The 71383-nt window shown below is 36.9% G+C and overlaps 7 protein-coding genes and 1 long non-coding RNA gene across 9 annotated transcripts in view; 4 read left to right on the top strand and 4 right to left on the bottom strand.

Annotated features, from left to right (window-relative positions):
- Positions 1-641, top strand: part of LOC103420277 (protein CANDIDATE G-PROTEIN COUPLED RECEPTOR 7-like) — a 1895-nt gene extending 1254 nt beyond the window's left edge. Inside the window, exon 1 of the mRNA XM_008358338.4 lies at positions 1-641. This exon is cut by the window's left edge and continues 1254 nt beyond it. Coding sequence (XP_008356560.3) covers positions 1-386 — 386 coding nt within the window. The 3' untranslated portion in view covers positions 387-641.
- A 4905-nt stretch (positions 642-5546) lies between these two features.
- On the top strand, positions 5547-7101 carry LOC103437469 (protein BRANCHLESS TRICHOME). The gene has a single exon (XM_008375936.4). The coding sequence runs from the start codon at positions 5738-5740 to the stop codon at positions 6806-6808; it is 1071 nt and encodes a 356-aa protein (XP_008374158.3). The 5' UTR covers positions 5547-5737; the 3' UTR covers positions 6809-7101.
- A 7174-nt stretch (positions 7102-14275) lies between these two features.
- Positions 14276-17128, top strand: LOC103420281 (growth-regulating factor 8-like). The gene is made up of 4 exons (XM_029103757.2): positions 14276-15046; positions 15186-15350; positions 15607-15940; positions 16426-17128. The coding sequence occupies exons 1-4, from the start codon at positions 14686-14688 to the stop codon at positions 17009-17011; spliced, it is 1446 nt and encodes a 481-aa protein (XP_028959590.2). The 5' UTR covers positions 14276-14685; the 3' UTR covers positions 17012-17128.
- A 1270-nt stretch (positions 17129-18398) lies between these two features.
- On the bottom strand, positions 18399-21244 carry LOC103437436 (protein IQ-DOMAIN 17-like). Its single transcript, XM_070823597.1, has 5 exons — positions 20685-21244; positions 20321-20587; positions 19779-20027; positions 19501-19620; positions 18399-19277 (listed from the first exon to the last, which is right to left on the bottom strand). Exons 1-5 carry the CDS (start codon positions 21024-21026, stop codon positions 18498-18500), a joined length of 1758 nt encoding a protein of 585 aa, XP_070679698.1. The 5' UTR covers positions 21027-21244; the 3' UTR covers positions 18399-18497.
- Positions 21245-33268: 12024 nt separating this feature from the next.
- LOC103409626 (uncharacterized protein At5g39865-like) lies at positions 33269-35105 on the bottom strand. The gene has a single exon (XM_008348433.4). It carries the CDS (start codon positions 34488-34490, stop codon positions 33504-33506), a length of 987 nt encoding a protein of 328 aa, XP_008346655.3. The 5' UTR covers positions 34491-35105; the 3' UTR covers positions 33269-33503.
- Positions 35106-37311: 2206 nt separating this feature from the next.
- Positions 37312-39851, bottom strand: LOC103409625 (uncharacterized). The gene is made up of 5 exons (XR_011582054.1): positions 39468-39851; positions 39336-39384; positions 38884-39214; positions 38485-38571; positions 37312-37586 (listed from the first exon to the last, which is right to left on the bottom strand). It is a non-coding gene; the product is annotated as an uncharacterized lncRNA (long non-coding RNA).
- Positions 39852-45391: 5540 nt separating this feature from the next.
- Positions 45392-46493, top strand: LOC139196893 (uncharacterized). Its single transcript, XM_070823246.1, has 2 exons — positions 45392-45558; positions 45671-46493. Exons 1-2 carry the CDS (start codon positions 45392-45394, stop codon positions 46491-46493), a joined length of 990 nt encoding a protein of 329 aa, XP_070679347.1.
- Positions 46494-52180: 5687 nt separating this feature from the next.
- On the bottom strand, positions 52181-55241 carry LOC103409624 (NAC domain-containing protein 43-like). 2 transcript variants are annotated; one of them, NM_001328763.1, is made up of 4 exons: positions 55214-55241; positions 53826-54038; positions 53441-53712; positions 52181-53134 (listed from the first exon to the last, which is right to left on the bottom strand). In NM_001328763.1, exons 2-4 carry the CDS (start codon positions 54010-54012, stop codon positions 52391-52393), a joined length of 1203 nt encoding a protein of 400 aa, NP_001315692.1. In that variant the 5' UTR covers positions 54013-54038; positions 55214-55241; the 3' UTR covers positions 52181-52390. The 2 variants fall into 2 exon arrangements, with proteins under 2 accessions (NP_001315692.1, XP_008346654.1); XM_008348432.4 differs by lacking the exon at positions 55214-55241 and having other exon boundaries at positions 53826-54147.
- Positions 55242-71383: the final 16142 nt, after the last annotated feature.

The following is a 71383-nucleotide window of genomic DNA, read 5'->3' on the forward strand; positions in this document are numbered from 1 at the left end:
AGGTTTTTCTGCTTGTTGATGTTATTTGCTGCTGTGCTGTGTTGTTCCCGATTGTGTGGTCTATTAAAAACTTGAGAGAGGCGGCCAGGACCGATGGGAAGGCTGCGGTGAATTTGATGAAGTTGACTCTGTTCAGGCAGTACTACATTGTGGTTATATGCTATATTTACTTCACAAGAGTTGTGGTTTACGCATTGGAGACCATCACGTCATACCGGTACCTTTGGACCAGTGTGGTTGCCGCAGAGTTGGCCGCGCTTGCTTTCTATGTGTTTACAGGGTACAAGTTCAAGCCGGAGGCCCACAATCCGTACTTTGTGATCGATGACGAGGAGGAAGAGGCTGCAGCTGAGCAGCTGAAGCTTGAGGATGAGTTCGAATTGTGATTTTATTGTAGAGAGGAATGAAGATGGTTCTCCGTGATCCAATTGGGAAGGCCGAGGTAGAATATCGTTCATTACAGTGGAATATAGTTTGTGTTTCATGTTGTTTACTGTCTGTTTTTCCTTACAATTGAAGTTAGTAGTTAGTAGGATAATGTCACACCCTCGTCATTTTTTCTGTGAATCGAAGAATATGTGTAACTACCAAAAGATAATGTCTGGCATGAATTTTTGCATAAAGGGTGCGTGATTCCATCATATTGTTTATCGAATTCTACTTTTAAGGTGCCCTTTGATTCTGCATAAATTTGGTTCGTGGTGGAGCTACTTCTGCAATGTGTCGTAGCTTTCTTGTGGTAGAGAAGGGATATAGAGAACAGAAGAAACATGATCAATCTAACTCTTAAGCTTAATGCAGGAGAGTAGAGATGGTAAACTGCAAGTAGCGAGATAGAAGTGGTGATTAATTCTAAACTGTGATTTCTTTAAGCGGATTAGAATTACGTAAAACAATCTCTAGCACGTCGCTAAACTTACACAAAGTGATCAAGATTATACATCCTCATCATTTGCAATTTGGGATTGTTGTGTGGGGTTGTTTGTGTTCGTATTCTTGTGTATCGACTGAAGGCATCCCCTTTCTGTCTTTATATAAAGAATGATGTGATTAGGTTATAGTTAGTGAATAACTTAGCTACGACGCTTAAATTTCTGTTTTTTAAGTTCATGTATGATATACAAATGTTCAGCTAGTGAACTGCAAAATTGATACAAGTTCGGGGATGAAAAACGTAATTTGCGTAACGTAAGTGGTACCGGTGAAAATATCGGTGTGCAATTTGCGGAAATATCGACGGATGTATTGAATATCGATATTGATATCGATTGCTTTCGGTGGAAATGATAGACATTTAAAATAGAACTTTACACTATGTTTGGATGAGGAAAAAAAACTTAGAATTTGGATAAAAGTCAGAATTTATAAATTTAAATGCATCAATTTCCTTATTTTGATTCATAAACATAGAGATTTAAAATTCCACGTGAAAAAAAAGAACTAGGAATTTAGGACCTCCAAGTTCCAAGTTTGAATTCCATGTAAAATAAGTGTCATTTTTCAATTTCTATGATTGAGAGTTTAAATATAACAAATTACATATTCAATTTCATTGTTATTTAAGATTAACCAAACAAGGAAATTCATAGATTCTAGAAAATAAAATTTTGTCATTTCAATTTCCGTCATTTCAAAATTCCTTAGTAATTTTAAATTTCTTTATCCAAACAAAGTGTTAGGGATTGTTAAACATTGGTTTGGACGAAATATAAGAGGTTCTTCGATATTTAATAGATGTATTAAAAATAGCAACGATATCTATCGATTTTAGCTTAAAATGAAGAGTTTGTCTAATATGAGGTTATGTTTAGACTTCACCTCCATTTCTATACCTTTTTCTGTTTCATATCGAAAAAAATTTAACCACTGGCTGTGTCTACACGCTACATTGCTAGAAGTGTGATTCTCTCCCTTTCCCAAAACCCCCAAAACCCTTTTTTGTTTCGCAGTAAGGTTGGGATGACATATTTGCATCAGTCTACTTAGAATTTGAGAAGTGATAACTTTCATAGAAACCTCTTCTTTTTTTTCCTTTTTTTATTGAACAAATAATATTATCTACACTAAGAGGAGAAAGTCGGGTTTAGTCTCACAATAGGTTAGCAATAATGTGGTTCAAATTCTCCTTGTGCGAGAATTGAACTTGAGACCTCTCACTTACAAGTGAAAAGAAATACTATTAGATCCTAGTACTAAATGGCTCTTAGAAACATGTTAGATGACATGTTTCATCTAATTTATTACAAAGCGATATTATTACTCTACGTTAGATCAGTTGAAGTCGTAAGGTTTAAACCCGAAACACACTAAGATTGAAGAGAAAAACTCTTATCTACCAAACAATCCGTCCTCGTGAAGGCGTTCATGTTTGCCCGTGGTGCCTAGTTTGACTTTTGGATTTATAAAATAATAATAATAATAATAATAATCAATTCGTAATTGCATTTCCGTGTTGTGCAGTCAAATCGGAGAAGTTGCCGCTTTGTATTATACGCAAAAGTAGACATGTCCAATGCACCGTAGCAGCACACTTATCTTGACCATTTCATAAAGTGCCAATTTAGTATTATCTTTTCGGAAATTCCAAGTATTTAGATGGAATTAAGAACAAGGACCAAATCAAACGAACAAGAAAGAATCTTGTTGGTTTGGTCATCAATTTTTGATAGATGCGTCGACCTGCTTAGCAATTAGCAAGTCAATTTTTATGAGTCGGTAGGTGATCGTCTTCGTATATAGTGGGTTCAGTCGCATCTAGTCATTGGGCCTCCAGCTCTGTAGGAATTAGTGTTCTCCTCAAGCGCAATAAGGGTTAACTACAAGCCCAATTTCCCCCACCCGATTGATTGGTTGTCCAAACATACGTCTTGTTTCGTTACGATGAAAGGGCACCACTTGGGCTAGCTAATCCCTCTGACTTCCCAAACGGAATACTTGCACAATTAGGGCTTCCATGTCTCAATATTTGCTCTTCAAAAACATCGTCGTCCACTCGTCCGCTATTGTTCTACGAATGAGAAATTAGAACAACAAAAGTGCATCATGACTATTTTGGACTTGGAGTAATAGCTCCTGCCAAACTTCGACTTATTTATAACTAGATTCGTATTAGGAGGTTTTTTTTTTCCCTTCCTAAAAAACAAGGAATGTTACCCAATATTTCTAGGATCCAATAAGTATGTGCACTAAAAGACCAAATTATTGAGTAATAATTTGAATTTAGGAACCACTTAGTACTACGGTCTAATGGTATTTCTCTTCACTTTTAAGTGAGAGATCTTAGGTTCGATTCTTACCAAAGGTGAATTTGAACCACATTATTAAATAGCTTATTGTGAGCTTAAGCCCACCACCTTCTCCTTAGTATAAATAATATCGTTTGTTAAAAAAAAAAATTAAATTTAAGAATATAAGGCATGTGAATGTGATAGTCCTAAAATAGAGCATGTGGGTTTCTCCTTAGATTTCATTGCTTTAAGGAAAACAAATAGAACATGGGTATTTTTCTAGGACTTGGATTGTCTGCCCTCCCATTTCGGTGCTCTCCCCGTGCCCTCCTGTTTTGTGTGGTCACGGTTAAACCACGTCAATATTTTATATTATTTTTTTATAAAAATAATAAAACAAAAAGAAATAGTAATATAAAATGTTGACGTGGCTTAACCGTGACCACAAAAACAGAAGGGCACGGGGAGGGCACCACAATTAGAGGGCAGACAATCCAAGTCCATTTTTCTAACCACCTATAAATAATTGAGAGATGGTTCTCTAAATCCTAACTTTTTTATAGTATATTTTCTAAGTGCATGTGCAAGCACATGTCTATTCATTGCCATTTCATGGTCATGATATTTAATGGAAGTCTTAGTATGCAAAGAAACACCTGAAAAATATGCTTTCAAAACTCCCTATTATCTTTTTGCAAATTTGGGTTAAGACGGAAAAACTTATATATCGCAATTCAATAATTTAGTTACATGAAGAGAGAGAGATGTCCAATTGTAGCATACAACAAATAAAACTTATGTTGGAGTTGATTGAAGAGCAAATCGAAAGAAGTCGTACCCAGTGCACAAGGCTCCCGCTTTACACAAGGTCTGGGAGAGGTGAATGTCGGCTAGCCTTACCCCCATTTATGGAGAGGCTGCTCCCAAGTCTCGAACCTGAGACCTTCCGCTCATGGGCGAAGGCACTTGTCATCGCACCAAGTGCGACCTCTGATTGTCTTAGTGTCCTCGTTAATATCTCTTGCATATGGGTAAAGTTGAAGTAGGTTCTAACAGAGAGACCGATATAACCAAGTTTCGAAGGTGCATTGTACAATTTTTTATGGGTGGTACTATCCACACACCTCATTTAATTGGTAAGTGTCAAATCGAATGAATTGAATATGATCAATTGACATAAATTAACAGAGAATGTGTGAAAGATAAAAAAGAGTGTTGCTAGCATCACTTTTTTTATGAGTAGTCTATCTTGTCATCTAAGTGTTACGTCGGGAGTAATCAAATAATTTAGTTAGTTTTTTATGAACCAAATGAGGGGGCCATGGATTGAGAAAACAAACAACACAAAGGGAGACCAACCATGTGGAGCTTGTAGAATGAATAGAGATGAGCTTTTCCATTAACTTTCTCTACTCTTCGAACATACAACTCTGTTTTTTTATTAGTTTTACTATTATTATGGGGAGGTAAGGGGGAGAGTTCGAAGGTATTATAATAATTTAGGAAATGAGAGAGTTTCGAATCCAAAATGTATGGGTAAAAACCCAAACACTCTATCTACTAAGATATTCGATCAAATACATGTCGAATATACAACTCGATTAAGAATTTAAGTGATGAGATGAGTGTTCGTTTCATGTCCATCGATTTGTCCTGTGGAATTCCCATCTAAGTAACTTTGTGTATGATTGAAACAGAGACTCGGTTAATTTGGTGATGCTAAATTGCTATGAGACTTCATTCAATTGTGTTGACCATTAGGACAGCCTATGGCTGGCATGTTGGTGGCCTCATTAATTACATTCCACCACTAATTTAAGTCCCTCCAAGTCCAAAAGAGAGGTGATCCATCAATAAGGAGAGAGAGGCCAATTCAAGGACAAGTTTCATCCGGTGCGGTTATGATATTATCACGTAATAACTATTTATGTCGTAATATACGAATCTGTTTACATTTTTTTGGATGAATCCAGGGTATCTCTGCACGTAGGTGAGGAGGACTAATCCTTCGAGCCGAGTTGGACCCCATTCGAAAGGCAAGCTCTCCCAATGATGGCTGCTCCATTCACAAGGCTTGAACTCAAGACCTTACTTAAGGAGAACAAGCTCCTTACCACTTGAACCACCAAGCATTGGTCGAATTTGTTTACTTTCATTACGTCATAAATTTATGAAATATCAATTGTATCATTTACTGTATTATTATATGTAAACTAGCAACACTATGTGGCAGTACGGACATGATAGTTTATTTTTTTATTTTTTTTTCCAATTTAAGGTCACCTAAAGCATGGTATTGATGAGTGGGAGGTGCATGTGATCTGGTATAATTTTTTTCTTTGACACAACACAATCCATCCACATCTCCAAAGATCAAATGGGCCTACCCCAATTGCTTTCCTGGTTGAGATAGTCCCCATTAGAAGAAAAATAAAGAGAAAGGTAAAAAGAAAGCAGCAGCAAAGAAAGGGATTTGAGAAGGAAAAAGACTACACACAAAAGAAGAAGATATGGAGAAGATGTTCATGATGATGAGCACCAATAGTACTCCTCCTCCTAGCCCAGGAAATACCAGAAATATTGAAATCACCACCTCCGCTTTCCCTACCTGGAAACTGTACGAAAACCCTTTTTATAATTCTCAAAAACCCCATCAAAATCCACCCCTACAACCACAAAACCAGCAGCAGCAATGCCAAAACTTTAGCAACAAGCAACCGCAACAAGAAGTTCACCATTGCCTGCACCTCCCCATCTCCGCCCGCAAGCTCGCCGCTTCCTTCTGGGATCTCACCTTCTTCAAGCCGGCAATGGAGTCCGAGATGGATTACACGCGAGCCCAGATCATCGAAATGAAAGCCGAGCTCGAGTACGAGCGGAAGGCGCGCAAGAAGTTGGAGAGTTCGAAGAAGAGGTTGGCCAACGAGTTGGGGGAGGAGAGGAGGGCAAGAGAAGCGATCGAGAGGGTTTGCGAGGAGCTTGCTAGAGAGATTTCTTTCGGGAAGTCGGAGATCACGAAGATGAGGAAAGAGATCGAGGAGGAGAGGAAAATGCTTCGAATGGCGGAGGTGCTGAGGGAGGAGAGAGTTCAGATGAAGCTCGCCGAGGCGAGACTTCTGTTCGAAGAGAAGGTGTTAGAGTTGGAGGGGTGTAAACAAATGCTGTGTGCCGCCGAGAACTCACATTTCAAGATCAAACATAAAAATGAGGTTGTTAACGTTGCTAGTTTGGATAGTTCCAGTGGAAAGTCTGGGGCTCTTTGTGGTGATCGGAACAATGATTCTGTTTCCAGTTTTTCTACTGCAACTTCAAGGGAAGTGCTTTTGGGTGAAAAAGCAGCTTTCAGTGAAAACAGCGGTGGATTTTCATCCATGGCGGTTCAGAAAAGAGCCTCACCAGAACCAGAAAATCCTCACATAAAGAGAGGGATCAAGGGGTTTGTTGAATTCCCAAGAGTTGTCAGAGCAATTGGATCAAAAAGTAGGCATTGGGGCACAAAGCTTGAGTGCCAAAAAGCTCAGCTCAGAATTCTGATGAAGCAAAAGAGCCCCATTAGATCCAATAGTTTCATTATTAGTTGAAAGATCGTAATGTGAATTGGAAAATCCGTCAAAATTATCATTTTTCAAATTTTAATTGTTTGAATGATCAATTTTTTGCTCTGTATGTCGTTGATCAATTCAGCAATTAAAATTTGACTTCTGATTATTTTACGCCATTTTTCCTGTTAGTTTATTTTTTTAATTATTATTTTTTCTTATGTGGATTGTCGAAAGAGTGGTATGATTTTTGTGCTTATTGCACATTTTTGTGTATGATGAAATTAATCAGAAAAAAGTCTTGCTTTGGATCTGATCAAGGCTTTAAATTAAAATTTTTGACTTTATTCTAAATCTGTGATGCTTTTGACTTGTAAGAACACATGCACTTGCTTCATTTTTTAGTTCACTCAAGTGAGTGTATTTTTGAGTTTTGAATACACTTACACATGCACTGGTACATGTACACGTTTCTTCTTTTTTTTTTTTTTTTTTTTTTTTTTCACTTGAGATTCTGGATTTTTAGTACATAAATAATTAGATGCTTTGTAAAGCAGATTATGTGGAAATGTTTTAGGTCTCTATTTGGAGGTGGATTTAGGAGATGATCAATTGGGGCTGGAAAATGCCTGAGGGTTGCATGAACAGTTGGTTTCCTTTCCCAAAAAGGACCACACATGGTATATGACATGCCCAAAATTTTCAGATCATATCTACTTGGTCCATAGTGAGGTTGGACCATGACACAGAAATGTCAACAACCCACAATTGCTATAAAAACCGACAATAGTCAGTAACATTAGTTGCATAAAATAAGGGTGTATAAAAGACCTAATAGTGATAATCAGGTGAGTAAAGACATATTAGTGGCTAATGAGATGGGTAAAAAAAATATCAATGATGAATGAGAGTATTCGACATGGCTGGGCCTTTTTATTTTCAAATAAAGAAAGATTAGGTGAGATTAACTTTTCGACAATGATCGCGTACGATGCGAGGCACCTACCCTCCTTTGAAGGGGTGAGCACCATTACACCCGAAAATCTGTCGCCCCTCCCTCCTCTACCTTGTATACAACTAATATTAGTGATTATTGTCAATTTTACATATAGAAGTGACAACGAGACATATTAATGTTCATGCCTATAATGTAGCACATGAGGGTTAATCTTTGTTAGATTATCATTTTGGGAAGGGAAGATTCTTTGATGTTTAGAGATGATTACCATCCAATTAAACAATTTTGTGGGAAGCAGAAAAGGCATAACATATATGATTTAAAACCGTTCACTTTGCCACTTGAGAAGAATGCAATCATTAACCGAATTTGTGATGGTATTACACCCTGGAAACTGTGCACAAAATTGTTTCTATTTAGAGGGTCCATAACTGTTAGGAAGACTACACCAGGTTAATACAAAAATAGAAAAATGTTAAGGAGACTCTTTTAAAGTGAGACTTTTTATAGATTTTCTGTCACCTTATTGTTTAACGTCAATTTCTATGTCAGCATTTAAAATTTTCATCCAGTACATGTATGATTAAGATGAACTGCTAAAGAATGCTACATACCTTTACCTTCTTTTTTTTTTTTCTTTTTTTATCAAACGATAACATTTGTTAGATTAGTTATTAGATTAGGGAGCCAACGGGGTTCGAACCCACGACGTGGTGTAAGAGCAATACTTCTCTCCACCACTGTAGTAAAGGACCACTTGTCGTTTTACCTTCTCATTTCTAATCTGCAAAGCTGTTCATTTTTTTTTTTTATTATCTTTAAAGGATCATTGCTATGTAATCAAAACACCAAGATCGTCTGTTTAATAGATAACAGGTAAAGGGATAAACAATTTTCTATCTGGTTTAAGTTTCACAAAGATGATTTTTTGAGTGTCTAAAAGATAAGACAATTTATATCAGTAAACCACGTTATATAGTGAGAACACCAAAAAGAAGATACAATAGAAGGTAACTATCATTCCTAAATTAGCAAACAATTTATAAAGTATTAAACAAATGAAAAGATTTTTAGTCTATTTGTAAGACCGGCGTAGGATATTATCAGTTCACACATATTAATTATTATTTTTATGTAAATTCATTATTAACATTATATCATAAATTCTTAAGATATAAACCATGCCGTTTGGCACGTGAATTAGTAATAATATCTAAACAAGATAGACGAGTATTTTTCGACCACATCGTACAACAAAGCAATTCACCGTCTAAAATCATGAGATTACAAATTTAGGATCTCTAGGTCTAAAAGCAAGAAATACAAGAACAAGTACTGGTTCTACATTGCATGAATCTTATCCTTTGAAATTATCAGAAATGGTACTGCGTAGTACTCCTTGTCCATATTACTCTCTTCTCATCTCTTCAGTCTTCAAGGTTGTACCGTGGACATGAAAATGTACTTTGAAATCAGCTTCAAGATTTTTACCCTACCATGATATTTGACAAGGCTGCCAAAGTAATTTTAATCTTTAATTAAGCTCTTCATGTTACACCAAAGTATCCTATATATGTACCCATATAGTATTTTTCTTCGCCACAATGTTTCTCTCTGATTCTCCCTTACTTGGCAACAAAAAAATTTATATATATTAGGAGAAATTCTTAGGTAGGGTCAACTGTGTCAAGTCACCTATCCGCTCAAGACACATAGACCTCGTTTGGCAAGCCGTATAAGGAATCAGATAAGATAAGTAATACAGACTCAAGTGTTTGGGGTAGTTTTGCACTAAATAGTACCCTAATTAAATAAACTGGGCCCGCATCCTTATACGGTATACAACTGCTAAATTATCCAAACCAAACCCTCTGTATTATTAGTCGGGTAGGAAACCACGTTGTGCTCTCCCACTCTCTCCCGTCGTGTCCCTCTCTCGCATCGTGCACAAGACTCATTCCTGTTGCAGTCGTTCAATCGTCGTCTCCGTCAAGATTTCTTCTTCTTTCTTTCTTTCTGTTTTGCTCTAAATTTTTGGTCAAGTTACAGTTCCTTTCAAAATTAAGGTTTTGAGCCCCAAAATTTCTATACAATTATGTGAAAATAATTAGGGTTGGCAGATGAAGCTTATTGGCTCAATTTCTGCGGTTGCAATGACCCACCACGATGTAAATCCAATTAATCGATTTCCTTGACAAGATCTGAAACCCAACGACATGCAAATCGTCATTCCGATTGAAATAGTCAGTACAGTCCGAGCTATCAAACGAGGCATGAGCTTGTGTAAGATATGATTCCTTCTTGTGTGTGTCTTTAGCGGATTGAGTGACGTAGCATGAATAGATGTATTCAAGAATCTCTCATAATTTTGGTCCTATTTGGTCGAACGACTTGGATAGCATTGGATTGTGATTTGATCATTCGATAAGACTAATTGGAATCTAACTAGACTTATCATGTGTCTTTGACACTCAAGTCTCAAGTTAGGAAACAAATCGGCCATTTTTTCGACATTAGTCCAATATACGAGTTATGTCCACAATCCTTGTGACACAAGTGGCCATACTCAAGAATCTCTTCTAAATTAGATCATAGTGGAGGTCCTTGGATAATAATGTATTGAGCTTTAAGTATTGCATACGATTAACTAAAATTTGACTACACTTATCATGTCACGTCAACACTCACTTCTTAAGTATGGACAATTGGACCTCATTTTTTCAAGGGAACTTTAACGAAAAGCATCCGGTACTGTTCACTTTAACGAAAAACCACATTTTTACACTAAAAAGTCAATCTTGGTACTATTCACTTTACCCTTTATTTTGCCCTTATCATTAAAACTCAAAGTTTACAAACCCATTTTCATTAGTTTTCCTTTTTTTCGAACCTTAATCCAAAATACAAGTCCAGTCCACAATCCTTACTAGTGCAACAAAACATCGACCATGACACTAGTAAACTCACTAATCACAAATCCGAGAGACAAAGACATGAATGTTTTGGGATCCACCCAGATATATAAACATATCAGACATAACCAAACTAACCAAAACTTATTAATTATTCACACCATCACATTAAACTTTTATGCATCATTTTTGGGTAGAGAGAACGAAAGGTTTCAAATCAATGTGTTGCATAAGTTATAAAACATTCCTTAAACCAATTTGCAAAATTAATGTCACAACATTTGTGGGGTCTAAATTAATAGGGTGAGTGAGATGGACAAACGTCAATTAACCATGGCGAAATTGGTTACTGCATCAACATCTCACCAGCCTTTTTCCTATCAAACTCTACAAGAATTATAAGGATGAGAGATTTTTCAATGTGTTCGGAATACAAAACGAAACACCACATACACGTGACGCGACGCTTCCCAATGCTTGAGAATTGTTAACGGCGTGATGTGATGCCGTCAAGCTTACGTCAGAGTCTCAACGTGTCAGTTGTACAAAATGACAGACAGCCAATGAGAGCCTTGTCTGCACTGAAAATATTTTGACTCCTTCTCTTGAAGTAGTCAATGCTTACTGACCGACCAATATGGGTCTGCTGTCGAACAAATTGAAATAAATAAAAAGAGAAATGCCATGAATACTTTCAATGAATTTTTTAAAGATGTGATATCCACACATTTCATTTTATTTTTTATATATCTTTTTAATTTTTAATCATCGGATCGGATGAATTGAAGAAGATCAACGAACAAAAATTATTAAGGGATGTGTGAGAAGTAAAATGAGATGTGTGGATAGCACACTTTATTTTTTTATCACCATATACTTTTATGTTAATTTATGTGTAAATATTATAAAATATTATGTAAAAAAAAATATATATATAATGGCAGAGACTCTATAAGGTGTCTTACTTTAAGAAAGTTAACATTTCTTAAATTAAAATTTTAAATCTAATTGAACGTTTTACGGAAAGGTAATGATAAGGAAACTAAATTGGTAAACAATATTTGTAAATTAAATGATGTGTAACTAATATGAATGAGATGTTTATCAACGTTTAAGTAATAATTTAATCATCAACTTTCATGTCATTTAATTTACAAAATTTTGTCTATAAATTTAGGGAATTGTTATTAGCACTCCAAAAATCTCATTTGGCACTTCAAACTTTCTATAATTAGAAAGAAAAATACACTTATGAAGAGTGTAAAATGAAATTTTTAGAATGCTAATAACAATTTCCTAAATGTACTCTTCCTAAAATTATCCTTTACGGAATGAAAATTGTCTTCCAATTTAGCTCTTTCAAAATATCAACATTCTATTGTAATTTCGTAAACTCTGAATTTTTCATATATTTTTTAACTAGAAAATTCCAATAATTTTTAGTGAAGTCGAACAATATCCAAGGAATTGTAGCTAAGGGTGGTATTGGTATGATTACCGTATCAAAACTTATGTACCAATTACCATACCAAATTTTTGGTATGATAAAATTTATTACCATTATTGTGCCAAACTTTCGGTATACCTAATTTTGGCATGCCAAATAGTTCGGTTGGCATGGTATGGTAATGGTAATTACCATTTTGTTTTAGCCCATTCTTTTGGGCCAAAATTTGATTTCTTTTTAACAACCTAATTCAAGGCCTAAACGTGTTTTGGCCACTCCCTTTGGGTATCTAGAACTTTTTTATTTAATTATGAGAATTTTATAGAGATTCATTAATAAACAAGAAGTAAATAAATGACAGAATTGTGAAAAAACCCAATATCCCTAAAAAAATAGTACAAAGATTCCTAAATTTCATCTCTACATTCTTTAAAATTGTACAAAATTAACTTGATAGACGAAGTCAGGGAGAAACATCCCAATTTGATGAAGGAGAAGATGAGATGGACTCCGAAGAGAGAGAGAGTCGCCGAAACTGGAGCAACAAAGATGAAGTCGGTGGTTAGATGAGTGAAAAGATGAAAAGTCGCAATGCAAGAAGGCTTAGGTTTTTTATTGGGAAAGTAGAGGTTAGAGGGTGAGATGATTGGATAAATGACTAGGAAAAAAATATAAAGTGCATATATAATGATAATAATACCTAATTATATATAAATGAATAAATAAATGATATAATATTAATAGTAGTGGTATGGTACGGTATACCATTGGTAATGGTTTTGAATACCATTAACGTACCAAAAATGTATGGTACGGTACAAATACCGTTCCATTACCAATGGTACAAATTTTTTGGCACAACTTTGGTATGATATGGTTGGTAATTCGTTTGGTATGGTAATTTAGCAAAAAATTCCACCCCTAATTGTAGCACCACAATTCTATCAGACGCTGTCATCATAAATAATTGGTGGAACAACATCAGAGGCAGATTCAGATTTACCGAATGTATGTAATCTTATCTTAATAGTTAGCCGCAATTTAAATTCGTGTGCATGTAGTCTAATAACTTGATGGACAAAATACTAAATTTCTACTTATGCGTTATGCATTCAAAATTCTCCACTCATCTAAATTAACGTAAAAATTTCGAGTCTTCTCTCGTTCTCTTAATAATAATAATAATTTTTCCATATATAATTTTTTTTTTTTAAACAAGCACCTATATTCTAAATTACAAGGAGAGGGATGTGAAACTTTCTTTTTAATATAAGAAGTCTATGACCACTCATTAATAACATATTAATGCTCCTCCTTCTGCAGCTTCAGTATCACATGAAGTAGTAACATACTTTTAATATTAAAGTAAAGTCGGCCCAAACCATTGTTCGCTTTTCACTAGACTATCCACTTGGAATTAAAAATATAATTATACTAAGAGTTAGGATGTAGGTTAAGCTACACAATGTGTCATTTATAATAAATTGATATCGAACTCGTCATCAATAATATTCAAATATAAAACCTCTTAAACTATCTCCAAAGGAGATTTCAAATTTTTAACATAAAATTTAAATTTTGACAGCTTATGTGGCACTTTGACACTTTTTAAAGTTTTGTTCTCCAACCGATATGTCAAATTAAATTATTATTTTATTATTTTATAAAATAAATTATTAAACTAATTAAAATTTAATAAAGAACATTTAAAGTTTAATCAGTAATCTGTTCACATTTTTTTATTGAAAAGAAGAAAAAGTAGAATAATTGCATGGTCAACTCAACATTAATTATAATAAATGATTAAGCTAATTAAAATTTAATAAAATACATTTAATAATTAATAAAAAAAACATTTGAAGTTGCTGCCAAATTTGACAGCAACCTCTTTTGCTGCCAATCCATGACATCGTCACATAGGATTTGGTACTTTGATTGAAGAATATTAATGTGATCTTTTTTTATTGTTATAATTGATGTGTACATTTTGATATTTTATTTGAAGATGTTCTTACTTGCATATAGTCTACAGACGAAGAAGAAACAAGTTCAACTAGTTAAAATAATGAATGTTGAGAGAACACACTATTGTGGCTAAATAATTTTTTTCAAGTAGTGTCCTCTATTTATGGCCAAATATTGGTACCTATAATCCCCTACTTTAAGAAACTTAACACTGTTAGATTAGACGTGAAGTAAACGTTATGTACCACAGTGTGAGAGAGGGAGAGAGAGAGAGAGAGAGAGAGAGAGAGAGATGTTATTCTGGGTTTGTTGCCAGCTGCTTGTACTAGTTTTGTCCTTATTCATAAGGGGAAGTAATGTTGGAAGCTTGGGAAGCAAAGCCCAACACATGGCTAAAAATGGCGGCACCGCCACACCCTAGCAAACCCCCCCACAACACCACCACACTCCCACCCACAGAAGAGAGAGAGAGGGAGGGAGAGAGAGAGAGAGAGGCAAAGCTAGCATGGGTTGTAATTAAGGCCATTTTCCTTTTCAGAGTTTTGTGGGGTTGAACATTGAAGGGGAAGGCAGTGAGAAAAACTCAGAAAAGGTGCCCTTTTTTATTTCAATTTTTTGAGTTTTTTAATACCAAATCATGGGAAAAAGAAATGGGTTTGCTGAGAAGGGAGCAGCAGCAGAAACAGAGTGGCTGGGTTTGATGATGCAAAACACTCAGCAGACCCAGCAATCATTTCCTCGGAAGAAGACGATGACGGTGATGCATCATCATCCTCATCATCATGATCCTCTGCTTGCCAGTGCAGGAAGAGAAGCTTGTGGGGTTTGGGATAACAGTCCTGGTGCTGGTGGTGGACCTATGTTTTGCAACACAAGCAATCCAGTCCCGACTTGTCCGACTGATTTATACAATCCTGTCGGTTCTGATTTTGTCCTCCCAAAGTCTCTGCAGCACCATCTGCCTTGCTCTGATCACACCTTGGCTTTCAGTTCCATAGGTAAAGTTCCCACCTTTATTTCTTAAAAAAAATAACAAAGATTCCATACTTGATGAACAGTTTAGTGATTTTCTGGTCCTTTTTCTGTTGGGTTTTTTTAATTTTTAATTTTTTATTTGAATTTTTTGAATTTGAATAGGTGGAATGGTGAATGCGAGACTCCCTTTTACAGCAGCTCAAAGGGAAGAGCTTGAGAGACAGACAATGATTTACAAGTACATGATGGACTCTTCCCCTGTCCCTCCCCAATTACTTTTACCAACTTCCAAGAACACATCAATTGTCCCTCGTTTGTTCCCAAACTGTAAATCTTTCTCCTTGTTTTTTTCATCTTTTGGAATTTTTCTACAATACACTGGAGTATTGCATATTTCGGCACTTAGAGCCATTACATTCAACCCGTAGATTGGATCCAACGGCTCTAAGTGCCCATGAACTCCGATGTAGTTGTAGGCAGACTCCATCGTTAGGTCTATTTTAACAACGTTTGTGTTCCTTTGTCTTTAAAAAACAAAAAAAGCATTCCTTTGTTTTACTTTGTTGTTGGGTTTTTTGTTTAGTGGTGAAGGGTTCACTGGAGTTGGGGATTTCTGGGAGCTCTGATCCGGAGCCATGGAGGTGCAAAAGAACAGATGGAAAAAAATGGAGGTGTTCCAGAGATGTAGCTCCGGATCTGAAGTACTGTGAGAGACATGCTCACAAGACCAGGAACCGTTCAAGAAAGCCTGTGGAATCCCAAACCCTAAACCCCAACTTCCTCACCAACAACAACAACATGAGAAGTCCTACGTCTAATTTTTTCAGACAAAGCAACATCACCAACCAGCAAAGTCCATATTCTAGCAACATGGTTCCTAGTGCTGCCGCTGCTGCTGGACCACATGTCCAACCCAGGTGGGTTTGGTTTTGGGTTGGGTTAGGTTAGGTTTGGATTCAATTTTGAATGCTCTGAAACTTAGGACCGAAACTCATTAATTCGGTTGTATTTTATTGCTTTGATCTCATCCGTTCCCTATTAATGTGCACGGGATGTCACTGTAGCATAGCAGTATTTCAAGCAATAAGTCACTACAATGTGTTTTAACATTTTCACTTGGAATTGCTTAATTGGCTTGTAATACCGTTATTGTACCATCCCGTGATAGAAAGTTGTTTCTAGAGAAACATACCTACAACAAGATGCCACTGCAACGGTATTTGAATTCAATCAATCACTGCGATGTGTTTTAACTTTTCTACTTGGCATCGCATGAATAAATTGTGATACTGCTACAGTGGCATCTCGTTGTAGAGAAGTTCTTCTAATGTGACGTGGTTCTTGCTTGGATGTTTCCATTGTTTTGTGTAATAAATGAGGTTTTTGTCCTTGACCATGGAAGGTCCTTGGCTTGGTTCATGAATGGGGAAGCCCCAGCTGTGGGTGGCTCAAACCAAGAGTGGGAGCAAATGATGCAATTCAAGCTGGGCCTAAAGAGCAGCAGTCACAACTACACAAAGCCTACTAACACAGATGTGGATGTTCCAAAGCAACAAACTGAAGGCTCACTGAATTTGCACACAGATTACAGCGGTGAAATCCAAGGCCTGCAAATTCAACAGACAAGGCATTTCATTGATGCATGGTCAACATCAACGTCAGCAGAGAGAGAAGAAGATAGAGTTTTTGTTTCTCCAAACCAGAAGCTGCCCTTTTCATCTCTCACTCTATCAATGTCTGGAGGGGAAGGAAGCAATGAAGAGAGGGAAAATACCCAAATGGGGCTTGGGGTTTTGGGGGAAGAGAGGGAAAGTGTTGGGGGTTTGAAGTCCCAGTGGATGAACCCTATGTCATGGATGATGGGGTCACCACCTGGTGGACCATTGGCTGAAGCTTTGTGCCTTGGCATTGCTGGTGGATCTAAAGGCTGCAACAGTGGCTCCACGAGCTGTAAGAGCTCTAGTGGACATGGTAGGCAAGAATTTTGATTTGAATCACTGAGGATGGCAGTGATGGTTTGTTTTCACCTAAATGTTTGAAGTTCTAACTTTTGTGTCTGTCTCTTGAGGTTGATCATGAATGGGAAAATAGTTACTGTTTTAGTTGATTTTGTTGCCTGCATACTATGCCATTATGTTCTAGATTTTAGAACATCCTAAAAATAAAATTTTGAACTCTTAAACTAAACTACTCGCAAGTGTACGACTCAATAACAGTAGAGAGATAAGAACGAGATCGTACCCACGAAGATTGAGTTTCACTCAACGTCGCGGCAATTTGTCCAACTTGCTTATCTCATACCTTGTTCAGATGTGAAAGAGATAATGGCAAGACTCATGATGCAGACTGCAGACGTTCGAAACCTCGTATTCTACCAAACTTATATTCAGCCTTGAGAAACATTTGGTGCTGAAGAATTTCTGAGGCTAAACAACCTAACTCAGAATCAGCATCGACAAATGATGACGATGATCCGCTAAAAATTACAACTATCTGCTTCTTCCTCACACTACTCTTCAACTGAACTCAACTTGCAAATTCTCAGAATCTACCAAAACTTGTGACACTTAAAAACTAGGAAGAAAAAGAGATGGATGAGAGGCTAGCCTCTCTGCCTACCTGCATCCGTATGATGTGTGGGGCTGGGCCAGCATCACAACATGACTGAATACTCCTTTCATAGCTCGAACATTATTTGAGTTGTAAATTCCAAATATATTTTATAATAGTCTACTTTAAAAAAAAGAAGATATAATAAACTACTTTAATTTACAAGGAGTATACGAGCTTGGATGCATGAACGGGCAAACTACCTTAACCAACCAGTCGAAACCAATTTTGCTTGTAATATTTCACTTTAGGCTTGTACCATGATGTATCATTTTGAGTTGTATATAACTTTCCCAACTTATTAACCTTATGGGACGTCTCAAAATCACCATTTTCATCCTTTTTAAAATCATTAAATTCCCTTGCAACCTCCTATTGTAATTAGCCCACAAAATGAATCAAAATTTCAGTTAGGATTTCAAATCTCCTACATTTTCTCCTTTTTGAACCCAAATTCCAAAATCCATTTGAGTATTCTTCACTTTGTTCATTAGTCTCTTTGGTAATCTTTGTTCCTTGGTTTCTATCCCATTGAAGAGTAAGGAATCGCATCCTACATCGATTGTCAAGGCAATGATACCGATGTGGGAATAAGGATATTTTCTATGGTGCTTCGAAGTACTCCATACTTGGGATTTTTCATGTTATAATTTTTGACAAATTCAGAAATCAAGATTTAATAGTTAAAAAATCTGAAATATCCTATGCTCCGAAGCATCATAACCTCTCATTGCTAGCACATTACAGAGCAGAGAAGAAAGCATCTCATCCAACCAAACCAATAATAAAATTTCCATTCCAGTTCCAAACCAGGCAACAAATTAAAAACTAGGTTCAATTTCATAATCACCTGCCTCACTTTAATCACCACAGATCAGTGGTTGAACATGGAGAAATCTCTCCCCCAAGGGTATCGGCGTACGACGACAAGTTCTCCCTCCCATCGTAGCCATTATTTTGTACACTCTTGAAGCTAGGACTTCTCGAGTTCTGGCTAAAGCTACTACAATCAATGCCAACACAATTATGATGTTGTGGCTCAGCCGAGACAGGGTACAAAAGGCGCTTCTTGGCTGAGCCGCTGCCTCTTTCTCTCTCGGGTGTAGAAGGCCTTGTTTTTGGTGTGCTAAGCGATCGAGCCTTGGCCTTTGCGGATTCAGTAGCAGCCATGTAATTTGGTGTTCCAGAACGGCACATTGCACCCCTGAAGCCCCAATAAGCATTGGTGCCTGATAAGCTTGGTGTGTGTGCAGCTGATGAACAATAGTATTTTTCCTCTTTCGGGCATCTTGGACTCGCCGTCCGCACTTTCAGAGCTTTTGGTTTTGAAGGAGAGGGTGTTGCAGGCGAGAGATGATTCATGTACTGTGATTTGTGCAGGGGTGAAGCTGAAGCAATGGCGTAGGAGGCTGGCTGCTTTTGATGTTGCGAATGTGACGATGAAATTGGGACATTTGAAGATGTGCACGAGGAAGGCCTTGAATTCGTATCGATCTCAACTGTTTTTATGGAGTTCCTTTTGTCAATTGAAGCTCGGCTTCTGTTCTCAAATTGCTTCGTGGCCATCCATCTTTCTAGCCATCTTGTTCTCTCTTCTAGCTCTGCATCATCCCCTGAAGATGGGTTCCTCTCAGGCCTCCATATCTTCAATTAGGCATCAAAGTATTAAAGACATTAGCTTGTTAGACAGAAACTTATATGCATGCATGTGACTGTGTCCTAAACCAATCACCAACTTTCTGACATGGCATTGTATGATTAGCTTGGGATAACGTCTGCCGTCTCATTTCGAGAAAAAAATATCTTCTAAAACAAACACACAAGTACTAAAAGAACCATATATTTGAGTGATGGAAAATTGATCAACCTGATGAGAGAAAGCATAAGCCAGAGCCTTTTCACGTTTTAAAGCAGCTTCCTTTCTACTATGCAATACGGGTTCAAGCCCTTTGTCCCAATAGTCCTCACCACGACTTTTCTCCCTACACTGCTTGACGCAGCGGAATATAAGAACGAGGAATTAGACAAGCACCGGAAACTAGTAACTGAGAAAACCCTCGAGTTTTATCGAAATCAAGCAAAAGCACGAATATAAAATTCATATTTTTATGCTAAAAAGGCGAAGAGGTAGCAGCTGCTGCATACTATTGACTTTCTGTCACGAATGTCCTGAAGATATCTGGATTCCCACAAGTGAAGGCCTGTTTCAGCAAACATGGAGTTCCGACCGGCGTCATGCGAAAGCCTTGATCTTTCGTTGCGAACCTGATCTTGTACTCGAACCAGAGCTTGCATGCATTTCAGTGTCAGCTTTGCTTGCTTCCTAACGTTATGACCTCTCACTAAAGCTTGAAGCTTTACCAGCCCCTTGAGTGCATGTAGAGCTCTCCTTGCCTTCAGTCAAAAACCACATTTGCAATATGTAAAAAAAATTCAAATAACGACCATAGCCTCTGTAAGTAATCACATCTATACATTGTGCTCTATTTTTGTGTTTTAGGACTGGTTTGGGACTGGTTTGATAAGAATCACTTTTGTTCATTGCGGTTTTGCTAGAAGTACTACGTTGAAGTTTTTATCGAAAATCCAAGTGAAGAAACAGTTTTAAACATTACGCAGTCAAAAGTGTGTTGTTAAAAAGTGATTTCCCTAAGCAATCTTGAACATGCTCTTAGTAAGTTACTTACCAAGTAACCTCTGAATGTCGTTTGAATGAGTGTAGCAGCATAGTGTTCTCTAGCAAAGTTATTCGGTCTTGTGAGCCGAACAATATCTACTGCCGCTTGGGCAGTAGCCACTGCTGCAGTTGCTGCGGCCACAGCAATTGCATGCCTTTGCTCAGCATCCAAAACAGGATTCACAGGCGCGCTTGCATCTACAGTCACTGTCCTTACTTCACATTGTTGAACATGCAGAGTAGGCTTCCGGAAAAGCCACCTTCTCTTTTCTCTCTTCTGTACACAAACCAAACATTGAGTACTCAAAAAGAAAAAAAAAAACATAGATTAGAATAGTTTAAAATATCGAAAAAATTGTATGCAATATTGTTACCTTTTCTTCCTCTTTTGGTTCATGTTCATCTCTTCTTCTGCTACTTTTTGGCTGATCGTAATCTTTAGTGGGAGACCTGAACGCCCCTTTCACTATAGTCAGCCATGAAGTACCACTCTTCTTTCCCATTTGAGTGTTTGAGCAAAATTTTCCAGCATCACATGAATTTAAGCTGAGGAAGGCAAAAGAAGAAGGTGAAGTTGGTAGAGAGAGAGAGAGAGAGAGAGAGAGGTTTGTTTGGTTACATGCAATGCAGGAATCAAAGTACGAGCTCTGAGGTCCTCCAATATATATTGTAAAAAACGATGGTTTTTTTTTTTTTTTTGGTGGCATGCGAAACATTATAAAACAAAAATGGAGGGGACACAACGATGAGAGGGAGAGGTTTCAATGTAGGAAGAAGAATCCAAAGCATCCTAGCTAGGGCTTCTTTGATTGATCAATGGCTTTAAATTTCACTGACGAAAATCTAATGGTTTCACGTGACATGGACAACTAAAGGACGATGGAGAGAGAGAGAGAGAGAGAGAGAGTGAGAGAGAGATTTACAGTGAGAGAATGTGGCCAAATGTGAGTTTTGTTGTTATATTGCATCTTGCATCTGCATGCATTGGAAGTCCTCGAAGACCACCCACTCAGCTCGTATTCATGGGTAAAAGCAAACAGAGTGGGGCTTCATTTTCCCAGTAATCTCAGTCAAACTAGTTGGTAGGGTTTCTCCTTTCGTCAATTTTTTGTTTGGGTTAATTTTACTTGCTCAAGTAAAACACATATTCAATCAGACAGTGAACCAGAACTCTCCCTTTCTTTGCATGAAAATAACTACTAAGCATGTGAATTTCTACTAGTTTTTCTGAGATTAAATGGGAAAAATTACCAGTTACTAGTTCCAAACAAATCTTCAAAATTTACGCGGACCCAATATGTGTAGTAGTGTCAGTGTCGGTCATATTTACACCTTGATAATGGCCAGGCCAGACTCAAATTAAAAGCTGCATGTACATGTTGAAGAGAGGTTGAACTCAAAACATCTCTATTCGTATTTTAAGTCAATCATGCAACATCTTGCATTTTAATTTTTCTCGTATGATATTTTATAATTAGTTTGAAATACTTTCATAGTAACTTTTCCCTTGCATGAAAATTATTTTTAGACTGCGGTTTTACAACCAAGATTTTTTGAAATGAGAATGAAACTTAAATGCATCGTAGATTAATAGATTTCAAGGGTCAAAATTTGTTCAAGATCTATCCTAGAAAGGCTGACCTTGTAAGAAAATCGAACTCTGAACTATTATAAATAACAAGAGAATAACGTTTCATTATTTGGTGTCCGTTTATCTCACTCCACTACTATTTTGATTTGAAGGATACTCTTTAATAATCTTCCAACAGAGGATCAACTACAACGATGAGGTATTTTTTAGTACTTATCTGCTGATTATGTTACCGCAACTCTAAATCCATTGATCACATATTTTTTAGCTGTGGGTTTACACAATGTCCTTGGCTTTAGTTTGCTGCTCAATTTGGCATTCTTTTGTTTACTGGCTTATTTTCGGATTTTTAGCTCTTTTTTATGTCGAAGCGGTTTCCTCCACATCTTCGAAATGTTTGGTTGGCTGTAGTGTTTTTCTTGCTAATGACTATTTGGAAGATACGAAATAAAGTGAAGTTGAAAGCAAGTCCCCTTCATTTTTATGTATATGTTGTTCTACTTTGGCTTGGATTAGACAGTTTGGGACTTTCTCTCGTGGTCATGTGCGCAAAGTTTCAGACAAGCAATCTCTCTTGGATTTCGACTAAGTTATGTAATGCTCTTCCCATTCTTTGACACCCTCCTCCGCGTATAATTGGGTTAAAGTGAATACAAATGGGCTGCTAAGGGTAACCCTGCCATGCAACTTGTGGTGGGGCCCTTCTTGTATAATGAAATGTAAAGTTAATGTTCCCCTAACTAATGTAACTATTTTTAATGTCCTCTGATTAATGTAACTTCTTTTTTTCGTTATCAATAAAATTTCTCTCTTAAGGCCAAAATTTTCTTATAAAAAATAAAGAATAGAAAAATGATAAACAAACAAGAGAATAAGGGATTCATTATAATCAACCCTTTATTAATCTTGTGTGGAGCTTTTTCATCATCAACTTCCTTACCGGTTTTCTCTAGGCAGATGGAAGAATCATCTATAGGAACTGGAAACATTAACCACCCCAATTTCAGATCGGATTTTATTGTGAAAACTATTGAAAGATTTTCTAATATTATGACCTTTGGTGGATTATGTAGGTTTATACAAAAGGAAATCATATGAGCAATACCCTTTTGTCCTCCTTTGCTCTTTTTTTCTTTTTAATTTGTTTTAGCCTCTAGACTGAATAAATAAAAGAGAATTAGTGGACAAAAACAAGAGGAGGGGTGCAGAACAGCAGAAGGAGAAAATCTGAGCTTGAAGATTTACTACCCTTAACCATACAAGACAGACCAGACTTTGCCAAACCTTGCAACTGAAACTAAACAGTCGCAGGTGAAAATTTTGAGCCTACTCCCGATTCAACACGCAAATTTTACCCCTTCACAATCATTGTGATTCACCCTGGATAATAAGAATGTCCTTTCCTGGCATCCACTTCAATCCTCGGTGAAACTTCAAACAGAAAACAGTAAAGAAAGTGAAAAAGCTTCAGAAAAGTACATATTCGCCAACTCACATCACCCTTTTTCAGGACCAAAGTTCCACAGAAAAAGTAGAGGCCTCCAAAACACTTTAAGCTTAGGAATGATATGTTCATTATTCCTCAAGCAAATGTAAACATTCATGATGCATTCGGAGTTCCACCTACTCACCGTAAACTGATTTTTTTTTTTTTTTTAATTCTGGAGAACAAATCGGTCTAAGCAAAATTTACGCTTGATACCACTGGTTTTTGTCAATCTAGTTTAGAAGGTTTCCACCACTTTTGTCTTTCCTCGCTAGCTTTAGAGCACTTCCATCCCATGAATATACCCTAGGTTATTGGGCAATCAAATTCCCCCTCCGCAAAATCACTCTAGCCTTACCCAATCAACTGGGCTTCAGGGGAGCCCGACAGACAACATGGGCGAATCGCCTGAGGTAGTCTGATGTCAGGTTGGCGTCAGCTACCTTTTTATATTTTTTTAGGCGAGTGCCTGAATTATACACTGGAGAAGGACGAGTGGCTCGACAAGAAAACAGGGCTAGGCCTGTCGAGCAGGCGCACTCAACCCTTCTCAACGGCTAGGTGACATGTCAAAATTTTGACCGTTGGCTTTTCAGATCAATGGTCCAAATTTTTAGGCCTAAAAAAATTCAAATGTTACTGTTGGCATATGTGTCAAAACTTGGGCTATTGGATTACAATTTTTTTAATCCAACGGTCCATATTAATTAAGTTAACAAAGATTTTTAAAAAATTATTCAAAAATATGAAGAAAAAAAAATTATAATTTTATTATATAAATACCTAACCATGCTCTTCTACTTTACACCATATTTCGTATTTATTCACAAATCTTATCGGAAATTTATCCACAAAATTCTTACAGAATCATGACATGTGGCGCTACGGAACTAGTTAAAAATCTACTAAAAAAATCTATCCACAAAAAGTGTGCTTTTAGTTAATGATATGTGACGTAACAAAATTGGTTAAAAATCATATCTGAAATTAAAAATAAAATTATCTTTTGTTATTCTATAATAAAAAAATATTTTAAACCAATAGTCTGATCTATTCAATTTAGAGATGGAGATGCATTTAAGCAGTTAGTAAAGGCACTAATTGTCCTGCTCAATAGCCTAATTGCTCGGGCAATTTGGTAAGGGTGGAAGTGCTATTAAAGATTGATCCCTCTCTTCCACTAATAAGCTTTTGGGCAATCATTTTCTAGAGGCAGAGAAGAATACAAAAGAAGAGAAGGGAAATGACAAGTCAGCATCGACCAAGTTTGTGTTTAAAGGTGTTTTAAAGATTCTGTACGTTCACTGTCGGTACTTCCCTGGACAAAAGAAGTGTTTTAGTTTCTCCACTGATAAATCAGCGGACTCTTCGCCACAAACTTGTGGCAGCCAAGAAGCATCAGCATTCTCCATATATTCTTCAAATCCATGTGTTGAACTCTATCATGGTACAACAGTTCTCAAACAATTGAAGGGTAACTACTAGTTTAACCCTGTACTAACATAGTAAATCTTTCATTCGTCGCATTAGATTTTCTGAAAATCGTTATGATAAGTAGAGATAAGGATAACTCATCTTGAAGAAAAAACTTCATCGGTATATCATGTCTTACGACTAGTCATCTGAAAGATAAGTGAAACTAAAACATCACTAACTATGCAACTGGTGTGCCTATGTTCTGTTAGAATATGAGTATGAAACTGAATATTATGGTTGGTCGTAATGTTTCAATTAACATAGAAAAGTCTTATTAAAAAGCTTAAAACTATCGTAATTCTTGTAGAATTTAATTCAGATTATAGTAGTCCTTGTGAGACTGAAAGTATTTTGTTGATGCACTCATAATATGTTTGGATTCATAGTTGGTATCTTATGGTGATTCTAATAGGTGAATTATTAGAATTAATCTATTATAAATAGTGGTCACTGCTCTTACAAAACATACGCTCAATATTGAACTAAGACATATTGTTAATTTGAGTACTTTTGGTTTTTCAAGAGAGGAGAAGGTGCACTATTTATAAGTCTGCTTTAGCATATTCTTCTACTGTTTTTACGGGTTAGTTTGTCATTGTGTATATCGAATTGTGATTTTAATGCTTGTATAAATTTGTGATTCATGAGCTTAATCTCTTAACTTATATTTATGATAAGTTTAGTTTTACATGTTCTCCACATTCAACGAAAGGCGACTAATTCCGGAGATTTGAGTTTCAAAGAATCTGTAATTTATTGTACCAACTGCAGCACCATTGAAGACTGGTTTTCTTTTTTCTTTTTTTAATTTTTTTTTTCCAGAAGACTCTTTAAGTGTTCGTTTGGTTCCTAAAATTGGATAACTCCCTCTATTTAAAGTATGTTGTAAGAAAAAATGAAGAAACATTGTCTAAGTTAAAGGTATAAGATGGATTACTCGTTAAGGAATTTTGTCCATTCCAATCCCTCACAAAACGGCAGGATTAAACATAATAAGTTTCCCTCATGTTGAATATCAGAGTGCGCAACGAACGAGATTAACAAAAAATAAGAATATTATTAAACAACCGAGAATGCCGGAACGGCTACAAAACCTTAAGAGACTACATTGTGAATAACTTGATCCTCAAACTAAATTACAAGCTCTATTTATAGAGCAATAAACCTAAGAAACCCTAATGCTTAAATGCCAAAAATACCCAACTACAAAATCAAATCAAATCTCTAATTAATTTCCTAAATAAACCAAATAAATTTCAACACCCCCCTGTCAAACTCATGGCGGTATACGTCATGAGGTTGCCAACAAGCAGATGCGGATGCAAGACTCCAAATTCCAGTGCTAGTGCCAGTGCCAATGCCAATACCAATGCCAATACCAATTCTAATGCCAATACCAATATCAATGCCGATGCCGATGCCAATTTCAATACGAAATTCCATCGGTGCAAGTACAAGATTCCAATGCCAGTGCCAGTGCAAGATTCCAATGCTAATGCCAATTGCGAACTCCAGAACAAACCTGAACAAGCAAGCAAAAAACCCAACTTTCGCAACGTTACTCGAGTAGTCACTAGTCCAAACACTCGAGCAATCGTCACGAAAGGCAACACCAAACCTCCTAATACAAGCGGCCTTAAAAACAACCAAACCACTAAAAAACAAACGACCACTATTTTCCCGATCCAACCTCAAACTTCACAACCTGAAAAGGACACATTGAAACCCACAAAAAATTCAAGATCCAGAGAACAACCTAGAGAGAGAAGAAACAAAACGACCCCAATATTTCTTTCATCTCCGCGTGGGCCTCCAAAAAAACAATCAAGCCTTTTTTTTTTTCTACTACGACCAAGGTATTAAATATCAGTAATATCGGAAATATCAGTAGTCCGAAAACACGGAAATATCGATGGAAATATCGGGATAATATTGATATCGATAAAAATTACATGGAAACCACGGAAATTGTAAGAAAAACTTGGAAATTTTTATTGAAACTTTGCAGGATGTTTATTTAGTCAATTATCTATTAGTGTATCACAAAAAATTGGAAGGAAATGCATTGCATGATGGATTTAACATTATCAAGTTGATTATATAGCGAGCTGACAAACATTGTGAGTGTAGAAAATATGTAGTAATTAATGAAAGAAGTCTAAACACACCATAATCATTTATATATAATGAATTAGTACAATATTTTACACTTTATACATTGCATGGTAAGATACATGAGTGACTTAGTACCACATAGAGTTCCTATGAGGTTCAAAATTATCACTATCTTCATTATCTCTATGTGTAGAGTGAGTGTATTGTGAAGAGTAGTTATCAAATGATAAATCCCCAAAATAGTTTTGCATGTAATTGTTAACATGCCACCCATATGGATCCGAGATTGGTTGACGTTGTTCATAAGCAAAATCATTTGAAGATTGAGTCTCGGATTGTTTCCATGAGTCGCTCGATTCCATCCCAACAGGAATGGGATATGAAGGGTAGGGAAATTGTTGGTTATGAGTATTACCATAGTTACTACTTCCCACTCCAACAAAATCCGAAGTTCTAGAGAACGAGTCATTTTCTTGACTTGACAAAATCCCCTTGCCTTTTTCTTTACGAGTATAGTTCTTCCCTATGGCACCAATTCCTGGTCCTGCCCGCCTACTGCCATGGTCATCATCCTGTGTTGCATGCGTGAAGTTTGCCTCACCAGTGAAGGGGGTCATAAATCCGGGAGGTGATCCAACATAGTTTCCATATCCACCACCACTACCTCCAGCTCCACTATATCCTTCATCATTCCCACCTCCGGTGGTAGGTGAGTCTCCTGATCTTGTACTAGAGCTATCATTAGTATCAGCACGATGTTGTGGTTGTGTAGGAGTGGAAGAAGGTGGAATTCCAGTGTTTCTTAGTCTTGGGCGCAAAAGTTTTCCAAAGAGTCAGCGCTGCTAGATCCCACCTCCTCCTCTAATACTCTTTCTACATTTATCCCTTCATTACGTGCTTCTTCAGCAACTCTGGGAGCTGGGTTGCCTTCATCATCATCTAAATGAAGAGGTCTAATCCATTGATAAAGTTGGTTACCCTTTGTATCATCATCTTCACCAACAATATCAAACATATCTAGTGGGTCACCACGGTCGACATGATCTATTTCTGCTTCCTTATCTCGAATTTGAAGCTTCATGTTGTAGTAGCAATAAACTAATTTTTCCAAGCTACTATGAGCCAACTTATTTCTTTGCTTTGTGTGTATGAGTGCAAATGTGCTCCAATTTCTTTCACAAGCAGATGAGGAAGTTGTTTGTGATAATACTTTGATTGCTAACTTTCTCACAGTTGGTGCATCGGTCCCATACATGATCCACCATTCAGCTACAATGAAAAACAATGTTGATAAGCCTAATAACTCCAACAAATTCTATTATAAACTTATAGTGAAATATGTTTATACTCACTAGGAGACATATTTGTTCGAGCAGCAACTGATGTTGGTTCTCCAAAAGTTCTTCTTGCATCTTTAAACCATGTTAGCTGAATTCAATAAATTGTGTTAGTTTAATCCAACAAAGTAATTATTATAATTTAAGTAATTGTGTACCTCATTTCCAAATTGGCCAACTGCTAGTGATGCAGGGTCTAATTTAAAGTATACATTATGTACAGCACGTATAAGGGTACCATCATCTCCAACATCGGGTCTGTATTGGTATTGGGGATTCAAATAATATGTTGTTCAAAGAAACACATACTCTAATAAGAGAAATAATACTTATGCAACTAAAGAAATGAATTTCAAATTATGACATAATTTATACCTGCTGCATGCAAATCGTGGTATAATGTTTTATACAATCGGTCTTCGATTATCTTTATGACCCACCTTGCACCATGTTTTCTTTTCAATTCATCATTCACTACACGCATCAACTCATATACTGCCCCCATAGTAGGATACACTTCTGTGTCAACGATCCGTAAAACTTTGTAAAGAGGTTCAAACACTTGGCACACATGTTCTGATTGAGTCCAAAAAGCATGATCAAGCACTATACTTTCTTCTTAAGTAGGCTGTCTAATGCAATATAGTTGGTGGCGAATCGAGTGGTAGCTGGACGAATAATTTCTCCTTTGCAAAATTCACGCATCTTTGCCAACAACCAACCGTGATTGTAAATATAATTTGTGATCGTTCTAGCTCTTTTTACCACAGTAGCAACATTCTCTCTCTTCCCCATTGCCTCAAACATGAGATCAATACAATGTGCTGCACATGATGTCCAAAACACATTATGATGCTTCATTAACTTTTTTCCAGCTTTGACAAATGCAGAACCGTTGTCGGTCACGACTTGGACAACATTATGCTCTCCCACCTCCATGATTACATCCCTCAATAATTTGTAAATATACTTGTAGTTTTTTATATGGTCTGAAGCATTAACAGACTTCAAAAAAATTGTCTTTCCCTTGGAGTATACCATGAAGTTTATGATAGACAATCTGGTCGGGTCAGTCCATCCGTCACACATGATTGTGCAACCATTAGTTTCCCAATTTGACCTCAACTTGTTAACATACTCGCCAATGTCCTTATACTGCATATCCAAATATTTGTTTCTTATCTCATAAGGAGTGGGAAGTTGTACTCCAACACCGGCCTGTTGACATCCCACTACCATATTTTTGAAATGATGTGATGATGCCTTCGCAGCAGGGACATTTTCATAGATAAAGAACTTGCTAATTAGACGCCCCATTCCTTCCTTCACATTACCTCCAGTGAAATAACTCCAAACACTCTTTTGACGTGCTTTGGATGACTTATATAAACTTGGGGCTATTAGTGGTGTTGGTTATGATTCTCTAAGACTGCCTCCCCGTCTCATTTGTGTACCACCACTTGTCCCAGAACCTTGTGCTCTATTAGGAATTTTATGAAGGTGTTCTCTTTCCCATGCTGACTGTTTGGAGGCACGTAATGCTTGTTTCAAACTGCGTCGTTCTTCAGGTCCCATGTCATCATCACATTCGTCCTCATCGTCATCATCATCACTGTCAACCGCTTGGCCAATGACTTCTCCTCGTAGCCCAGCTCGAATATTTTCCATTCCATGTGTTATCTTTTCCTTCTGCTGTTTTTTATTTTTTAATAATGTGCTGATGAATGCCTTCACTTCTGGGGGGACATTATCGCATCGTTGGACATTTTTTGCTGGATCTAATCCACTAAGATGATACTTAAGTCGTGTCACTCCGCCACTCTTCATTACCCGGCCACAATATTTGCAAATTGTGCCATGTTTGTTTCCGTCTATTGGGTCTCCATGTTCCCAAGCTGGATCACGTTTAGTAGCTCCACTGGACATCTTAAACGTACCTACATTTATTTTTCATGAAAATTAGACAAATATTTTTTGGCCAAAAAATATAGTAGTGATGACGGTTATATAAGAGAACCTAAATAATAAAGTTATTGTACAGAAGAATTAAATACGAAGTAAAGAAAATGATTGTAAAAATTTAAGTAATTAAAAAAATAATATGGAATAATAAAACCTAATATTAATGAATAATAATCCAATTTGATAAAAAAATAATCCTAATATAAAACATAGTGATGAATAATAATCCAATTTAATAATAATCCAATTTAATGAATAGTCCAATTTGATAATAAGCCAATTTAATGAATAATAATCCAATTTGATAATAATCTAATTTAATGAATAATAATCCAATTTGATAATAAAAAAAACCTAATATTAATGAATAATAATCCAATTTGATAAAAAAATAATCCTAATATAAAACATAGTGATGAATAATAATCCAATTTGATAATAATCCAATTCAATAATAATCCAATTTAATGAATAGTCCAATTTGATAATAAGCCAATTTAATGAATAATCCAATTTAATGAATAATAATCCAATTTGATAATAATCTAATTTAATGAATAATAATCCAATTTGATAATAAAAAAAACCTAATATTAATGAATAATAATCCAATTTGATAAAAAAATAATCCTAATATAAAACATAGTGATGAATAATAATCCAATTTAATGAATAATAATCCAATTCAATAATAATCCAATTTAATGAATAGTCCAATTTGATAATAAGCCAATTTAATGAATAATCCAATTTAATGAATAATAATCCAATTTGATAATAATCTAATTTAATGAATAATAATCCAATTTGATAATAAAAAAAACCTAACATTAATGAATAATAATCCAATTTGATAATAAAACCTAATATTAATAAAGTAATAAATAACATTAAACATATTAAAATTATCCTAGGGAATAATTATACAACATTACTTAATTACTTAAAAAAATTAACATGTAATTGTTAACATTACTTAATTACTTACAAAAATTAACATGCAAGTATTAATTACTTAAAAAAATTAACAAACGAGTCCATACAAATTTATTTGTTGTTGTATAAATTACAATAATATAAATATAAGTTTGTAAACTTACCTTAAATATGGAACCCTTTGTGTTCAAGCTTTGGAATGGATCTGGAATGGCTTTGAAAATGGTAAGGGAAGAAGAAGGAACGAAAATGCTCTGAATGCCTCTGATACTCCACCTCTGATAAGGTGAAAGAATATAAGTATATAACAGACAGTGGCACATGGTTTTGCATGTGAAAGAATATCATAGACTTACAGTGGCACACGGTTTCATTATTAAAGCACTATTATTTGTTGTCCATGGTTTGAAATTGTAAAAAGTGATTGTAAAATCAGTTTGGTGAGTCAGATGAGATGACCCAACCACACACACACACACAGACATGCCATCACACACACACACAAACCTCACACGCATACGTCTCTCTCTCTCGAATCTCAATCCTTCTCTCTTCTTCTTTGAGCTCTCTTCTCCCCCTTCTCCATTCTCCCACACACACAGATCTCTCACTCTCTTGATCCTTCTCCCACACACACGCACAGAGACCCAAGGTCTCTCGATCCTTCTCCTACACACACGCACACAGACCCACATCGCCTTCTGCTCCTCAGTCCGACAATCTCGAATCCCTCTTCCTTTTCAGAAACTAGCTTTCTGGGTCAATTCCGCCTGAGCTCAGCAACATCGGAGCTCTCCAAAGCTTGGATCTTTCCGACAATCTGATTTCTGGGTAGATCCCAGAAACCTTTTCGGAGCTGAAAAACCTTAGCCTCCTCAGTCTTTTCTACAACGAGATGAGCGGCGAAGTTTCCGACGGAATTGCAGAGCTTCTGTCTTTGGAGACGCTGCTTTTGTGGAACAATTTATTCTCCGGCAACCTTCCCCGGAGCTTGGGGAGGAACTTGAAGCTCGGATGGGTGGACGTATCCACAAACAACTTCAACGGCAGCGTTCCGCCGGATATCTGTGCGAATGGTCAGCTCCTTAAGCTGATGCTGTTTTCGAACAATTTCTCCGACGATCTCTCCACTTCTCTGTCAAACTGTTCGTCTCTGGTTCGTCTTCGACCCGAAGATAACAAGTTTTCAAGTGAGATTCCATTGAAATTCAGCACTCTTACATGCGTGAAATTTAAACCTTATATGTGAAATTTAAGTTCGAAATCATGTTTTTGCAAGGTTTTTGGGACGAAATCGGCTCGGGAATAGGCACACCATCTCCGGCGAGGCCGTGGGTGGTCGACGAACTTTCCGATTGCACAGTTCAAAAAATATCTCGATATTTTGACGAAAACCATTTCGATACCTATTTAAATATCCATTGCGCGAAAAACCAATAATATCGGCATTTTCTTCCATGACTACGACTATCAATACCGAATTTCCAAAGACAAAAGAAGGAACATAAACAGAGTGACCAAGAAGAACAGGGGACACAGACAGAAGCGGAAGCCAACGCGTAATCGAGACCAAAACTAAACCAAAAGAACAAAAACTGACAAAACAAACTGATACCATACAAGAGCAGATTGGATCCAAAGGATAGAATCCGCTTTGATACCAAGTTGAATATCAGAGTGCGCAACGAACGAGATTAACAATAAAATAAGAATATTATTAAACAACCGAGAATGCCGGAACGGCTACAAAACCTTACGAGACTACATTGTGAATAACTTGATCCTCAAACTAAATTACAAGCTCTATTTATAGAGCAATAAACCTAAGAAACCCTAATGCTTAAATACCAAAAATACCCAACTACAAAATCAAATCAAATCTCTAATTAATTTCCTAAATAAACCAAATAAATTTCAACAGTCTAATATCTTCTAATCCCTCAAATGAAAACCACTCACCTCTACAGACCTCGACTTTAATGAGTTATCAAATCCAATCTTAGACACCAATCAGTCCTAACAACAGAAGATTAGTATAACTTCACAGAAAACAACTACACCAGCAAATCAATATATCTTCACAAATCAAAAGCAGATATATATATATATATATATATATATATATATATAATAACTATCAACATAAAAACAAGAGAGTAGAGTACAGAATTAGAAGCCTTTGGTTTCCATCAGAAACACAAAAGATGCCCCAAATTTAAGATAGAAGAAAATGCTTAAACACAATTTCGACACGAAAACAGAGATCTTTGCATCTCTTGTTCTTCACCATTCAGCTACAAATTGGGCAAAGCACCAGCCCATTCTCATTACACTCAGGACACCTCGTCACCACCGTCGTCCCCTGCCGCTGCCCCGCCACATCATCATTCACCATCAGCACCATCTTTGAACTCCCATTGCACTGGAAGCAGGGCAAGAACCTTGCCTCCCCACACCCTTCACACACAGACCCAGCTTTTTTCTTTGGACACCCAGCAAGAATCTCACCCAGCAAACCCTCCTCCAAAATCTTCAGCACCTCCTCAGAGCCGCCTATATATCTCCCCTTCACAAACACCCGCGGCGGCACCGCCGCCTCCTTCCCTTTCCCCTTCATCAAGTCGCTCAACTCTTCTCTGAACCCGCGATCCATCGACACGTCACGCTCGACAATCATCACCCCGAGGCCTTCTATCTCTGCCCGGACGGCGTTGCACTCCTCAAAAGTCCGCCGCACTCCTCGCAGCGTCGTCGTGTAGACAACCACTTTGTTTTCTCCGCCCGGCGGGCATATTTTCTCGAACCGGTCAAGTGGGTCCTTCTTGTTGTTCACCCGGAAGACGCTTTCGTACGGAGATTTGAGAATTGTGCGATTCGGGTTGGAGTTTTCTTTATCGGGGGTTTTTGGGTCTAAGAAAACGAAGGGTTTGGGCGGCGGAAGCGGCGAGAATCTGAAGCTATCGGCGTCAAGCCCGTCCATAAGCTCCCATGAGTTAATGACTTCCGGGTCGGAAGGCAGCGGTCTCGGGTCGGACAAGAGCGACTTGGGTTCGGAATCGAGCGACTTGGGCTGGGACAAGGGGCTCGGGAAAATGGACCCGAGAGTGAATCGAGAAGGGGGTGTCGACGGAGTGGTGGGCGCAGGCGGCGGCGGGTCGAGAGTGAGGAGGCCGTAGGTGGAGGAAGTCAGCGAGACGATGTGGTGGCTCAGCGCGGAGCTGCCGAGTTGGGAGAACTCGTCGTTGTGGTTGAAGAGATTAGAAGAAGCACAACCCATGTTCTCGTTTCCGGAATTGCGAGCTTCGATTGCGAACTGTGAAGTGGCGGAGGGGTGAGACTTTTTTTGGAGTCGAATTTAATGTTTTTTTTTCTAAATTTGGAAGGAATTGAAGAACCTTTTTATATAATTTTGAAATGTGGATTCTGTAGCACATGAGATTTGAGCGCTAAAATTTGATTCAAATAAATTGTGCGTGTGGGTGTTACGAAGACGAAGAGCGGTGCCGGCCAATTATTGCGTTACAGCGTTAGGAGGACTGCGTTTCCTTTCCTTTACTTTCCTTTCCTTTCCAGTCAAAAGGTATTTGGTTTCCACAACTTTAGAGTTTAGACAATGGGCCTTCTGGTTTCTTATAATCCAATTTGTACAGTCCACCACCACTTCTGTTTACATGAATCGGTCCAAAGGCTGATTGTCCCTCTTCATAGGCCTTGTTCATCAGAGGCGGCGTTGAGGGGGAATGAAGAGTGCAATCGCATTGAGCCTTTAAAACTTTTTTGGTATCTTATATTTATATGTAATAATGTTATATATTAAAAATACTTTTATTACCACTTTAAAATTTTATAGTGTACTTTTTATAAGTGTAAATTTTGTTTTCTTTCTAAATAAAAAAAAATAAGAGTGCACAATGAGAGAGTAGAAGAGCCAATAACAACACCTTAAAAAACGATTTTCTTTTCAATTTTATTGTATAATAATGCTAGATATTCAAGTGAAACTTTAAAGTTAGAGTTTTTTAAGCTTTTTTTCTTTTTTTATTTGGTTGGTTAAGATTGAACTGTTTTTTATTATTTAGTGAAGATTATATTTGTAACACTTTTTACTTATTTCATGATATTTGTAAACTTACAGTGAGTCCTAAAGATTGTTTTGATTTATGTTATTATTTTCTAGTACCAATATATTGTCCTACTTTAAAAAAATAAAAACTATCTTAAAAATGGGCCCCTTTATAAATTTCGCACAGAGCCCCCGAAATCTCAGAGACGATCATGTTGTTCATCTAACGGCTCATTTGCCCACGTACGAGTCACTGTCATCAGTTGACGGATATGGCGTTGTTGACACTTGATAGTGTACGTGAGTGACATTGTTAGTATTCTAACATGTTATGTTATGTTGTTCAATATCGAATTTAGACGAAAACCAGAGCTTGAATGATTTAGAATCTCAATGATAATAGTGCACCGATTATCAAATTGTTGAAGAGAGAAAAACCTTCTCTTTGATGGTTTTGCAGATTTTGATCATTCTCTCTGTTTCTGGATTTTATTTATTTCAAGTGTCCCTTCTTAACTGTGAGAATCTTACAAACCGATGACTTTTCTAAGTCGAGCTTGGTCTTGTTCTATAGTTAGTTAACTTCTCAACATGATTAACTTTATAATTAAGTTTGTAATTGAATAACTAATCAATCCTCCGAATCATGCAAGAAGGGTTGTTGTCTAAATAATTAAGCTTGACTTAAAATTCAATACAGCCAACAAATTCCATTATTAATTTTCTACTAAGTAAAGTAGCATATAATTATTAGGGAAGGAAATTAGTATACGTGAACAGTAGTAGTCGGCAGTACCCACATTCAGCGGACGTAAATAGCTTCTTTTTTTCTTAAACAGTCATTTTTTGAAATTAAGAAAATTAATTTGGATTATATTATTTGGATTCAGCGTCAAATCTACAGTCTACAATACTGTTTTGAGATTTCAACGATAAAATTATCGTCCCAAATTGCAAACTTGGTATTTTCTGTAGAAACCTAATGATTACATATATGGATTGATGATATAAGTCTTTAGTAATATAATTTTAACATACACTTGCAGAAAAATATCAATTACGTAATCTGAGAATTTTTTATTCTTTTTTGGACAAAGGTGAATAATATTACCAAGCTCACAAACAAGAAGATCTGAAACAAAGAAAACCAAGCAGACTGCTACCTCTGCCACCGCCGCACTTCCAGCAGACCCTGGGGGGCAAACCCTCGAACCTGCACCGCCTGCAGACGCTGGATATCAAACCAGATAAAGCCCCATAATCGAAAAGAGAGAAGACTTCATGTTCCTTCAACAAGCACCACAACGATCGGATCTGCAGCCATGAACGAAAAGAAGCCAATGGGAATATGCAGCCCGCTAGCAACAGTGCCGAAAACAGCAAAGATAGGGACGGTCGTGGGGTGAACACCCGGTCCGAAACTCTACGCACCTTTCGATATGGCCGCAACAAACTCATATATTGTTGTGTTTATTTTGTTTTCCGTGTTATTGGTCAAAAAAGTTAAGATTTTACCATAAAATCAATTGGTAATATGGGAAGTACTTAATTATTTATAAACATAAATAAGGTCCCTTCCTTTTATCAATGTGAGATTCATTCTCAATACGCCCCCTCATATGTAGGGAATTTTCAAACATACTACGTGGACAACACAATTCGGGTGGCGTGAAGCACGTGTGGTCATTGAACTTCACACGTGAAACATTGTAGAAAGTTGAAGTTCCACCTTGAAACCAATTGGTCATATGAGGAGAAACCCAACTACTTATAAGCACGCGCAAGATTCCTCTTCTCATCGATGTGTGATTCATTCTCAACACGTCTTTCACGTGTGACGAATTTTCAAGTCTAACACGTAAATAACACAATTTGGATGAATATTGCATTGGTGCCTTTCCTGCCGTAGAGGGCTCTATTGGTACAATGGCTACCAATATTGCATTGGTGCCTTTCCTGCAGTGCCACCCTAATTCATATCGGTGGCAAAGTTACAAAATAATATTAAAAAAAGGATGCCCTGTGGGCATCCAAATTGGAGTATCATATTTCTTTTTCTATTTTTGGTGAGAAAACAAATTGTTATATCATTAAAATATAAGAATGCAACTATAAATTTGCATAACTGATATTTTATACAATTTTGTACAAATGTTGGGACCAAACTTAAAAAAGTCTTCGAACCCTTTGTTTCCAAGAGCTTAATCATCTCAATAATTGAATTGCTCATCTAGTGCAATAACTCTTTACCTTCAGCGGTCTCTCTCTTTCCACCTTGTATTGCTCAAACAGGCTCATCTTCTCAGCCACCTGATGGGTGCACACACATAAAAACCAAATTCAGAAAGGCAATTCGTTGTCACGTGCCCAAACATACCAACACTTACATACATCTGTTATCTCCAAAGCGACATATTTAAGAAGAGCAACTTCATGAAGTTGTCCTTACAGATATCTCACAGTTGTTCATTTCATGTTACGATGTAAACATAAACGTTTACACTACAAAATTTGTCCCCACAAGTAATTTACATGTTAGGATGATGTCACAAAGTTAATTCTACAAAATCGAGTCAAAACTTATTTCCCAAATGCTACCTGAAAACAATTTTTTCAAAGAGTTTATATGCACTACTAAGCTGAGAGTGATTGAAAATATAGAGACAAAGCGCATATTCTTAAGTATGAAGTATTCAAAATCAACTGATGGTCAAACTCTGCTCGCTCTATTGCCCGCATGTCACTGTGGAGCTTCAGGTCTGTTGGTATTGTTATTTCTTTTACTGGAGGTTTCATTAAGCACTGAGATGACAAACCCATCAAAATTTTCAAAACAATAAGAAAAACCCATCAAAACCCAATAGAACAATAGAACAAAAGGATGTAGAGATAAAAATCAAAACCCAATAGAACAATCGAAGAAAACAATAAGAAAAACCCATCAAAATTTTTCAAAAAAATAATTTTAAAAACAGGGGAATAATACAAATCCTTGGACGAAGGCGCAAATATGGCCCTGAAAATCCCAGAAGAAGCAGAAGACTCCTTTGACCTGAAAAGCTCAGAGGTAAAGGAAGAAGAAGACGACCCAGTTTTCTTTCTTCCCTCCCTTGCTCTCTCCCTATTATAAACCTAAACCTCTCTCTGTAATAGATATTAGCAGAGTACTAGGTGTATATATATTGACAACTAGTCTGCAATGCAATACCTTAGTAACTTTGTGAACTTTCACAAGCTGCATATGAAGAGATACCACTCCCGAAGCCACCATTGTATACTTGGATAAACTGCAGGCCTAAAAGAAGAAAGGTACAAACCCAGTCAGCTTTGACGAAGAAGATTAATGCGATTCGAAGAAAGGTATAAACCCAGTAAGCATTGATGAAGAAGATTAATGTGATTCGTAATACATATATTTGCAAAACAGCGACCTTTAACTTTATTCTAATACGTCAAGCTACACAACACTAAAAAGAAAATTTTCTATTACAAACTTGAGAATATAGGACCATCCTAGGAAACAGTGGCGTTTAGTGATGAAGTCTAGGCATAAGAGAAAACTCTACATTCGATTAAAAACTATGTCAAGATATCTGAAAAGTTTTACCTTGTAGCAGTAGTCCAGTAGGAAAACAACAAACCTTCCACAAGAAGAATTTCGCCCTCGTCAATGTTATCAGCATTGGTTGATTTGAATAAAGATGATAGTCCATCCAAGAACCTGCTTGCTGTTTCCGAGTCTTTATTCATTTGACACAATCACTAGATTCACTACACACACTTTACTTATGCGGCTCTTTTACTAATCCCGAATCGAAACGGGAAAAATTGAAATACAGAAAGAGCTGCATTTTTTCAGAAATTTCAAACCCAACTCGCATCCCTCAAACCCTAAACCCTAAATCCCAACCTCAAATTCTAAATCATAAACCTAAAAACTGAAATTTCAAAGTAGAAATTCGATTTCACAATCGAAATCAGAATAAAAACAAAGAACAAAAAGAATCAAAACCAAATGCAGAGAAATTGATTGAAAAAAGAGAAATACAAAGCACATACCTGAAAATCAGAGTTCGAGAATGTTCCAGCCGCTTTTAGAGAGAGACCCCTGCAGAGAGAAAGAAATCAGTGAGATGAAGAGAGAAAATCTTCGAGAAAGAATTCGACAAAGGTAAGAGAGTGCAGAATAACCAAAGATTTTTCTATCCCCAATCTTCGTGTTAGGTCAGAGAGAAGAGATAGTGAGGAGCGAGGCGTAGAGGGTTAGAGAGTGGGTGAAAGAGGGAGACGAATGAGAGGTGGCAGACGTTGCCGGTGGCAAACCACCAGTTGGCTGGCCGTCGGGGTCGATAGGAAGCTGGAGGCTGGGTTAGGGAGGAGGAGACGGGTTGAGAGCAGGGAGGAGAGAGAGAGAGACAGAGAGAATGGCTGGTTGAAAATTAGGGTTGAGGTAAATTTGTCTAGTAAAATTTAGCAACAGTGCATACACTTCGATGTAGAAAATTACAAGTTGCCACCAAAATAATATAAAATATGTAAAAATCCAGTTGAAAAATTATAATTTGGATATCCACACCGTTTTTCCGTGTGCGCTTACCAATGGCCACGGATTATATATGTCAGTGCATACAAAGTGAGAAGGCACCGATTTTTTCTAGTGGGTAAATATCGGTGTCCTATAGATAGAATTCTAGTAGTGCTTATTTCTTGTAGAAATCTTCCACATATACTGACTTTATGAATCGGTTACGCAACCAATCAAATGAGATGCATACCTTGGTTCAAACCTCCCAATCAAGAGGATACCTTTTCATTTAAATCACAACACTAAATAAAAGATGGTTAACCACCTCGTTTTAGTTAACAAATCTTCAAATTTTTAACTTAACAACACACGCAATCCGTCTCCAGTTGTTGAGAGTGAACCCCACATCAGGGGAAAAAAATCAGAGACATTGCATATGCTTATAAGGGTTGAGCTACCCTCCATATTACCAATTAGTTTTTTAGTGGAACCTCAACTTTTTTCATGGTACCAGAGCAAAGTTGTTCCATGTGTAGAGCCCAACAGCCACACAACTCCGTTTGTATTGTCTACGTGTTAGACTTAAAAATTTGTCACACGTGAGAGGGCGTGTTGAGAACGAATCTCATCGTGGAAAGGAAGGACCTTGCATGTGCTTATAAGAGGTTGGACCACTCCCTACATTGCCAAATAATTTAATGATGGAACCTCAACTTTCTTCACTACGATAGCCAATCAGCTATCGCCCTGAAACTCGTTTAGCTTTGAGAGTTTGAGCGACGTCTTTGCATTTGTTTGCTTCTAAAATCTAGGGTTAATAAAGTTTACCACAAGTCAGTGACTTACCTAGAAAGAGTCGTGTGCATGTCCAATCACCATCGCCCATTGAAAGATGCATGAAAGAAATCATCCTAAGAGCAACTCCACCAGAGCTGATAGCCCGATGGAATGGCTATCAAACAGTGCCAAAACGCCCGAGCAAGAAGGTCCAGCCCAAGCTGGCAATTGAGCCCAAAGGGGCCAGAGCGAGAAGCCCGTGGGGAGTCGCTGGCCTGAGAGCCCTGAGTGGGTATGATGCAAGGCTGATGTCAGGGCGACGTCAGCTCATCCCCATCAACTTTTTGCGTCTTCTTCCTCCTCACCTTCGATTTGTAGATGTCCCAAGCCTCCATTTTACCATCCTCAGCTTTCAAACCCGTTTCTCACAAACCCTAAAACAATCAAATCCAAATACTATTAAACACCCAAACCCACCACCTTCCCACCCCTGTAGAACCACCCAGAACCGCCTCTATTCGCCGTCGACACAACCCATACGAAAAACCCACCAAAATCCCTAAAATTTCCGAACTTTACAAAAACCCAACTAAATTTAGAGCAAAAAAGGACGACCTAGCTGAGAAAATAGCTAGATCACGCAAAAAGCAGATGAATGAACCCTTGAAGCGAAATCAATCAGCTCGACGAACGCGAAAAGCAGATCAATGAACCCTTGAAGCAAAATCAATCAACTCGACGAACCCTCAACGAACCCTTCTGCTATTTTATTTGTTGGAATTATTGCCTTTCTAATTTTTTTTTTTCTGAAAATCTAGACTAACAGGTTTTTCTTGGTTGACTTGATGGATTAATGTTAAAGCTTGAAACTTTCACACTTCCCATTTGAATTAATGTAAGAATTGGTAAAATATAGATTATTTTATTAAAAAAAATACTAATATTTTATTACCTATTGCTAGGGCTATTCAATGTAGGGGTGAAAATGCAAAAGGTAATTACTGTTCATTAAAAATAGTTACTGTTCACTAAGTGAATTCAATAGTAAATAACTCTAGGGAACATTTGCAACGCTGAAGTTGCTCAGTAGCTATCATGTTTGCTCTGATGGGAATGCATGAAGCCTTGGATCTGTAGATCAATCAGATGGAAAACCAATTGTAATCTTTTTCTTTTTTGGCAAAGTTGGTGTGCAGAATTAAGTCCTTTGACTATCGCGCCCGCTTCAATCATCTGATGTAGAACGCTCCTTTCATGTCCGCTAGGCTACATTAATTATACCATCAATTGAAGAGATTTTTTAGTGTGTCAAAAGTACGGTTCTGTACATTAGGTGTAATAATACAATTAGTTAAAAACTTGAAAATTATAATATAATTAGTTGAAAATTTAAAGGTTTTGAACCAATTATATTATTACACTTGTTGTACCAAACTGTGACAAATTCTCCCATCAATTGGTCATTTCTGCATGCGCATACTTTTTTGAAAGTTTATTAAACGTGGGCTGTTAATAAATCTATTCTAATTAGAATTTGTTATATATAATAGTAATAAAAGTTTACACTTGTCGTGGTCTCGACGATGAAATGTTTAATTAAAATCAGTGTCATGGTTTGGTTTACTAAAGGAAGGTTTTTATATACACACTCCTCTTGTTTTCTCGGCTGCTGGATTGAACTAACTATCAAAAGAGAATAAAAGGTTAGAATTAAAAAGAAGTATGTAGGAGGTGAAATAGAGTGAGTTGAAATCACTTCTATAATTTCATCACGAATAATGTTAAAGAAACTAAATTTGTAGACAAATTTGCAAACTAAATGATGTGTCACTAATAAAAAAATAAGTACGTTTATCAATACTTAAATAATAATTTAATCATTAACTTTCAAATCATTACCCTTTCATCGTATAGGTTTTAGTACTCTGTCAAAGACATTATTTAACTGAAAAAAGGTACTGCACAAAAGTTGTACTCTTATCCCCATAATTAGCGTTTGTAATATGGGCCATATTTCCCTGAATTTACGTGTTATCATGAGGAGGGATATACAAATGCTAGGGTTTATACGAAGAGTTGTATTATTTTTCATTTTTCTTCTAATTAGTTGGTAGGTTAGGTCCAGAGTAATTCCTACAATTGCATCTACTCTAGGGTTTCGGCTTCATACATCTGTAGTGGAACTGTGTGGATAAATCTACTGATAAATTAGGCCTCTCAATCAATTGCTTTCATTGTCCATCAACTTTGTTAATTATATTATACTAATCAAACTAATTGCCCGACCATTTATCACACAAAACAACAATCTCTGATGAAAAGTTTCCATTTTTTGGACGGAATAAAACCAACATTCTATAATGTAACTCTCAATGCTGTAGCAGATAGCAGCAGGTATATAAATGATCACTAAACACCAAACGTTAATCTTCACCACAAAACAAGGATGGGCATGCAACACTGCTACCCAGCCACGCAATGTTAGTGCATATATGAAAGACCTAGAGCTGTAGAGAAACTCATTGATTCTTAATTTGTTATTCTTCTGTAATTGTATTTAGGGAGACATTGGATGTAGTTCTTAAGTACTAATGTTCTTTAGATAAAACTTTATTGATTTTCAGTTCTTAATCAAAGTCCTTTGAATTGGTACACCTTAGCATTTTAATAGTACTATTATTGTCAATACCTTTTCCAACAAACCATCAATTTTTTTTTTTTTTGAGAAACTGGATCCGATTAAAACCAGGGCAAAGATGCCAAAGGAACAACAGAAGCCTACCCAGAGGCAAACAACAGAGGAACCCGGGTAATGCAAGGGGTTGAAGGAATCTGACGCAACCAACAAACAACAAGCGTCACCCCTCCCATTACCACAGCTAACTCAGGGAGGACAAGGAAGTCCATCATTACATAATACATGAACCAAAGAAGAACAAACCATAACTTGATTGGAAGGAAAAAAAAATAGCCCAATAGCTGCGAGCCGTTCTCTCCGCTGTGAGAGCCACTCCTCTGTGAGTGTTTCCTTTCTCTCCGTTGTAGGATCTCATCTTTATTGCGGCCGGTGGGAGTTTGCAAGTTGTCCTACCTTTTATCGCTAATATTGATGGGGAGGAATATTGATGATGCCAACCCTAGATCTCAATAGTGGAATGTACATGTAAAGCTCTGATCTTGGGGGTAAAGCTTTGAATTGCTGATCCGTCTGATTGGGGGGATTAATTCCTCTACCCAATCCATCTTTCATTGTTATTTGGCGAGCAATACCCATCTCACCTACCAAGCAGTTTCGAGATTTATGATAAAGGGCAAGGAGATCCGACAGGTTGGGGGACATTAAATCCTCTACCCAATCCTTCTTTCTTTGTTCGGCGAGCTCTAATTATCTCACCTACCAAGCAGTTTCGAGCTTTATGACGAAGGGCACAGAGGTAAGGTATTTCCCACCCCCAATTTTATGGGTATTATTGGCGTTTATAACTCAGGAAATTTGGGGAGGAGAAAACAAAACAGGAAGGCATCTAAGGAGGGCCCAAACGACCTTTCGTTATCTCATATTTGTTAAAATTATCAACGGAACCTGCTATTGGGAGGAATTCATGGCTAACCAGGATGTAGATGACTTGGTGGTCCACCTTGAAAAAGGCATGGACTTGTCGACCATGGAACAGGGGATTGCGTTGGTTGGAGCGGCTTTGGTTAACAAAAATCTAAATAAGTGGGGTGTACGAAATATACTTAGATCCTCTTGGAAAGATCTTGGAGAGGTGGATATCAAATGGGTCAAGGACAATCTGTACATCATTACCGTCCAAGATGAAAGCACAACGGGAAAGATTCTTAGTCAGGTACCCTGGGCTGTAATGAAACAGAACTTTTCAATCAAAAGATGGCCAAAGGAGATGGCGCTGGAGGAAATTGAGGTGGCGAAGGTTCCTTTTTGGGTTCAGATCCGAGGGGTCCCCCCTTGTCTCATATCAGTGGCAAACGTCCAACGTCTTGCGAAGGAAATCGGTGAATTTGTGGAGGTAGAGAATCTGGCCAAGGCTCGGGGTTTCTTAAGAGTGAGAATCATTGTCAACACACAAGAGTCCCTGATTACAGGCTGCTGGTTGCCAAGGGATGAGGATAAGGATACCTGGGTAGAGTTTCGTTATGAACGGTTGCAGGATTTCTACTATAGGTGCCGTCGAATTGGACATAATATGAATGAATGTTCCTATGAACAGTCTAAAGGAGGGGCTGCAGGCTTTGGTGAGTGGACCAAGGCGGCTCATATTCGTGAAATGATAGTTAATCATAAATCGTTGCCTTTGGGAATGGGGGCGAGACGACAAGCAGGTGTGGCGCATGCAGGCAGGAGATCACCAGTGCCGAGTTCATCTGCGACTACAGGAAGGGGGTTACAAGATAGTAGACTTGGGCAGAAGGAACTCCCTGACCTTACCCAAATGTTGAAAAGGGGATGGAAAAGGAGATTCAGATTCAATCATCTGGGTGAGGGATCCACGCTTAATATATCGAACTGGACCTTCCATGGTGTCCACCATATGTTAACTCGCCATTCCAGCATGGGTAGTCCAAAGGCGGGCCTCTCACTGTCAGCTGATTGTGCTTTGCAAAGGCATATTGGAGGCAATTCTAATGTGGTTATAGAAGAGATTGGAGGGGAAGGGAACGATGGTCGTAATATGAAAAGCGGTGCGGAACTAAGTGACATCCAACCTTATCACAAGAGAAGCAAATTCAGCGAGCAGGGGAACACATCCCAAGGTGGTGGCGGCTGGCCTGATACAGCCGTAAGTTCGCCATGACGCACTTATTCTGGAACTGCCGTGGTCTTGGGTCGGACACGGCAGTTCGGGCTCTACACGGGCTTATTAGAAAATATAGACCCTCTATGATCTTTCTCTCCGAAACAAAAATGAAGGATCATAGAGTCAATGGGGGTGCGAAGAAGGATGGGTTTCGCGGATGGTTTTAATGTTTCACCGATTGGTAGGGCATGGGGTCTCAGTCTTTAGTGGGAAGACTCGTTGGAGGTCCAAATAGTTTTCTCTTCCAAGCATATCATCGATGCTAAGGTCAGGGAAGTTGGTGCTGTTACGTGGATGAGGCTGACGGGTGTTTATGGCATTCCATATCGTGGTGAGAAGGCAACCTTTTGGAATTGGATGAATTCCTTTTTCCAGCCTATGGATATTCCTTGGTTATGTGGGGGTGACTTTAACGAATTCTTATGGGAGTCCGAGAAATCTGGTGGGGCTTCGGTTCTTTATAACCGACCTCGGTACTTGGCTAATTTTATGGAGGAGGTAGAGTTGCATGATCTTGATTTTAATGGGTCTCCCTTTACTTGGCGAGGGATTCGAAATGGGGAGTTGGTGGAGGAAAGGATAGACAGAGGCTTATGTAATCAGCTCTGGCAGAACATTTGGCCAAATACTTTGGTCAATCACGCTGCGGTTGTGGGCTCAGATCACTGCCCCATCTTGATTAGCTGTGAGCCGAATCAGAGAAGAGGAAGGAAAAGGTTTCGTTTTGAAGCAATGTGGGCAAAGGAAGAGGAGTGCAGAAGTATTGTCGAGTCCTGTTGGAACCGCCAATGCCCTGGGGACGCTATTACAAGGTGGCAGTCTCGGATTAATGTTTGTCGATCCAAACTGACCTCTTGGAGCAAAAGAAAGTTCAACCATAGAACAGAGGCAATTGATGTTCTAATGGACCAGCTAGGGGAACTACAATTGAACTGGGGACCAAATAGGGAGGCAATTCTGAGGTTGACCATCGAGGTTGACTTGTTACGGGAACAAGAGGAAAGTTTCTGGAAACAACGATCAAGGATTAAATGGCTCCGAAAGGGAGATGCTAACACTTCGTTCTTCCATCAGTCTACTTTGCAACGTCGATGAAGAAACAAGGTAGTGAAAATCTTGATGGAAGACGGGGTTTGGGAGGAGAATCCACGACGTGTGCACCAAGTGGTTGACGACTATTTCATCAATCTCTTTACTTCTTCTGGTCCAAGAGATTGGGGCCAGGCTCTGGAATGCATCAGCCAGGTTGTCACGAACGATATGAACCAATCATTATTGAAGCTGATCTTGGAGGAGGAAATTAGGATAGCAGCCTGACAAATGGGTGGTTTCAAGGCCCAGGGGTCAGACGGGTTCCAAGGGGTGTTCTACCATTCCTTTTGGGATTATATTGCTAAGGATGTTTATGATCTTGTCTTATTATTGTCTAACGGTGAAATTTGTCCTCGGCAGCTCAACGCGACCCATATTGTTCTCATCCTTAAAATCCCGAACCCGGAGTCTGTTTCCCATTTCAGACCTATTAGTTTATGTAATTTCTCCTATAAAGTCTTATCTAAGATTTTAACTAATAGACTGAAACCTTTACTGCCGAGCCTCATTTCTCCCATGCAGAATGCGTTCGTTGGGGGCCGACAGATCCAGGACAATATTGGGATTGCTCATGAATTATTCCACTTCCTAAAACTCAGGAAAACTAAGAGCAAGTTTGAACTTGGTATCAAGCTCGACATGCACAAAGCTTACGACCGGGTGGAGTGGGATTTTTTAGATGCAGTTATGGAGAAGATGGGGTTTCATCCCATGTGGCGTCGGCTCATCATGGGATGTGTGAGCTCTGTCAACTTTGCTGTTATTCTCAATGGGCAACCCGGTAACAAATTTGCTCCTTCAAGAGGTTTAAGGCAAGGAGACCCTCTCTCCCCTTATCTGTTTCTTTTGATTAGTGACGTTTTGTCCAAAATGATTTGTACCACCATTCAGTCTAATCAACTACAGGGGGTTCGAATGTCTACCCACGACCCGCCTATTTCCCACATTTTTTTTGCTGACGACAATTTGATATTCTTGAAGGCTGATAAAGCTAATTGCAACAACTTGAGCAGATTATTGGCTTCGTATTGCTCGGCTTCAGGTCAGGCGGTGAACCTTCAGAAATCGTGTGTGTATTTCAGTGTTAATACTCCTATGGATGTGGTGGCTGATCTTGGGCATGATCTTGGCATTCCGGTGGTTTCTCACCCAGGTTCTTATCTTGGTCTTCCTGCCATTTGGGGCCGCTCCAAGTCCCGTGGTCTCGCTTATTTGAAAGGTCGTTTGTTGGGGAAAATTCAGGGGTGGAAACAATGTACGCTTTCTCAGGCTGGCAAAGAAGTGATGATAAAGGCTGTTGCCCAAGCCATTCCGGCATACCCGATGAATTTATTTAAGTTCCCGGACTCTATTTGCAATGAGTTAGACTCTTTGATTTTTGGGTTCTGGTGGGGTCAGAAAAATGGGGAGAGGAAAATTCACTGGGTTTCCAAAAAAGAGATGGGTCTTCCTAAATCTGCAGGGGGTTTGGGTTTTAGAAATTTCAAATCCTTTAATGATGCCCTTCTTGCTAAGCAGTGCTGGAGGTTGATTATGGAGCCAAATTCTTTATGGGCGTCTGTTCTTAAAGCCAGGTATTTCCCTAACTGTTCCTTTCTTGATGCTCAAAAGGGCAGTCGTGTTTCATGGGTTTGGTCCAGCTTATTGGTGGGCAGAGATTTACTGTTGAAGGGGGCCCACTGGCAAATCATGGATGGGCAGCGAGTGCGAGTATGGGTTGACAAGTGGCTTCCATCCATCCCGCTGGGTCATCCCACCCCTGGTGGTGAGGTGTCGGTTACCTTGAATACTCGGGTGAGGTCTTTCATCTGCCCTGATTCTTGTACATGGGACCTTAATTCGCTCCAACCTTTTCTTCCGGCAGAGGATCTCAATGCCATTAAGGATACTTTATTGGTGATTTGAGGAGTGAGGATCGGTTCATTTGGCCGGGGACCAAGAATGGGCAGTATTCGGTGAAGACCGGGTATCACTGGGGGCATGCCTGTTTCAATCTCCCGATGGCTTTGCATTCCCGTGCTCCCATTGTTATCCCAAGCCGGGTTTGGAAGCTTATCTGGAAACTTAGAGTACCGGCAAAGATCAAACATTTTATGTGGAAATCCCTCCATGGTGCTCTCCCTACGATGTCTGAGTTGTTTAAAAAACGGTCTATGCCTTATCCAAATTGCCCCATTTGTCATAATCAGGAAGAATCTGTCGAGCACTTATTGTTATTTTGCCCTTGGGTGGAACCCGTTTGGTTTGGTGGTGCTCTCAATCTCCGGATTGCGAGGACCGAGGTTTCAAACTGGGTGGAGTGGTTCATTTCTGCTTCAAATGTCCTTGGCGGTCCAAATGATGACAGGTTGTCTCTCATTTCGTTTGTTGCCTTTTCGTGCTGGCACATTTGGAAAACCAGGTGCAATTTTGTGTATAACAACAGCCTTATCAATCCCTCTCAGGTGCTGTGGGCTATTTCCAACTCGGCTAGTGCTTTTTTCGAAGCTGTCCGTAGGAACTCGGACCTCCCTGTCCGTCGAACTGTGGCTACTCCGGAGGCCAGATGGGCCACTCCTCCTCTGCAGTACACGAAAATTAACGTTGACGCCAGCTGGTCAGCGTTAACGCGTGCTGGTTTCGTTGGCATTGTTCTGCGGGATGCTGGGGGTTCCTTCGTGGCTGCAATCAGACATTCTATCACGGCTCCTTGCGTGAATGCTGCTGAAGCAATGGCCATTTCTATGGGTTGTCAATTTGGGTTAGCTCTGGGACTTCAAAAGGTAATCGTTGAGTCTGACTCTCAAGATTCTATTAGCTCTCTTTCGGTTTCTCTTAGGATGGGCAGTTGGGAAGCCTTTCCTTCTTTAGTGAAAGCTAAGAGGTTAGGAGAGTCTTTCCAGGACTGTCGCTGGTCTTGGATTCCAAGATCAGCCAATATGGCGGCGGACTCTCTGGCGTCGCATCGGTGTGTGGAGATGTGCGATGTTTCATGGGTCAATAGACCCCCATCTTCTCTGGTTTTTGTGCTCCATTGTGATGGTTTACCCTGTCCTCCATAAGGTTTTTTGGGGCGCAGTGGAGGGGGCAACATGCTAGCTTGGCTATTATGTCTTCCTTGTAACTCCCTCTTCTGTTCGCTGTTTCTGTTTTCTTTCCTGTTTGCTTGCCTTGTTGTGGGCTTTCTCTGTTTTTGCTGGCATCTTTGCCCGGGTAATGTATCCCTGCTTCCAAAAAATAAAAAAGAAGAACAAACCATCAATTTCGTAATTGTAAAACCCCTTAATTTTCTCATTGAAAACACGAAGTTAATTAATTTTTTTTCATTCAAATTTCGTACTGGAGCTTTACCCATATGAATGAGTAATATTTGTACCCATACTTTGTTCTGTTTTATTTATAAAGAGAAGTACTCTATATACATTGCACATATTAGAAAATAAGCATCAAATAATCTAAAATTAGTTGACAATGGGTGAAAGATTCAACATTATTTAAGGGGTGGCGATGTGGGAGATAAAAAGAGGTGTGTGGATAACATCACCCTGTTTAAATTATAAGGCAAAGTTTTAATTCGCCGATGTTGGGATAATTTACACTTTTAACACATTTCTTATGGGTCGTTTAGCATCCAACTCAAAACTAGCTAATTTAAAATGAGTAAAGAGTGCTAAAATAGTTTAAATTATTAGGCAACGTTTTAACTGCGTAGAGTCGTACTAGCTATCCCAACTTTTCCTCGCTAACATGATTGAGTAGATTGAAAAAAACTTAAGGTTACACCCCAAAACCTAGTAGCAATGGGAGAGCAGACAAACTCCTTATAAATTTATGCAATTTTCCTTAATTTTTTTATGTGATACTCTTGAACGTGTGATGAAGTTTTAAGAGTAAAATGTGGATAATTTACTTAGATGATATAGAGCACGTGTGACAGTGGGCTTCACACATGGACAACCTAGCCAATCTAGACCCTGAAACTATATTGTCAATGAAAAATGTAATCCAAACTCTTTATAACTCTATACAAGGTTCCTCAGCCTATGTTTGGGTGAGATTTCCATGTCCTAGTGAATTGAGTCCAAGTTAGTAAGGAATGAACCATAAAATGCAGATATTAGGGGATTAGCAATTTCATCTTTGAAAACTACAAAGTCATGTGAAAGAGATTTGTAAATTGCTACTTAAAAGGTGTCATTTGCAAATCCCCCTCAGTTTTTTGTAATGCTCATAAAGAGCATTGCTAATCCTCTCTATTTGCGATTTACGGTCCATTCCTTAATAATTCGAACTCAATTTTTTGAAATTTGGAAGTCCCTCATCTAAATACAGCCTTAATTCCTTAATATGAAACTTTTTGACTTGTAGCTCGCATTCTCACGCGGATAACATAAGAACTACATTGAATGTAAGTAAATAAGATTTAAACTTGGCGCATATATATATGTCAACAAAATATTGCCATATCCGTTGAAACTTTAAACATATGACTAATTATTGAAAGAAAAAAAAGACTATTAGTTTGTGTCCGATTATTGTTTAATAAATTAATTACGTACGTAGTGTTTGGTACATATAACCTATGCCACAAAGTATTCTATTGAGTTTTCCCATTTCATCTTCTAGCTTGACTAAACTACTTAATTCGACACAATGGGTAAATCTCTGAAAGCATGCACATGTAGCTACATTTATCAATTCTCCTACATCACGCTCTTTCTATTACATGATCCTCTAGTACGAATAATACAATAGCTAATCTTACGAATTGAAACTTATCCTCACATTAGCTAGCATCTTACTCTAACACAAGGGTGTATATTCCTAACTTAATTTAGTCTTGTTTTCTTTTCGTTTGAAGATCATAGCTAGAGATAAAAGCATCATCTGTGAGGATTTGGAGTTTTGTCCAACATCAGAAAGTTAAGAGATTTTGTATATACATATCAGAAGTTTGACTACTTATATTGCTAATTGATCTTATAGTGAAACCTTATGTTTCTTCATGGTATTCGAGAAAGTTTGGAGCATGTGTAAACGGTCCATGGCCACACACATACTCCACGTTACCTGACATGTGTTGTCCATGTGTTCGAATTGAGTATTGCCACATGTGAGGGGGCACGTGAGGACGTGCAATTTTATTTCATATCAACAAATTAAGCACATTGCATGTATTTATAAGGAGTTAGGTGATTATTCGTATAGATTTTTTGGCCATTTTGAGAGAGAGAGAGAGAGAAGCAGTATATGGGATATTTTCACTTCATCCTCATGCTCTAGAGAGAGAGAGAGAGAGAGAGAGAGAAGAGCAGTTATGGGATATTTTCACTTGATCCTCATGCTCTAATCTTATCTTTATTGGTAAAGGGGTTGCTTTTTCCACACCATAATTGGTACGTACACGTTAGGTGAAGTTGTGAACCAAGCCAAGAATGTTACTGTTTATGGACACTAGAATAACAAATTTGTACCAATGTCATAAACTCATGACCAAGCCAACGATATGTTTTATATAGTGCTTAGCAGGTTTAATACACACTCATCTACAATATTGACATCATGATGATCAATTGCCATGATACCAAATATACGATCAAAAGTCAGCAACATGTTATCATTGAAGCTTAACCTAAGGACATAATTACAGGTTAGAAATTAAGAGCATGCATGTGACAGCCCTCAAAAAATTCGACAACAAATTAACTCACTTTAATGGAAAGACATGTTTATTTAAGTAAAGATAATGGTATGACAATGCCACACTATCTCAGTTATCACCTAATTCATTTATTATTTATTATTCATTACAAGTATTCTCATTTAAACATAAACGTACGTACGCACTTCCTATATATATTTCTTATAGGTTAAGCTACTATATATCGTATATAGTATATATGTCGTTTCAAGTGCTTCCCTTACACCGACAAGTGGCAAAGCGGGTCCGATGATGACGGTGATGACGACGATTTGGTGAAGTTCCACAGATCATTCTCGTTGTTGTATACTTCGGATTGATGATCGGATGATCTACTTGTACGTAGGTATGGATATGATAGCTGTACGTCATTGTCTTGATCATTAGGATGAGGAGAAGAACAAAAGGCCATGTTTGGATCGCCAAAGCAAGACAAGTGTTTTGGTGTCTCTTGATCTTGGCCATTGAGTTGACCTAGTTGGGATGCCACAAGCCTATCAAGGGTAGCCCAGTCATTTAGCCTTGTTTTGGGGTACTCATGATCATCGACTAGGTCATTATTGTGACAACCATTGCTTGGTTGGTTTGTTGAAGAAGGCTCAGTTTCTATGAACATGTCGTCAATGGCCGAATAGCAAGCTTTGAAGCTACGTTCCTGATCGAAAGTGGGAAGGTTTGGAAGAGTTGGGCTCTCAAGCCTTGGCAGATGCATAAATCTTTCTGAGATGTTATTCATGGTTAAGGATTGATCATGATTTTCCAGCTTGCAAGTAGTCCTTCCCATGTACATCAGTATTTGATCAAGAACACCATCGTTTCTTGAACCATGCATTTGGTTGTTTGATGAGTCCATGGAGAAGGAGGCTTTAGGGCTCTCTAAAGCTTTCTGATAGTTCTTCTTCTTGAATACCCGGCAGACCACCCACCCTTCTTCGGTCATCGACTCCCCCATTGAGCTAGAAACCTGTATGAATACACATATAGTACGTACTGAATGTATGAGAATATCAATAATTGTGTACACACAGAAGTATGTATGTGAAGAAGAATATTATAAGGGGATAGTTACCTTCCTACTATGATCCAGTGAGATTTAAACAGAGGTAGTTTTGATATGTTAAAGAGAAGCGTATACGTATAATAAATAAATAGTACTTTGTGCAATCGACACAAGAATGCAAATTGGTGTTTGATTATTCTTGGAATAAATGAAGTGTTTGAAAATTTCGATTGTGTGAAAGTTGAAGAAATGGGGGGACTAAAAACTTACGGTGGTTTCATGAGTGTTGCTTTCATCAAGCCTATATTCATGCATGATCCAATCTGACTTTTGTCCATGAGGAGCTCGACCCTTATAAAACACAAGTGTCTTCCTCAATCCAATTCTTTTGAAGCCGCTATAGATGATCTTGTCCCGCCCGGTGGCCTTCCAAAACCCAGCAGTGGTTGCCCGATTGGTTCGAGTTCCGGTTGGGTATTTCTTGTCCTTGTGACTGAAGAAGTACCAATCATTTTGTGGAGTGGAACCTATTTTGCACTTCTCTGCATTATGTCACAAAAATGAATGAACCAATCCGATTTCCATGAACCGTGACTCTTATTTATGAAAATTTTACGATGAGTTTATATATATATATATATATATATATATGTACCTTGAATGTCCCATGGCTCAAGCTTATTAAGATCAACTTCTCGAATTACATCAAGATCAATCCTCTCAAAGGCAACTTTCTTCCTAAGATAGTAGTGAAGAAGCTCCTCTTCGGTTGGATGGAACCGGAAACCTGGGGGAACTTGAGATTGACCATTTATTGATAGACTCATTTGATCATCTGACATTATATCAAAGATAAAAACAGAGAGACAAAATATTGGTAGTGATGAGAGAATTGGAGATGACGAGAAGCGAATCGAATTGAAGGAGAAAACACAAAGGAGGGGTTTGATTTCGTAAAGGGTACACCGCAGTCATGATTATTTATAATGGGAGTAGTGCATGGAAGGGTCCAAAAATGCATGAAAAGCTTAGGTATCATGGTTATTAGTGTACTTAGAGTGGGGTCCATCCCTTGAAGAAGAGCCAACCACCTAAACTGTAGAGACTGAAGAGTGAGAGAAAGGTTTAGGAGAAATTGTGTATCGACATCATTCGTTACGTGATTTATTATTTTAAATTCCGAATATTATTTAAAACTCGACATTAAGGAGACTGAAGTTCTACTTATTCTAAAATGGTGGTTTGTGAAAAGTGTGTAGAGAGAACGATTGATGCAGTGGATTGAGATACGTGGATTTCAATACTATTATTTTCTAAATTTCGCCAACTTCTCCTCAACATGGGATTTCAATACTTTTATTTCAATTTTTAAATTTTAATTAGTTTAGCTTTTTTTATTTGGTTTCCCTTGACAAAATTATCCCTGCTACTTTGTTTCTATTATTTTCAATCAGTTGTATTCTTTTTTTTTTGTTTTAAAGATTTTTACGTCCAAATTTTTTGGTGAAGCCTTGAGACACTAAAGTAGTTTTCTGGCATTCTAATTTTTTTAGAGTCAATGAACAAAAAAAATGAAGGTTATAATTTGGGTGTAATAGATATATTATATTAGTGGTGTTTGGATACGCTAAAAATCTCTTCTCTCTTAGACATCGAGAGATTTTTCGGTGTGCCAGAAATGCGACTCGATATACTGAGTGTAATACAATAAATTAGAAACTTGAAAACAAAATTTCTAACCAATTATATTATGATCCTATACGGACCGTGCTTTCGACACACTAAATTTTTTTATCGAGGTCTAGAAGCTGGTGGACTAGTCTAATATAGGTTGTAAAATGGGGTCCACATGAAAAAATGCGTTAGAGGCATCAATATTATTGTGAAGTCAGTGTGTGGGGGGGGCACACATACATCTCAACTGTGACCCTCGACCTTAATATCTATATGAAAAGCACCTCTAAAACCACCACTAGCTAGGCACTATATTCCTCTTTGATCAATCCCTCCATTGTCTTCCTCAAAAAAATCTCTCTCTCTCTCTCTCTCTCTCTCTCTCTCTCTCTCTCTCTAACTAAGAAGACTTGTGCAACCACCTCAACGACAAGAAGGGCAAGAGAGAGACAGAGATGATGGGGTCGGAGCCACTGAGCTTTCATATGGTCCCTCATCAGAAAAAAGACATGATGACCTTTCGTGCCGGAGAGATTTAAATTAGTTGTGGATCGAATGTGGTATGTGCGCAATGTGGATCTCCTATATATTTTAATACAGTTACACTAAACATATATTGCATTTCACCATGTGAGAGGCTAGGCTCCACATAAACTTAATGATTCAACAACACTGTAAATAACATTACTAAATTATAAATGATCATCATAAAGTGGTATTATATTTATGTTCAAGGTACAAACAAACTGCACAAATGAATGAGTGCAGTACATGCTATATCAGGAAATCTGGCTGGACTATACAGGAACATGTGGAATAAGTCCAGTGCCCTATTTCATCGTGAAGTACTTGCATGGGGTACGTTTTATCATCCATATTTGTATGAATGGTACTGATGAACCCCTTTGCAATATCCTCCGGATCTTGTCTACATGAATAACATATGTAACTGTTGATTCTTTCAACCACGCTTGTGGTATTTTACATATTATTAGTAAAATAATTTCTAAATTTACGAAAGGGAGGATTGAAATTCAAGTTTAGAGGCGAACATGTTACCTTAGTCAACTAACATACCCACATCTACACAGGGCTGTCTCTGAGATTTCGGGAGCCCTATGCGAAATTTATAAAGGGTCCCATTTTTAAGATAGTTTTTATTTTTTTAAAGTAGGACAATATATTGGTACTAGAAAATAATAACATAAATCAAAACAAACTTTAGGACTTACTGTAAGTTTACAAATGTCATTAAATAAGTAAAAAGAGTTACAAATATAATCTTCATGCTGAATAATACATAACAGTTCAATCTTAAGCAACCAAATAAAGAAAGAAAAAAAGCTTAAAAAACTATAACCTTAAAGTTTCACTTGAATATATAGCATTATTATACAATAAAATTGAAAAGAAAATCATTTTTTAAGGTGTTGTTATTGGCTCTCCTACTATCTCATTGTGCACTCCAATTTTTTTTATTTGGAAAGAAAATAAAATTTACACTTATAAAAAGTACACTATAAGATTTTAAAGTGCTAATAAAAGTATTTTTAATATATAAAATTATAACATATAAATATAAGATACCAAAATTTTTTGGGGGCCCTTCAAATTTGGGGCCATGTGCGATTGCACTTTTTGCTCCCCCTCAACGCCGCCTCTACATCTACAATAGTTCGAGTAATACTAAACAGGAAAAATATAACCATGTATGAATTACTATATAGATTTGGTCAAGTTCCATTTTATTCATTTTTTTCTCCTTCATATTTTGCAACTATGGGATAAAACACATACAAGTGGATTATGCTAGTTTGATTACAAATTAAACAGCTCATCTCCTCCTCTCACATTCTCTTATTTTGTCGTTCTCTTGCTATAAAAAATTAATATAAGATGTTGACGTGACTTAACCGTGACCATTCAAATAGGAAAGGAGGGAAGGAGAGGGAAAAAAGAGGAGAGAAAATCCTATTCTGCCTACCGGCGGCTAATGTTAAGGCCTACAGCTAGCTAGGAAGGTAAATTCTAGGCCTACCGGCGGCTAATTTTAAGGGCCTACATATATATATATATATGAAAGTAAATTCTAAGTATTCATACAGGGACGTCGATTATGACTACGTGTGTATGGCCGTGAACGTAAAGTTGGCTGTTGGTGCAAGACTTGGAGACAGCATATATATATATATATATATATATATATATATATATATATGTTATATTCAAAGGTTGATAGAAGACCTTAAATCAAAACTTATACATTTTTTCTTCATACAATCGAGTGAGTGATCTCCAGTTGGCACGTACGAATTTGTGAAAGCTTAATTATGAAAATATTTTCTTGTACAAGGTTTTTGTTATATCTAAAATAATTTATGCTCAAAAGTTGTTTTTGGGTTTGCTAGGAACTACTATATGCAGAGCACTTTGTTTATAAGCGCTTCTATTATGAAAATGTTAAAATTTTATAAAAAAATCAAGTGCTTTTTAAGAAAGCAATTGGAAGTGTTATTTTAAAAAAGTATCCATACAACCCATATGCACTTTCAAGTTTTTTCTATCAACGTACACATAAGTGCATTTCCTTGCTCAAAATACACTTTATAGCCCTTTCACAAACAAATTTCAAGTAGTCTATTGCTTTGTCATTTGTCTTTTTATATTTTGTGGAAGTAGTGAGCTCTGTTCTCTACTTGTTTTTTTTTTTTTTCAAAATCTTCCATGAGGAATGAGTTCCACACATGTCCTGTAATATATAACAATAATGTTATTTTTACCATATTTTGGTGCCACAATTGTATACCACCTTAGGTGACATCTAATGTGGATAGTCACATCATCTAAATTAATTAGCATGTAATTTCAAAACTTTAATCAATAATTAATAAAAAGATTGTTAATTAAATGATGATTGTGGTATACGAGGAGTTTCCTTCTTCCATCTAAGATTATTTAAGTGTTTTAATTAATAAAAAGATTGAAATTAAATGATGTAGCTTGTCCAACTCATCTACCACCTAAGATGGTAAAGAAATGTGGAATGAAATTGTGGTAAGAATAGCATTACTCAATATATAATGTTTCCAACCCCTTGTGAAAGTTAGGAAACACAAAGTTGAATTTAAAGTAAGAGAAATTAGGTTTCTATTCATTTTTTATTTTATTTTATTGATTGAAATTTTTTTTCCTTTTAATTTTTATCAAGGTTATTTAATTTTTATTCATGTCATTATTTCAATAATAATGTATTTACATGTTAGCATATTTAAATTTTATTTCTTAAATATATCCATTTAGTATTAGAAATATTACATTTGGTATATTTATATTTATGGCTAAAATTTGTGCCATATTTATGCCATATGTCACTTAGAACAACGGTCTAGTGGTATTCCTCTTCACTTGCAAGTGACAGGACTTAGGTTCGATTTTCTGTAAATGCGAATTTTTGAACCACATTATTGCTAGCCCATTGTGAGGCTAAGCCCATCCCCCCTAGTGTAGGTAATATCATCTGTTAAAAAAAAATATTGTACCATCTATTCCAATTTTAATTTGTACCCATTTTCAGTTTGCGACTATTTTCTTAAATTATATCAGTTTCCTTTATAGTTTGATTTGTACCCATATATTTAATTTCTTTCTATGCCTATATTTTTAAACTTTTATTTGTACTCATAATTTTTTTTTTAATCTTTTATTTGTAGTCATAATTTATTTATAAGTACGCATTTTCCTAAAAAAAACCACTTGTTATGTAAAATGTATTATTTTTTTTAGTAAAATGTATGCATTTTTTTAATGTAAAATTTATTCACTTTTTTTAACTAAAATATGTATTAAAAATCCTTACAGGTATAAACTTTGCATGATCATTGGGAGGAGTTATTAATTTTTTAATTAATATTAGAATTTAACATTTTATTTTCAGTCAAAGTATTCAAATTAATAAAGTTTCCGTTTAAGATTTTAGTAAGTTAAGTTCTGGTAAGCAAAATTTTCATTTAAAATATATCTTTTTTTTTTAACAAACGATATTATCTACACTAAAGAATAGGTGAACTAAGCATCACAATAGACTAATAATAATGTGGTTCAAATTCGCATTTGAACTTCATGCAGATCTCCATTGACCAAAATATACTCCAATCCAAAGAATAAATGGTTTTCAGTACTCCCTTGATTTGAGAGACCGGAAAGTAGTTGAATTTTACACATTCTTAAATCTGAAATTATTACATCCAAAAAAAATCTGATACTCATTTTACCATATTTAAACTTTTGTAAAAAAAATAATCGTCTCTCTCTCTTTCTTCTTCAATTCCTTTTCTTCTTAGTATGCCTCTCCTCCCTCTCTGCCCAGTCTCTTCACCAAAATAAATTAGGCTTATTTTGAGCTACGTTCCTTGTAACTTGATTTTAATTCCACTTTACTTTTTAAAATTAAAAACTTGCCACTTTACTTCTTGGAACTCAATTTTGATCTCACCTTACCCCCTGAAATTCAAAAGTCACTGCCTTACTCCCTAGAACCCAATTTTGAAACCACTTTACTCCCTGAAACTCAAAACTCACAACTTTACTCCCTGGAACTCCAAATTCACTTTACATTGCCTTATTTATGTTTTTTAGATTAAGTTCATCCATTCAAAATTTATAATTGGTAATATGTCAAATTCTCCCATGAAAAAATGGGTAATAAAAAAGATTAAAAAGAGCCATCTTCTCTCTTTACCAACCACCTCCATTAATTAAGAACATAAGAAATAACGAAATCAATAGAACTAATGATAAGATGGCTGGAGATGGAAGGAGAAGGGATGAATGTATGGACAACGATTAGATAGAGACAGAAGGGAGAAGAGATGAATGTATGGATGACCATATTCTCTCTTCACCAGCCACCTCATTAAGAACCATCTTTCTTCCTTTTATTTTATTTTTTATTTTTTTAATATGTTATCCAATGTTCGATTTTTTTTTGTTTCAATTTATGTGGCACTATTTGATTGGATATGTAAGCTTTAATACTTGTGTCTAGTCAGCCATAAGTGGGCTGTAATTGTGCCACATAAGTAAACTTAATGGTTGTTTGACAGAATACAAACAAGCTAAAGTAGAGTGATGAATATTGAGTTTCAATAAGAAAGTGACGACTTTTGAGTTTCAAGGGATAAAGTGGAATCAAAATCGAGTTTCATAGAGCAAAGTGACGACTTATGAATTTTAGTTGGCACATCGGGATTGAAATCGAGTTCCATAAAATGTTGCTAAAAATAAGCCTTAAATTAAAAGGAAATATAAATGATGTCATCCCCCCATAATTTGCGTAATCAAAGTATAAGGCATGCCATTTTTTTTCCCAAAAAAGGTTCCATGTTTATTTTAAGTAAGCCACGTTTAACTACCTAAGTCACTACAAATCGCATTTGTAATCTTTGTTCAAGATTTTTTTCTTTCAAATATATACTTATAACAAGACACCCTTTTGGCCACTAGTTGAAGATTTTAGTGCTGCTTTCTCAGTCTTTCTGACCCTCAAACACAACACTGCACCCACAAAAATAACGGTAGAGCGCACTAGCTACCATTACCAATATATATTACATACAAGGTTTTCTGTTATCAGATTTTTTGTGTCTTTGCCATAATCATGAGATTTATTCCTCCAAATTATATTCTATGCCCTAATCATGGTTTATGAGAGACTAATTGACTTGGCAACCACCTCTCTTACTAACCTGCACTGGACAGTGGACATCTCATCTCTCCCTTTCATCTTATTACTTCCTGACTTCAACTTCTTGTTTGTTGTTGGTTGTGTAAAATATTTCTGATTGATTACTTAATGACACAATATGATCTCTAAATTCGATATATAAAAATAAAATTAAAACATGTGAAATCGCTAGTTAATTAATTAATTAATGGTCACCAAGTGACGTGTATTATGACAAATCGTGAACAAATCCCAAGTATAGAGAGGGACAGAGTACGGTGGTGGGGGCTGATACATTAAAAAAATACAAAATCAATACAAGCGATGCTGATTGTTGAAGTGTGCTGTCCATGACGTAATATGTGTGCTTGAGTGGCAAACGTATAAATTCTCTGGTTTTGTCGACTCCAGGTTTTTTAATATATATGTTGAGAGTTATGATATGAAGGTAAAATAGTCTTATATTAATTAAAAGATAAATTTTGTAAGAGCTTATAAGAGGTTGATGTATTTTTCATATTGCTAATTATTTTTATGATAGAACCTTAACTTCTTTATGGTATTAAAGCAGGTTGATTCATGTGTAAAGTTTAGCGACCACACATGCTTCACGTCACTTAATTTGTGTTGTTCACGTGCTTAACTTAAAAATCTGCCACACGTGTGGGGTTTGTAAGAATGTGAGAATTCATGACACGTATTAAGTTTATGACACACACAAATAGGTACATAAGCTTTGAACTCGTATATTGAGTCACGTCGGCAGTATTGATCCTCATCAGTAGTATTTGTTTCATATGAAAATGAATAATTAAATTGTAATTAACTTAGTAATACATATAAAAATAAACCTATTTTAGTTCTTTTTCTTCTTATTTTTATCTCTTGATTAGTCTTTGATTTCTTCCATGGTAAGATTAGTAACAAGAAAAAGTGTATAAAAAGAAAATAAAAGTACGGAAAAAAGCTTTATATACACCAATGATTTGAAATGTTGGATCATTACGGATGCCAATTAATTAAGTAGAAGAGAAAATTGTAGGATCCCTGATATGCATAGGCATTGAAATTTGAGGTGAGTTAATCAACACATACACATGCATGGTAAGTGTTCCTCTACTATAGTGGTGGAAATGAGTGTTGTCTTTATAGTATGGATTGGGTTCAAATCTGGTCGGCATCATAATCCAACATCTAATCTAACAAATCTATAATATGATAAAAAAAAAAAAAAAAAATCAACACATGCACATGCATGCATGAAGGAAACAAATCCAGCATATTTTTATGGGTTCTTTAGATATAAACTCTTACAACTCTTATTTCCTAGATAAAAACCCACCTAGTTATAAATATCAAAATAAAATCCAAATTTAAAAATGACTGCCAAATATAGAAGTAATTGACCTATAATTACAAAATATTTACAATTTGTACCACAATATTCAAAATAAAAATAAATAAATGTTATTACTCACCTTAATTACAATGAAAATATAATTATTGCACATATTATTATCCCAAACACACACATATATACATTCCAATGTATATATTACTACCATAAGCTCAATATATATATATATATATATATATATGTACACATATATAGTTTACCTATGTATATAATATTACTATACATTCACACACACACACACATACATATACATGCACAGTACTACATATATGATCAAACATATTAAACTAATTAATCAACCTATATTTAAATTTATGATGAGCAAATAACATATAATTTGTAGGTAAATTAATATGGAATCAAATAACTTTCTTTTATTTCGTAGGTAATTTATTTTCCATGTATTATTACATATATTTGGCACATTTTATTATTATAAGATATATGTCCGAATAATAGGTAAATTAATCTTGAATAAAAAAAACAATTGCTTTATTTTGTAAGTAAATTAATTTTGAATCAAATAACATTTCTTCATTATATAGGTATTTTATTTTGTATGTATCATCATATATATTGGGCATATTTTATTATTATATGTACAAATAATAGGTAAACTAGTATTGAATAAAATAATAACATTTTTTATGTAGGTATATTATTTTGCATATATTTGGGTTTGCCTTATTATGTAGGTAAATTATTTTGCATGAATTTTATGTATGTCAAGCATGCTTTTTTTGTTGTTATGTGTGTGTGTGTGTGTGTGTGTGTGTGTGTGTGTGAAATAATTTATCTACATTTATACGTAAAATATAATTTTATTGACTTAACTAAGCATGTATTAATACATTTATTAGGCATGTTTTATTGTTATTATATATTATGCAATGAAGTTATTTTTTTTTATTTTTGTAAAATCATTAATTTTCCCTTACAATTTGCATGGAATTAATTGTCAAAATCAAACATTCAAATAGGGGTGTTTTGGGCATCAAAAATTTTTAAATGTGTAAAGTCAAATATAATTAAGGAATTTGCTGATGTAGAATCTAGTCAATGAGTTTTATTCTAGTAAAAAACTTATGTCGGGTTTTATTTGGACAAACTTAAGTTTCAAGGACTAAAGTCTTATTTTCAGTATTTTTATTTATTAAGATGAACATGTTTGTTTGAAGCTTAAAGGTCAATCCTATAAAAAAATTTACTCATTTTATTGTTTGGGAAATACTCGTCTTTGAAGATAGACATAAATTGGACACGAAAGAAAGATGAAACTTAATAAGCTTATATAAAAGTCTGGATTGGACCGTTTTTTATTACTAATGTTTTTGTTCATGGTGCAGTACAAATCCAAAGCTTGAAAACAGGACATGAATTCAAGGTGAATGGGCATCGATTGAAGCCCCACTATGACAACTTTGTGGGAGCATGCCGTGGATGACATCCCCTTGCATGCCGTGGGCTCCAATGAGGAGTGAATGAGTTCTTCGTCCGACTGCACGACGTTAAAGCAAGCGCTTCTTGGGAGGCAACCCATCTAATCAACAAAGGAAGACCAAGAAAGCACTCCAATTCCAGATTTGCGTTCCTAAACCCTTCTCTTTGTTGATTGTTTCGTTTCTGCCATATTGATTTGTTTAGTTGCTGTTTGTTTGTTTATGTTTTGTTTTTGTGAGTTTATGCTTGAAACATTGAGGACAATGTTTGATTTAAGTGTGGGGGGGGGGTAACCAAAGTGTTTTAATGCAAATTCGTAGGGTTTTATCACCCATAACTTCCAATGTTGTTCTTTGCTGTTTTTAGGTTGTTTTGGTGTGTTTTAGTATGTTTTGACATAAAAATTCGAAAATCCCATAAAAAATTTGAAAAAATGTTTTGAAAAACCCAAAAAGAGTCGTTTTAAAGTTGTTTTGTGTGTTTGTTTGTGTCTTAGGGTACCTTCCAACACAATGATGAGGATTCGGTTTTTAATTGCATGACTATTAAAGAGAGTTATAAACATGGATGGAAGTTTGATTTACTCTTTCGTTTATGCTTGGTTGTGGTTATAACTTATGAATTCACATGTAACCACAAAGGGAAAAAAATTAGTTTTTGTAACATGCTTGAAGGAAGGAACTCAAACTAACACTACAACCTTGTGAGACTTGAACCTAAACGTTTATTTGGAGAGTTAATAATTTGTGCATTGTTGTTTTCTAAAGTCGTTGCATGATCTCATTATTCTTTGCTTGGTTGCTACTTAGGAGGCGTTTCATCATTTAGTTCCAAACACTAGAACTCATGCCCATTTCATTCAAAGCATGCTATTGATTTACATAACACATATTCAAGATGAAGTTGTGTGTGACCACCATTTAAGCCAAATTGCCGTGTCCCCCATGTTCATTTGTTTTGTAGGTTTTAACCCCGTTGAGCTTTGTTTAGCCTATATTGTTTGTTAACCCACATTATCCTCACCTAACCTAGATTAGAACTATCCATACCCTTGTTCTTGAAGCATAGTAAAGCATGACTCAAGATGAATTCATTTTGATCAATGTATTGCAGAAAACAAGTGTGGTGGGAGGGATGTATGTGTGTGCCAAAGTATTTAATGTGGCACGGGTAGAAAAGAAATAAAAAAGAGAAAAGAAAAAAAAAATTCGTGGAAAATAGAAAAAAGAAAAGAAAAGTTGTGAAAAGTATGGACAAGAGTGAAAAAGATGGGAAAACAAGCTCTAAAGTATGGTTGTTGAAGAAAGGGTCCAAAACGCTTGAATTTGACCCTAAGTGTTGCATGAATCTTCCCTTTATGTTTAGAAGTTGATTTCTGCATTCTAAAGTGAATTCTAAGTTTCAATTTCATTGCTTTGCTTGCTATTGCTTTAAGAACGTTTGTTATCCCTATCCTTTCTTTGTTAGCCATTACCCTTAGTCCCGTTACAACCTTTGACTTTTATCTTGAGTGTTATGTGTTTCAATTTGTGGAGTTTGAAATTGGTATGAGCATATGGTGTCACTGGTTCTTGCATCTAAGTAGTAGCATTCCATTCATGAGATCATATTTAAATGCTTACTAACTCCAGAAATTGCTTTCTTTGTTATACATATATGTGAACGTTCGTTTTTAAGTCTACATCAATCTTCTCACATATAACTAGTATAAGGTGTGTAGTTAGAAAATCTGAGTGAAAATTGAGTGCATATCTAGTAAGGAATTGAGGAAATTCTCTAAGGCATGTTACTACATTAAAAACATTGTTTTAATTGGTTAATTGTGAACTAGTAAGTAGTGACTATGATTAAGTATGTGCTTAAGTGTGACGATGACTAAAATCTGTGGGAATGATGATTTTTAACTTGTCATGTGCATTGGAAATCCCTGAGGCAATTGTTGGAAGGGTTAGGTTGTGTTTTACTTGTTTTGTTTCGTTTTGTTTACTTGTTTCGTCTTGTTTTGCTCGAGGACTAGCAAAAGCTAAGTGTGGGGGAATTTGATAGGAGCATATTTATGCGCCTTAGTTAGCTAGTTCTTATGCATTTCCATGGTGTTTTCTTAGTTAAAGTAGTCTTTTGAGCTAGTTTTATGTATTTTCAGGTTTTAAGGGAAAAGTATGCAAAGTGGTGCATTTTGGAGCCTTTTGGAGCACAATTGAGCTTGGATTGGACATCACATACTTGGAGCCAAAAGAATGGACGAAATTGAAGATTTAAAGATGATGATTCCTACTTGAACAAGGTTTCCTAGTTGAAGTAGGAAAGTGCCTAATTAAAGAAGGTTTCCTAGTTGAAGTGGGATTCCTAGAAGATTGAAGTTTCCTACTCAAACAAGGTTTCCTACTTGAAGTAGGAAAGTTAAACCTCAATGGCCTTAAGTTTCAGCAACAAAGAAGTTTTCCAAGTCTAAGAAAGAAAAGGAATCTAAGAAGAAGAAGGATTGACAAAGACAAACTTTCCTAATCCTAATGCATAAAGGTTCCAGCTGCAAAGAGGAGTCCCAAACACTTTAGGACACCTTATCCTTATTTTAGAAGTATGTCGTGCATTTTCCTTTGTCTTGTAGGGTTTCTAGAAGCCCTATCCAGCCTTGCCGTGCCTATCCCTTCTAGAAGACCCTAGTTCCTTGCCTTGCAAGGCTTTCTAGAAGCCTTATCTTCCTTATCCAAACCTGCCGCACCCCCTAGGCCTTTTCCCTTGTGGATTCTGATTGTTTTAAGCCTTTTTTCTGATGGATTTGGGTTCTAGAAGCCTTAATCTGATTTACCTAGGGTTTTAGGTGCTTATATATATATATATATATATATATATGTATTTACACCCTTTGCCGCAAGGACCACCCTCCATAATTCATTCTACACGCCAGAAATCTTCCCTTGTTCTCTGCCGCAGCTTCATCACCATATATCCATAATTCCTGACCATCATACACCTTGGCTGCATCATCCCATCCACCCTAAACACTACTACCCCATTCCATATCCATTCCTCTATACAACTACCATCCAAAACCTGTCCCTGGACCTTGTGCCACAGCAAAGAGGAGGAGGAGAAGCTTGGACGTGCATGCCATTCAATTGTGGATTGCTGGACGTTTTAGGTGTTGTCTTGCCTTTGATTTCAATGTTTAATTTCAATACTCTTTGTTCTGTACGTATGAGGAACTAAATCCCCCCTTGGTTAAGGGGGATTCGAAACCATGTTTATGCTTGCTATATGATTTGATTACTTCTAATTGCGTTTCATAAGTTGTGAATTCAATTTGCTTATCTACATGAATTAAAACTAATTTGTGTGTGTTGGTTAAGAGTGCACGCTTAATTTTCATGCATAAATCTAATGCTAGGATATAAGGGATTTTCACCTAATCGTTATGAACTTATATTCACAAGTAGTAAAGGTTGTTGATCACAATCGTGTTAAGTAAATTCTTGGCATAAATTTCATGCAATTCATAGTAACAAGTGCCTTGTCAATGCTTATGGTTTTCGTAGAACTTAATGATTCTTGCTTGTATCTCTATTATGCAATTCATGTAGGGAACTTGTGGGGAATGCTTTGGGTTGTTGTATGCAATCATCCAATTCAATAACTTTAGGAAAATTTGAGGGTTAATTAGTGCAATTCACGGTTAATCTGGGGCGTTGAGAATTCATAATCTATTGAAAAGCAATTGGAAATCGTTTTGTGTGCAAGTGTGACATGTGTGGAAAAGAACCCCTTAGCTAGCTTTCCATCCATTCACTTTAATCAAGTTCGTTTTAAAATCTGTTTAGTTTACAAAGTTTCTGTTTTGTTTTTAATTTCGTCAAAATCAAATCCCCTTTATTTTGAAGTGTTAGATTAGTTAGAAATCAATTTAGTTTGTGTTTTTTAGTGTCTTGAGTCAAGTTATAACCTATTTTCGTCCAAAATTGTGTTTTGTGTTCAAAACTGCCCAGATTGTGTTTTTAAGGCAGTTTTGAGTGTTTCTGTGCTGTTTTGAGTCTTTTGGTTTGTTTTAGTGTTTTAGAGTTTAGTTTTGCATTCTTTAAGTCTAGTTTAGTGTTTTAAACTTTATTTTTACGTTTTGAGTCAGTTTTCAAGTGATTTAGCAATCCCTCCTAATTTCCGGCCTAGAACGATCCCTACTTACATACTTTGCTACAATTGATAAAAAGAGGGTTTAATTTGTGTGCTTATATATTTCGCATCACTATGATAACACCCATAGACTAAGGAGAAAAGTGAAAAGTATGCATAATGTCTAAAACATACGTCAAATAGGATGAAAGTAGTGAACTCAACGGAGTATGATCATCCTAGGATGGGTGCCTCATCAAAACCTCGTTAGGTAGTAAAAATCCAGTAGGAAAAATGCTCCTAATCGTAGGAAAATAGTACATTAAGATCAAGTGAGTATGCTTCAGAAGACTCCCCCTGAGTTAGACTAACTTCCAAATAAGAGAACTACAAGCAATTCAACTCAAATAATTTACGCATACCAATTCGTTGGACGAGCTTCTGAAAAGTAGACTTGGGCAATGACTTGGTAAAGAGATCGGCCAGGTTGTCCTGGGAACGGATTTGCTTGACTTCAATGTTCTGATGCTGTTGTTGCCAATGAGAATAAAAGAACTTTGGCGCTATGTACTTGGTGTTGTCTCCCTTCTTTAACTACTCGATACATGTTGCATTGTCTTAAAAGATTGTCGTAGAAAGGTCAACGATGGTAGTAAGACCATTAGTGCTTCGAATATGTTCCATGACTGTTCTCAACCAAAAGCACTCACACGATGCTTCATGCAGGGCGAGAATCTTAGCATGGTTCGAAGAAGTCACAACTAGCATTTGCTTGGTAGACCTCCAAGATATAGTGGTGTCTCCAACGGTAAAGACATAGCCCATTTGAGATCGTGCCCTATGTGGGTCAGATAGCTATCCAGCATCTGCGTAACCAACAAGGCAGGAATCAATCCGAAAATTGAGGGGGGCGGCAACTCTCCAAGATTCACGGGTATAGAACAAGCATAAATTTTTTGTACCCTTGAGGTAGCGAAAAATGTCTTTAACACCATTCCAGTGTCTACGTGTGGGCACATTGTTGCATTTAGCCAAAAGATTAATAGCGAAGGAGATGTAGGGTATAGTGTGTTAAGCCAAGTACAATAAAACCCCAATTGCACTTAGGTATGGAACTTTGGGTTCCAAAATCTCTTCCTTATCCTCATTTGGATGGAAGGGATCTTGTTTAGCATCTAGAGTTTGAACGACCATAGGTGTACTTGACAACTTCGAGTTGCAACACCTTTTGGGTGTAGTTCGATTGATGTACTAGGATTCCATCCGAACAATGCTCGATCTCCAGGCCGAGACAATATCGAGTTTTCCCAAGATCTTTCATCTCAAATTCCAATTTCAAGTGAGCAATAATTTCATCAAGCTCTGTGGGAGTTCTAATGAGGTTCATGTTGTTGACATAAAATGTGAATTCTTTATGAAAACGCATGGGAATAATTCGTTGTTCACATAACCCTGACTTGTCAAATATTCACTCACACGGTTATACCACATCTGCCTGGGTTGTTTCAATCTATAAAGTGATATCCTCAATTTGATAAAGATAATGGTCTAGAACTATTTAAACCAGTCAATAAAAGTCATTCTAGAACTTTCATGTAGATTTTCGTATCTAGATCCCTATAAAGATACTCAGTTACCACATCCATAAGCTGCATATTCAGTTTTTTGGAAACTACCAAGTTGATTAGGTAATGGAACATTATGACGTCCATTACGAGGGAATACATCTCTTCGTAATCAATCCCAAGGCATTGATAGAAGCCTTACGCTACGAGGCGTGCTTTGTATCACATTATTTCATTCTTCTCATTACGCTTCCTCATGAAAACCCACTTGTAGCCCACGAGCTTCACATGTGGTAGAGTATGAGCTATAAGTCTAAACACCTTACGTTTCATAAGTGAATCGAGTTTAACCTGGATTGCTTGTTTCCAGTTTAACCAATCCGTTTTACGTCGGCATTCATCAACGAAATGTGGTTTAATGTCATCACCAAATATGATATCAGTAGCTACTGTGTACACAAATGCATCGTCAACGATCATCTCATTCTGATTCCAAACCTCATCCAATGCTGCGTAGTGGACTGAAAACTCGCTATTCTCTAGAGGTCAAGTTATCTCGTCTAAGACATCACCGTAATCTAGAATAACCTCATGCGTTGGAACAGATGAGTAAGAGATGTCAAATTCAAACTAGGGTCACTAGTTAATGTCGATTTCCTCTTCCAGGGTTGTGAATCATTTGAACCAAAGGGTCTGCCACGCTTCAGGATTAGAGCAAATGATTGGCTAGCCGCCAATGTACTATACCACATGGAAGTTGCAGCCTCCCCTCATTCGAGGACGGTCTGGCCTTCCCAAGTAGGATTATGACATACGTGGGGTACATCTATCCTTGCAGGTGCGTTTGCAGTAGATATATGTGATCTTGTCACCTTAGCTAGATCAGTAAAAGCATATGGCATGCTCTGAGCAATGCTTTGAAGATCTATAATTCATTGCACCTCAATTTCAGACTAGGCAATGCGATAATCTAAATAAGACATAACGGGAGCATACCACGATAATTCGCGGCGTTCTCCAGGAACATTAGCATGCATATCTCCCCCTAACGGCTGGAAGACTGTCTGATCAAAGTGACAATTCGCAAAACGTGCGGTAAAGAGATTTGCTGTCAAGGGTTCTAAATAGCAAACAATTGATGGTGAATCATAACCTACATAGATTCCTATTTTTCTTTAAGGATCCATTTTGGTACGTAATGGTGGCGCTATAGGCACATAACCTACGCATCCAAACATACATAAATGCTACATGTCAGGCTTGTATCTAGTAACCAACTATAACGGTGAATAAGGTTAGGTAGCAGTGAGCCTCAGATGGACCAGCATAGCTGCGTGCAATATTGCATAGCCCCAGGCAGATCCCGACAGTTTGGTTCGCATAACCAAAGTCTGAGCTATCAATTGAAGGCGCTTTATGAAAGCTTTTGCCATGCTGTTTTGGGTGTGAACATGAGGTACAAGATGTTCCATTTTAATCCCTACTGACATGCAATAATCGTCAAAAGTCTGTAACATAAACTCTCCAGTGTTATCCAGTCGAATTAACTTGATCGGATAATCAGGGTGATGAGCCTTTAGCTTAATAATTTGTGCTAGGAATTTCGCAAATGCAACATTACGTGTGGACAACGGGCAAACATGTGACCATCGTGTCGATTCATCAACCAACACCATAAAGTATCTAAATGGTCTGTATGTTGGTTGGATAAGTTCACAAATATCCTCTTGAATCATCTGAAGAAACTTAGAAGGGTTGTGAATGATCTTTGTAATCAAGGGTTGAGTATTTAACTTCCCTAAAGAACACGTTTTGCATGGCGAGAATCCAATGTAGGGAGGTAAATGATGCCCATGTGATGATTTGAGGATACGGCTCATCATGTTTTATCTGGGATGTCCCGTACGGTTATGCCAAAGCAGTAAAGTGGTTTGGAACTCAGGCACAGGGCCGGCCACATGGTTCTATGCCGCGAATGGTTATGATCCAACTTTTTATGAATACGCTTCTGGCTATATTTGTACGAAGTGAAACAAAGAAATTTAGAACCATTATCTTCAGTGGTTTCAATACGATATTGATTATCTCGAATATCTCTAAAAATTAGTAACGTTCTTCAGGAACGTGGAGAATAGAGAGCTTCTTTAATGGTTAAGACAGTACCATTGGACAATATGATAATGGCCTTTCCGTATCTTTTAATCAAGTTGGATGAGCCTGAGAGAGTTGTCAGATGTGCTTTCTTAGGTACAAAGTTAGTAAAATAGTGTCACTCACGCAATATGGTGTGC

The sequence above is a fragment of the Malus domestica genome, chromosome 06 (genome assembly GCF_042453785.1).
Source record: "Malus domestica chromosome 06, GDT2T_hap1".
NCBI lineage: Eukaryota > Viridiplantae > Streptophyta > Magnoliopsida > Rosales > Rosaceae > Malus > Malus domestica.

Coding starts and splice junctions, on each gene's coding strand:
- LOC103437469 (XM_008375936.4), top strand. CDS start 5,738: ATGGAGAAGATGTTCATGATGATGAGCACCAATAGTACTCCTCCTCCT.
- LOC103420281 (XM_029103757.2), top strand. CDS start 14,686: ATGGGAAAAAGAAATGGGTTTGCTGAGAAGGGAGCAGCAGCAGAAACA. Junction 15,047..15,185: donor CTTGGCTTTCAGTTCCATAG/GTAAAGTTCCCA, acceptor GAATTTGAATAG/GTGGAATGGTGAATGCGAGA. Junction 15,351..15,606: donor CCCTCGTTTGTTCCCAAACT/GTAAATCTTTCT, acceptor TTTTTTGTTTAG/TGGTGAAGGGTTCACTGGAG.
- LOC103437436 (XM_070823597.1), bottom strand. CDS start 21,026: ATGTTTCGCATGCCACCAAAAAAAAAAAAAAAACCATCGTTTTTTACA. Junction 20,588..20,684: donor AACCAAAAGAGGAAGAAAAG/GTAACAATATTG, acceptor GTTTGTGTACAG/AAGAGAGAAAAGAGAAGGTG. Junction 19,278..19,500: donor CTTATGCTTTCTCTCATCAG/GTTGATCAATTT, acceptor GCCTAATTGAAG/ATATGGAGGCCTGAGAGGAA.
- LOC103409626 (XM_008348433.4), bottom strand. CDS start 34,490: ATGGGTTGTGCTTCTTCTAATCTCTTCAACCACAACGACGAGTTCTCC.
- LOC139196893 (XM_070823246.1), top strand. CDS start 45,392: ATGACGCACTTATTCTGGAACTGCCGTGGTCTTGGGTCGGACACGGCA. Junction 45,559..45,670: donor AAGGATGGGTTTCGCGGATG/GTTTTAATGTTT, acceptor TGCTAAGGTCAG/GGAAGTTGGTGCTGTTACGT.
- LOC103409624 (NM_001328763.1), bottom strand. CDS start 54,012: ATGTCAGATGATCAAATGAGTCTATCAATAAATGGTCAATCTCAAGTT. Junction 53,713..53,825: donor TGAGCCATGGGACATTCAAG/GTACATATATAT, acceptor GACATAATGCAG/AGAAGTGCAAAATAGGTTCC. Junction 53,135..53,440: donor GCAACACTCATGAAACCACC/GTAAGTTTTTAG, acceptor GTATTCATACAG/GTTTCTAGCTCAATGGGGGA.